This window comes from Quercus suber, unplaced genomic scaffold (genome assembly GCF_002906115.3).
Source record: "Quercus suber isolate HL8 unplaced genomic scaffold, Cork oak 2.0 scaffold_223, whole genome shotgun sequence".
Classification (NCBI taxonomy): domain Eukaryota; kingdom Viridiplantae; phylum Streptophyta; class Magnoliopsida; order Fagales; family Fagaceae; genus Quercus; species Quercus suber.
In genome coordinates, this window is record NW_027069681.1 from 756,547 (window position 1) to 828,635 (window position 72,089).

At 35.2% G+C, this 72,089-nt stretch overlaps 3 protein-coding genes across 12 annotated transcripts; 1 reads left to right on the top strand and 2 right to left on the bottom strand.

The window, feature by feature from the left end:
• Positions 1–6,963: 6,963 nt before the first annotated feature.
• On the bottom strand, positions 6,964–20,540 carry LOC112016948 (receptor-like protein 35). Of its 4 annotated transcripts, none has more exons than XM_024049414.2 (7): positions 19,353–20,540; positions 16,634–19,260; positions 16,461–16,491; positions 16,286–16,373; positions 12,873–13,720; positions 8,741–8,852; positions 6,964–7,144 (listed from the first exon to the last, which is right to left on the bottom strand). In XM_024049414.2, the coding sequence occupies exons 1-2, from the start codon at positions 20,365–20,367 to the stop codon at positions 17,072–17,074; spliced, it is 3,204 nt and encodes a 1,067-aa protein (XP_023905182.1). In that variant the 5' UTR covers positions 20,368–20,540; the 3' UTR covers positions 6,964–7,144; positions 8,741–8,852; positions 12,873–13,720; positions 16,286–16,373; positions 16,461–16,491; positions 16,634–17,071. The 4 variants fall into 4 exon arrangements, with proteins under 4 accessions (XP_023905182.1, XP_023905181.1, XP_065636097.1 ...); XM_024049413.2 differs by having other exon boundaries at positions 16,286–16,377; XM_065780025.1 differs by having other exon boundaries at positions 19,172–19,260; positions 19,353–20,539.
• A 7,660-nt stretch (positions 20,541–28,200) lies between these two features.
• LOC111985926 (receptor-like protein 7) lies at positions 28,201–35,397 on the bottom strand. Of its 7 annotated transcripts, none has more exons than XM_065780029.1 (6): positions 34,275–35,397; positions 31,836–34,182; positions 31,653–31,683; positions 31,478–31,583; positions 29,108–29,135; positions 28,202–28,967 (listed from the first exon to the last, which is right to left on the bottom strand). In XM_065780029.1, exons 1-2 carry the CDS (start codon positions 35,350–35,352, stop codon positions 32,273–32,275), a joined length of 2,988 nt encoding a protein of 995 aa, XP_065636101.1. In that variant the 5' UTR covers positions 35,353–35,397; the 3' UTR covers positions 28,202–28,967; positions 29,108–29,135; positions 31,478–31,583; positions 31,653–31,683; positions 31,836–32,272. The 7 variants fall into 7 exon arrangements, with proteins under 7 accessions (XP_065636104.1, XP_065636102.1, XP_065636099.1 ...); XM_065780028.1 differs by having other exon boundaries at positions 29,108–29,185; XM_065780032.1 differs by having other exon boundaries at positions 28,201–29,135; positions 31,478–31,565.
• Positions 35,398–62,719: 27,322 nt separating this feature from the next.
• On the top strand, positions 62,720–64,681 carry LOC112008484 (phospholipase A(1) DAD1, chloroplastic). Its single transcript, XM_024040810.2, has one exon. It carries the CDS (start codon positions 62,893–62,895, stop codon positions 64,303–64,305), a length of 1,413 nt encoding a protein of 470 aa, XP_023896578.2. The 5' UTR covers positions 62,720–62,892; the 3' UTR covers positions 64,306–64,681.
• Positions 64,682–72,089: the final 7,408 nt, after the last annotated feature.

Consider the following 72,089-nt stretch of genomic DNA (forward strand, 5'->3'; position numbering starts at 1 on the left):
GAGACAGTCGCGAAGATGGCCACTGAAGCACAAAACTTTCGCGAGAAGCACTGGGTCACGAAACAATCGCGAGACAGTCGCGATAACTTCTGTCTGAGTTTTGAAAAATCCAATCAGCATTTTGCGAGAAGCCGTTGGTCGCGATACAGTCGCGAGAGTTTCTGTGTGACATGATAAAAAAAATATTTCCCTCAAGCCCTTTTTGTGGGAAGCTCTAAGTCGCGAGCTTCTCGCGAAACAACCCCTGAACCAGTTTTTTTTTTTTTTTTTTTTTTTTTAAAGAAGAACACAAAAATGCATTTTGAACTGCGAGCTTCTCGCGAAACAACCCCTGAACCAGTTTTTTTTTTTTTTTTTTTTTTTTTAAAGAAGAACACAAAAATGCATTTTGAACAAAAACCAAAAACACGAAAGTATAAAATCACTTCCAAAAACATATAAAACACTCAAAAATCTTTCTGGGTTTGATCAACAAGTTTTTGAGCATACACATCACATTTGAACGTATACAATCACACAAATGAGATAGGCATTGATTGAATCAAAGTCTTGTGTGTTGTGTGTGAGTATCAACTGTGGAGTAGTCTATAGACCAGAGCGAAACTTCAATGATCAATTCAATCGAGTCATACACAACTGATACGAAATCTAGTGGACTATCTCCATTATAGAAATGAGTATATATGACCTCTCACACATTGAATACAAAACTTAGAAGCTTTTCATTTGGCTTCTGCATAAGGCATAACAATTGGTCCAATTTATTTTGTTTGGACAAGAACATCTCATTTTGAGATTGGTGCTTGAAATTTATGATATTTCAACATTAATGATTAGCCTTTGGCTTTTTGAGCACCATAAAAAAATAAGAAGAGTCGCTTTCCCTTTTTCTTAGTCGAATACTAGTGTGTGCGACAGGCTTTTGCAGTTCAATATCTCTTTTCATTTGGAGATTTACATTTGGTGAGCTCTTTTTGCAAAATATAAAAATAAAGTGGGAAGAGATATAGACACAAGTCTATGCAAGTATCAAGACCAACAGGACTATAGACCAATCGTTCATGACAAGCTTGAAGATCTATTTACAACAGTCACACATAGTGTTCAAGATTTCTCCCACACAGAAATGAGTGCATACAGGACAAGCCAAGATCGTAAATGCACTATGCCATAAGTACGAAGGTACTAAGCCAAACTCACATTTGACATACACAAAATAAAATAAGTGATCAAACTTTTGAGATTTTTCAATTTTTTTTATGGGTTTTTGAATTTTTTGAACACACCCAAAACAGAGCAAGAAAAGTAAAATCAACAAGAAAACAGCTGGAACAAACCAAAAACAGATAAAGGAGGAACTTCTAGAAACAAAACAAGTGGAACCACAACAACAAGTATGCAACAAAGAGTAGTATAGGTTCACACAAGAAATAGAGTTCAGGGAATGATATCGACACCGATGGTCTTACGCAAAGATTCAAACTTTGGGCCATCTAGAGGTTAGTAAATATGTCTGCCTTTTGATTCTCAGTGTTGATGAACTCTAAGTACACAGTCCTTTCCTCCACCAAATCTCGAATGAAATGATACCGAATCTCGATATGTTTTGATTTCGAGTGTTGAACAGGATTCTTTGACAAATTTGTGGCACTTGTATTATCACAATATACACACATCGTGTCTTGAGTGATTCCATAATCATGAAGAAGCTTCTTCATCCATAGTAACTGAGCACAGCAACTTGCAGCAGCAATGTATTCAGCTTTGGCTGTTGATAAAGAAACTGAATTCTGCTTTTTGCTCATCCATGATACCAAGTTGTTACCAAGGTAATAGCATCCACCGGAAGTACTTTTTCTATCATCAATGCAACCGGCCCAATCAGCATCAAAATATCCGGCTAAGTACTCATTTGAATCTCTTGAGTACCAAATTCCATAATCAGAGGTGCCATTTATGTAGCAGATAATTCTTTTGACTGCTGTTAAATGTGACTCTTTGGGGGCTGCCTGAAATCGAGCACATACGCCTACACTGAAGGCAATGTCTGGTTTGCTAGCAGTGAGATATAAGAGACTGCCTATCATGCTTCGATAGAGCGTTGGATCCATTTCTATACCTGCTGCATCTCGACTCAGCTTTGATGAGGAGCTCATTGGAGTGGAAGTGTGTTTCTTAGAGTCTAGTCCAAATCTTTTAACAAGATTTTTGGCATATTTCTCTTGAGATATGAATATCCCATCTCTCCGTTGTTTCACTTGAAGCCCTAGGAAATAGTTCAGCTCCCCCACCATACTCATCTCAAACTCCCTTTTCATTTCTTCGAAGAATTCATGAGCCAAATGATCAACTGTGGATCCAAAGACAATATCATCCACATATACTTGAGCCACTAGAAGAGACTTCTCATCTCTCTTTACAAACAATGTTCCATCAGCTTGGCCTCTTTTGAATCCACGATCCAACAAGTATGTTGTGAGATGATCATACCAGGCTCTTAGTGCTTGCTTCAGCCCATACAATGCTTTCTTCAACCTTAGCACATGATCTGGAAAGTGAGGATCTTGAAATCCCTTTGGTTGCTCAACAAAAACTTCTTCATTTAGAAAGCCATTCAGAAATGCACTTTTCACATCCATTTGATACAGTTTGAAATCCATAACATATGCTATAGACAGTAGAATACGAATCGACTTTATTCTAGCTACTGGTGCAAATGAATCATCAAAATCTATGCCTTCCACTTGAGTACATCCTTGAGCTACCAGCCTAGACTTGTTTCGGACAACCTCACCATCCTTATCAGTTTTGTTTTAGAAGATCCACTTGGTGCCGATCACATGGGTATATTTAGGCCTTGGAACCAATTCCCATACATCATTTCTAACAAATTGATGTAGCTCTTGATGCATGGACTCTATCCAATTCTCGTCTCTAAGAGCTTCCTCTACCTTCTTGGGTTCGAATTGAGCAAGATAACAATTGTACGTCACATGATTCGCACTGTATTTTGGACCTTTTCTCAAACGAAGACCCTCATTTACATCACCAATGATATTACTTGATGGATGATTGAGAGTTACCCTTGATGACGGTCTCTTGGAGGTAGAAGGTTCTTCATCTCGAGAGATCGGAGGTTGAACTTCCGGAGGGGTGAGAGGGCTAGAGGGCCCTTGTGTTGATCTAGTCTCCTTTCTTGGTATAGGAGATGTGGACTCTTTTTCTAGTGATTCTATCTCAATATCATCATCTTGTGACATATTGTTCTCAACCTCCCCCTTCTTCAGGATCGATCTTTCACCATCATCTCTTTCCTTTTCAAATATGGTGTCATCAATGACCACATTTATTGACTCCATTACCGTCTTAGTGCGCTTATTGAACATCCTATATGCTCGGCTATTTAGTGAATAACCTAGAAATATCCCTTCATCACTTTTACCATCAAATTTTCTGGGATTCTCTCTATCATTGAGAATATAACATTTGCTCCCAAATATTTGAAAATATTTCACCTTCGGCTTCTTTTCTCTCCAAATTTCATACGATGTCTTCTTCGTTCCTGATCGAAAGTAAATCCTATTCCCAATGTGGCATGAAGTGTTCACAGCTTCAGCCCAAAACTTCTGTGGAAGGTTTTTGTTGAGTAACATTACTCGAGCCATTTCTTGAATCACCCGGTTCTTCCTTTCAACTACTCCATTCTGTTATGGAGTCTTTGGAGCTGAGAATTCCTTCTTGATACCGTGTTTATTGCAAAATTCTTCAAACTTTGCATTTTCAAACTCTTTCCCATGGTCACTCCTGATTTTAATGATGGGTACTCCCTTTTCATTCATCAGTCTCTTGCACAATTTTTCCATCTTGTCACATGCTTCCGATTTCTCTCTAAGAAAGTCCACCCAAGAGTACCTTGAGAAATTGTCTACTGCCACCATAATGTAGCGCTTTCCACCCATGCTTTCTGTTCTTGTAGGACCCATCAAATCCACATGCAGTAATTCTAACGAGCGAGAAGTTGCGACCGCATTCACTTTAGGATAGCTTGACTTTGTTTGTTTTCCCAATTGACATGGACCACAAACATTCTTCTCAATTTTCCCAAACTTAGGTAGACCAACCACAGCCTCAAGTTTCGAGACTTTTGTCATTTGTTTGTAATTTGCATGTCCAAGCCGTTGATGCCACAACTCTAAGAGATTTACCCGAGCACTCCGACAAGCTATGCTGGGTTTGGGAATAACTCCATAACAATTATCGGTGGTCCTTAGTCCCTTCAGAACTTGAACACCTCCTTCATTCAAGATTAGACACCCTTTCTTTGAAAATTGGACTAAGAAATCCTCATCACAAATCTGAGTGATACTCAGCAAGTTCACTTTTAATCCCTTAATATACAGCACATCAGTCAGCAAAGGCAGTCCCGGAATATCCACCGTTCCCTTTCCAAGAACCTGTGAATGACTACCATCTCCAAATGTCACAAATCCATCTTCCTTCTCTTTAAGAGTTTTGAACAGAGATTTTTCTCTAGTCATATGCCTTCAGCACCTGCTATCGAGATACCACAAACATGAGTTAAACACTTTCAATGCAGTATGAACAAAAAGACATGCATGAGAGAGACACTCTTGACCATTAAAGCACGAATCATTTTTCCTTATTTCATTCATGGATGAGTGAAGTTTCCTTTTTAAACGATCAAGTTTATCACATAACTGTCTATTTCTTCTCTCATATTCATAGACTAAGGACTTTGACTCACATAGGCTGTTATGTATATCATGGTTCCTATGAACTAAGGATTTCAGCATGTGACAGAAAATTCTAGCATTTTTCTTTGATTAAAGCAACTCTAAGAGCGCATTACTGGAACAGTCTTCAAATATGCTCATTGAGTCATTTTCACAATCACTCTTACAATCCTTCATGGTGGTTTTTACTAAATCACTTTTTCAAAAACACACCAAGGGGTCTAGGATCACACTTAGGTATTAAAACCACATCAAGTGTACCCGCTCTGATACCAATTAAAAGCTCAGAAATGTGTTGAAAACACAAGAGCAATTTAGACCCCCAATAAAAGTTACGGCTCGATAGATTTTACACTAATTTAATACAAAGTGTGGAATAGTGTAAATGCGAGCGGATGAACAAATACGCTACTCTAATCCATAAACTAAGCAACACAGCAGTATAATGGAATATAAAAGAGTAGGGAAAAAAGATGCAAACATAGAAAACACCAAGACGTGTTTTCGAAGAGGAAACCGAAGAATTCGACGAAAAACCTCTCTGCCACCCTCCAAGCAGAAATCGATCCACTAGACAATCAGTTGGGATACATGGGTTAGCAAGAGACCCTCCAAGCCTAATCTACCCGATGCACCTAAGCCCTCCAAGCTCCTACTCCAACAAAGCTTCTCGGAACCGTGTTTTGTCTAGCTCTCCAGATCTCGCAACAAGCTTCATGTTGCATCTGCCATTCCAGGCTTCTTCCAATACTTCTCAGTAGCACCAAAATGTCACTCAACACACTCAAAGGGTGAGGTAAGTGTTTGGGTTATCAACCTCTCAATGATATGGAAATGGAGAGGGAAGAGTTAAGGAAATACCATAAGCAAGTGTATAGAGAAAGGTGGGGATGACAATATCTAATTCCCAATGTGTTTGGCTAGGGTTTTCTCTCTAAAGCATGCCTCAACATTTGTGGGTAATGAGGGTATATATAGGATAGGTGCAAAAAGTGTGAGTCAGTCAGTACAGGCTGGCAGAACAGATTGTCTCGCGGGTGTCTCGCGGGAAGGCTTATCCGCGAGATACTCGCGAGATACAGTTGTCTCCACCTGGCCTGACTCTTCGCATTCCAACATGTGCATGGCACATGTTTCACTTCGCGGGAAGCTAAGTCGCGACATACCCGCGAGAATCCTTCAACCTCCAAATGTTTAAGTCTTCACACACTCTCTCTATCACACAACCCTTACAACAAATCCCACAATAAATACAGGGTATAAACAATTGAAATTAATTACAATCAAATTTGGCACGGAATAAAAGCCAACAAAATACATAGTTGTAAATAACAACTTTACAATCGCCATACCGGATGGTTTTAAATTGCTTTCATTTACTTTAAATTGTTTTGATATATATATACTGCTTGGCCGGTTCTATCGTCTTACTATTGTTGTTCTATATTATTAGCTTACATTACTTTCAACATATATTATAATGTGCTTCCGTCTCTTCCCCTTAAGCTGTGCGTTCCCTTCCCCCTTTATGGTATCAGAGCCATTCTTTTCTGGCTGGTGATAGTGTTATTGTGTCTTTGCCTCTTGTCTGTGCTTACCCGAACCTTTGGTGCTCCGTTGTTGTGTTCCCTTCTTACTGTCGTTGGTGCCACCCTAGACGTAAAGTGAATTTCCAAAACTTGACTGTAAGGCCCGTTTGAGCCAAGAAAGGGCGTGTAAGGCATGTGTGTAGTATAGGGTTGCTTAGGGTATGTGTTACGAAATGCAACAGTTGTGAGAAAAACATGATAACTGAGTGTTGAACCTAGGATAGTATGGATAAGTTGTGGAGATCCAACTCCTCTGTCAGCTCCAGGACTGGTTGTCCTCCTGATATTGTAAATGAAGAAGATCACACTGTTGAAGATAATGAGCTTCCTGATTTCCGAAAATAAAACATTCCTAAAGTTGATACTAAAACTATTTACAAAACTAGTTGGGCTGAAACCACTTTTTTAGCACTACCAATACTAGTGCTTTTAGACAGGTGTAACAGGCATCTAGTTGACCAAGCAAGAAAACAATTAACACAACTGGGCAGTGTATCCTTGTTTACACACTACATTGGCAAGAATCTTCATCACAATGCAAGCATTGAAAATAAAATAAAATGCTTAACCATTATTGCAAATACACTGAAACCAAACTACAAATCATCGAAAAATACAAATATAACAATGGTGTAGCCACAAAAGGAGTTTAACATAAAACAACTACAATCCATTTTGACATAATAAGTTAATTCAATACTAAGAAACTATACATCATCAAAGAGCTTTGTTGAATCTTTTCTTTTGTTCAGTGTCTGTTACTCATTTAAGGCTCATCACTGACCATGATTGCATGAGGTACTGCAAGAATTTAAGAACTATAAGTGCAATTTTTTTATAAGTAATAAATGATTATATTAAAGAAAATTTGAAACGAGGACAGTCAATTTTAAGTATACATGCTATGCACTAAACTATCATCTCAATATGATTGAGAGTGACCACAACCTTAATAAGATATTTATCCTGAAGATTAAGCCATTAATGCAATCAATAAGCAATGAGATCAACGTCAAGTATATATAAAGAACAAAATGAAAAACCACACAAGAATAAGCATGAAATGCATCTTACAAATTTTCCATTTTCCCACAGTATGTAACTACACCATCGGCAACTTTGTTGAGCAAAACTAGACTTTCAACATAAGAACCAACAAAAGTATTATGAAATCCATTAATTTTAAGATTCTTAATCTTTTGGCTATCTGGATTCCACAAGATGAGTTCTCTTTTAGCATTTTCCAATACAACCTCACCGTTCCTCCTAAAGCCAACTAGGTCTGGTTGGAGCATTCCCAGACTTGGACATTCATCAGTGGAGAGTGAGTAGACCTCAACCACGGGTTGAGTACCCAGTAAGCTGACAAACCTGACCACTTTATAATCATTAGATTTGGGATCAAATCCAAACACAAAAACAGAGTGTGTATCGCAGGTGAGATTGGAAGAAGGAAGTTGGAGAAACTTTCTCACACAAGGTTTCCATAGAAATAATTGGGCTAAATCATCCTACCACTCGTAACAATTATTACCATCCTACTACTTATGATTTGTTGTGAAAATGTTCTAGAAATCAAAATGAAGAATAGAAAGTTCCTTTTATATTGTTGAGGACATAGCAAATTTTTACAACAAGGCCGCTTATAATTGATTTACCAAGAGGCACAACCCTGCTGATCCTTTAACAGCATAAACTTAAAAAATGAGAATGAACCAAGTGTAAGTGTCCTCTTTCGTCTCCTAGCAATTATAGTAGATCAGATCCATTACACTTACAAAGCAATTCAACCAATTTTTAGTAGACATCAAATGAAAATAAGTTTCTTGTTACTAACAAAACTTGTACATCTACCACAATGAAAAATCTGAGCCAAATTGCAAATAGAAATTGACATAAAACTTGCATGGTCAGAGTTGCCCTCATTAGTAGGATCATAAAATCAGTAAATTTAAGTACTATATTCTTTTAACTACATACGAGATTTCAGCTACAAACAAAAAGTACAAGATACAAACATAAATGGCAGTGTTTTACTAATTTATCAGTGCGGCACATAAACAACTGCAATGTATTGAATATTAATTACTCAATTCTAACATGCGAACAGATGACCTAAACATTACTTGGAAGCTCATTTTTTGGAAAACTATCATTTAGATTTAGTCTATTTCTAGTTACCATCTAGGCCATGGTAGTTTGAGAGGAAGGACTTTCTTCCATCATGTATTTGCTCTTTTAAGGCAAGAAGGTTCAAACTTCTACTACTCATTGATCACCTATTATGTAGAGTCAGAACTTTCGAGGGCAAGTAAAGAATTTACAAAGTCAAAACTACATTGCTTGATAACAGCTGAAAGTTGTTTCACTTAAACAACATTACTAGAAATCTCTTACCAAACGGGCCCAAAGTTCTTTCAAAATTGTACGACAGGAAGCTCCTCTTTTCTAGACATCCCACAAAAGATATTTGCTTCTCTTAACGTTAAGAAGTCCCTAAGATCCTCCCCTGCACAAGCATAGGCAACTATAAGCAAAATAGACTACGAAAAATACCAGTGTATAACTAAGCACAGCATAATGGTCAAACTGTCAATAAAACCAAGGAATATTACCACATAAATAAAATTGGAGAAATAGACACATTAATACAATAAACCATTTTACTTATAAATAATATTTCTTACCAAAATCAAAGCATATAAATAGTACAAATTCGGTTGTCATAAAAAATAAATAGCTGCTGTACTTGTTCTCAACAAATTTACCTTATTCAAATTAGCTTATAGCAAAACAACTAATTGAATTTAAGTATTAACTATTTACATTGGGAAACAAACTAGGAGTCTAGGACCTGCCCTTGAAGATGACCTTTTGGCAGCCTAAGCACGGAGGAATAGAATTCGGTAAGAATTAATACATGTTTTTGAAAATTGGGATGATGGTACTTCTCCCTCCTCCAGTAAATTTTTTCAAATTCATTAGTCAAAATATGAGCTGCATTCATATCACAGCCGGATCTTCCACAACAAATTTCATCATCATCATCTCCAAATCATTCTAAATGAAACCTGTATTCATTGGCTACCAATATTTACTTGGATTCATCAAAGCACGTCTCATAAAATGTGTAATAATGGGTTCACCAACCCATCATCCGTAGAGATCATATGCACTGACAAGATATGAGCAGTTACATGCAAACCATATATCAACACCATTTTAATCTCAAAACTCAAAGCACTTTTCTTGTGCCCTTGAAGACTCATAAAAAATATAAACTAAAAAATAAAAGTTTTCTAGTTAAACTCATATAATTGTTCCATGTGACCACTATTTTTATTAACAAGACAATTGCACATAAATAAGCAGTCTAACCTTTCAGCAAATTGATGCCCAGTAACTGTACTTGCCAATAATCCTTTCTACCCAAAATTTTTTAGCATGTAAGCACATTTTATGCACAAAAAAAGAAGGTGTAGACATGAAGCAAAATGCATAGTACGAAAAATAAGAGAACATTAGGATAATACATGAAAGTGAACGATATCCCAAAATAATAATAATAATAACCTTTAAAAGTCCTAACAGATGCTCTAATTCTAATATTTCATATGACTACTCCATATACCACACACACAAGATTGTATTTAACCATAATAGTTGGTCATCAAATCAGATCAAACAACCAATTGCAGATCAACACCAAACCAAAGGCACCGTATCAAACACACTAGGAGTTTTAAGTTCTATTTGAGACACAAGTGGCAAATACACATGTTTGAGTAACCAAAACACAAGCTTAGGCAGACCAACATTCTCGTCCAAGCCAACCCCAAAAACAATTTAACTAAAAAGGTTAAATTCTCCAAAAGTTCAGAAACAAATTAAAAATTGATACAGAAAGATTTCAAATACTTAACATTTGGTGAAATCTTGAGGTTGGGGGGGTGGGGGGGGGCGCGTGGAAGGGTGCAACTTCTTGTCAAAAATGTGAAAAGCACCTCTACATATGAATGATGTGGATATGCATTCGGAAAGCTAAATAATGGCCTAAAGAGGTTGGCTGATGCAAGAAGCACCACCTCTTTATTTCAAAATTTATAAAGAGGTGCTAGGAATAGTTCAAGGCATTGCATTTTGAATAACAATTTTGTGATCAAGAATTTTCTTAACTTCGTGGGGATTTCAAGCGCCCTTAGGTGGTAAACCTGGTAAACCCTAAGGTTTTTCCTTTCTGTTTATTATTTTTTACTTTCCTTCACTATATTCTGCATTCTTTAACTTTACATATTAATGCTTCATATTATTATTATTATCAAAAGTGATAGAAGACAGCCCTTATCCTCCGTATTGAGCAATCCAGTTCTATCAGAAAGGTCACAGTGCCAAAATTTTCAAAACACCATCTTGCAATATCATTAGTACCTTGAACAACAGTAATGCAATCATCACAAACAATAGATGAGAAATAGGATCCAGACTTCTTGCATTCATTACCCCTTTATAATGCCTTGGAACTATCCCTCCAATAAGGCCAGACACGAGATAATGGCGAAAGTGAATCCCCTTAAGCCACATTGAGCGAAAAGAAGTTTAACCCGGGGAACCATTAAGTAGAATCTGATAAGAAACTTCACAGATGCATTTCATAATCAATTTGATCTAATGAGGACTAAAATTAAAATTTTCAACCATATCCAAAATGAAGTCCCAGCTAAGTCCATCATAAACTTTATTCATATCAACTTTAAAGTCTACAGACCAAGTTTTCACCCTCCTAGTCTATCTAATTTTTAGATTATCAGAAATCAATCTCCCTTTAACAAAACCATGGCTGGCAACAGAAACTAGGTAACAGTCCCCACAGGTTATACAGGCATGACTCATGAGCTTGGAGATCTTGACTGAATGCTAAATTTTTAACTGAAGATAAAAGAATATGTCTATGGGAATTCTTGAAATTGTCCATTGCATACCATCTTATACAGTCATTGGAAGAATATAGTGTGAATAAGAGTAATGACATTGTGAATAGAAAGTCTTAATCTTCACTGCAAAGTTTGGTCTCCATAGAGAGAGTGAGTTATAAAAAGCAGTAAGATGCAGATTGGAAGTGATAGCACATACAAACATCCACAAAGATTCACACATTCACAAATCCTACTTCGACATCCAAATTTCATACTAATGTAAAGGAAGTATTTATGGGGAAAAGAAAAAAGAAAGAAAACTCTGACAATGAAATGAAGGACAGAAAGTCCCCTTATATTGTTGATGACATATTCATACATTTCCAACTAGCTACTCAAATGATTTAGCAAGAGGCACAACTCCACTGATGCTTTTTTCTTTTTGATAACCTAGGGAACGTTTCTAAAGAAGAGTCCTTTGGGCTTCCTTATAGCCAGTAAAACCTATGGGCAACTGACCCCAGCCGCTAGAACTAGTTGTTAGGTAAACCATAGTAGTTTTAAGCTGATGTCTTCTATTTACATAGTTTTTCTCTTTATTGTTTTCACTAGTGTTAGCCTTTGACTTCCACTTCATACAATTGTGCAATTTTTCTTTTCCTAATAAGCAAGTAGAATTTCTTTATTGAAGTAAACCACTTTATGTTCATGATGATGAACAAAAAGGGTCAAAAAAATTTACACAGTCAAACAATTGTGTAATAGGAAAATACTAACTCATCAACAAAAGATTAAGAGAGAGAAAAGAAAAACAATGGTATGAAATAAAGTCAACAAAACAATACACCTAGGCATAACTACTTCATTGGGAGTAAAAACAATGATGCAAATCATACAAAGGAAGGAAAGACAACAAAATAGATTTGGGAGGTATGAACAGGTCATTTTTAGTTCTTATTTCTTAATCACCCAAAGCGAGCAATACCAGCTCGAGACCTACCTTCTCATTGATTTTCAGTAAGAAGATAGGCATTTAAGGCAATAGAAAAATTAAAATGTACAAGCAAAATCTTTAGATTAAACAGATTACATTTGACAAAATGAGAAACTTTTTGAATAAATAATACAAGGAGAACATGAAAAGCATTTAGTGTAAGTGTGAAAACAAGGAGTTAAAAGTGGTCGCCATAAAATTTTCTAATAAAGAAACAATTGAGTACATCTATCTATATTTTGTAGATTATAAGTGGCAGGAAACATGAACTTGGCTTGATAAATAAGCATGCTCAAATTTGATTAGCAACGCTGACCACTTCCTTTTTTAAGTAATAAAATATTACATTAAACAAAATTTGAATTGAGGACAAACAATTTTAAGTATATATGCTATCGACTAGACTATCACCTCAATATAACCGACAGTGACCACAACCTTGATAAGCTATTTATTGTAAAGATAAAGCCACTTGACTAAGGTAATGAATCAACAATAATTAGAATTTATAAAACAGTGTCATATTCATATCTAAATAATGTATGATATTATCAGTACCAAGTATAACTAAAGAACAAAATGAAAAACCATTAAAAAAAATTAAACATGAAATGCATCTTACCTATTCTCCTTAGTATGTAACTGGACCGTTGGCAGCCTAGTCAAGCAAAACTAGACTCTCAATGTAAGAATCAATAAAAGTATTGTGATCTCCAATCATCCTAAGATCCTTAAACTCTTTGCTCTCAGGATTCCAAGAGACAAGTTTTCCTTCACTAAATACGAATACAGCATCCCCATCTAATTAGGAAGGCTGTTCAAATCAGCCAAGAATACAGAAACAAGGTCTAGTGGTACTTCTTCCATCTAGACGAACATTTGAGGAGGGATGGACGCTCTCCTTGCTAAAGAATGCGCTAGCCTATTATAGTGTCTTCATACAAAAGATAATTTAAGAGTTGAGAAGTGCGAAATAAGGAAAAAAAATATCTGATGTAAGGTGTCCATAGTGGGATAGCCTGCTGCCACCATTCTTCAAGGCCTTGAGAAGAATTTCTGAGTCGCCTTCAAGTATTATATTGTCTAAACCAAGCTCCAATGCTCTCCTTGCTACCAAAACCTCAACCTCAATAACCAAGGATGGCATGGGAATTTTTTGAGTAAGCGAAGCCGTAACCAAGCTTGCATCATTTCAGATCACCACTCCTAATCCAGCAGTGTCATCGTCGGCGAATGTTGCAACATCAAAATTGACTTTGAAGCCGTGGGCCTCAGGTGCAATCCATGTTGCTGCTGGGTGTTGTTGAGGATTCGAAGAAGTTGATGTGCTGGATGGCTGCTCATTCAGGCGCTCCCAAGCAAAATCCAGCACCTTGTCGAGAGGCAGGGCTGGCTTGCCAAGGTGGAGGTTGTTACACCGGTTCCACAGTGACCAGATGACGACAGCAAACAAATCTGGCTCCCTATTTCCTGCAAAAATGAAATCAAATATTTCAATGAAGGAGGTGCACTCCTTGAGCATGTCATGGTTCCACTTTGCTGTTGTACTCCACAGGGGATATAAAGGGAAACTAGAAATCTTAATATTGAACATAGGTAGCTTAACATAACCTTTCACATCTAGTGAAGCAATATCCCTCCGTGAATTGCAAACACAGATATAGAAAACCCATCAAATTTTCCCCACAACTAAAACAATAGTATCAATACAAAAATAAGTTTGTCATCTAAGTCCTAAACAATAGTATCAATACAAAAATAAGTTTGTCATCTAAGTCCTTAACATTGATATAGTAAGCAGCAGAAAAATAATAAATCGGAGAGCTTTAAAAAAGAGCATCAAGCACTTTCATTTCCACCTTCATGTCTATGTACTAAATTGATATTAATCAAATTTAAAACTATAAATAAGATAATAATTCTATGCGAAATATTTAAAACCCATCAACCTTTTTCTTTTCTTTCATAACTAAGAATAGTACTAACACAAAATAAGTGAATCATTGCTTCCATAACATCCAAATTGTGAGCAGCAAAAAAAAAAAAAAAACATTGAATCAAAGAACATTCAGAAAAGCATCAAGTGGATTCTCAAATTCATGAGTTGAAGAAATATATATTTCGCTAAGGGTAATTTTCACCATTCTATGACATAAAGAAGCACCATAGTTTAGTTGTTGGATGCCTGAACAATTAAGTGCTTCCTTCCCAACAAAATCCATGTATTTTGCTTTCACTACTTTCTTTATCACACACCACAAATGGTTCCTAAGAGCATACTGCTGTGTAAATGACTCAAATGGTTCCTAGGAGCACACTGCTGTGCAAATGGCTCAAATGCAATAAAGTGGAGTAAAGCTTAATTAACCTGAGACTTCATTCCATGTGGAGATTTATAGTAGAATGAAATCACAAAAGTTAAAGGTATAGTTAATATCATCCTATCATTCATTGTATTTTCTCTTCAACAAAATTAAATGATTCCATTTTGATTCAAACCTCATATATATTGAAATTTCTATTAGGGGCTGGCAAGATGAAATAGAAGGTATGTTATCAATATCAAATTCTAATAAAAAGAACAAAACCCTCAGGTATTTTATCAAACACTCTGCATGAATGTAACAAAAATCAAAATTTATGGGAGGGAGAAGGGGGGGGGGGGTGTTTTAGAGATTATATATGCAGCTTCTTGTTTAGCAAATACTTACTTGATATTCAAGTAGACAACAGAACTATTTAAAGAATAGAAAGGACAAAAGAAAATAGAAGGCAGCACATACCTTGACTTTTGCCAAGAAGAAATGAAACATAGATCTAATTTCGATTCGAGAAACGACAAATAATAGGTTTTAGAACATGCAAAGCAAACATTTATGGGAGAAACTCTTTGATTTGAGAAACAAAATAAATTAGTAGTGGAAGAGTCATATAAGTTGGAAAATGGAGTGGAACAATGAGTTACGTGCAATGTATAATTGAAAGAAGGAATATGGGGAAAAGTGTCTGCACTGAAGTCCAAAACACAAAATGGAAATATCTTAATCTTCTGCAGTTATCCGATCACTGAAGTGAGATCGTAAGTAGTTATTTTGAAAGGAGATGAACAATGTATCTGCGGCTTAGGCAGTATATCTAGGCTTGGGATTTTTATCAAATATGGCCTTTGAGTCAAAACCTTTAGCAAATTTAAAACGTCAGCCCAATTTTTGGAGAACAAAGAAGTTCAACTAAGTGAAGGAATTCAGGTTTGAATGCACAATTTCGTTGTAGATTGTTTGGCAATGTATAAACTAAGTGAGAAAATATAATCAAGGTCCTTAAGGAAAATCATAGATAACTGTAACTTCTTCTTTTTTTTCTTTTTTTTTTTTATTATTTTATGAATGAATGAATTTATCAAAGAAACAAACCATACAAACAGCAAACTCCAGCAGCTCAAAGCTGCAACATCGAACAACAAAAACAGAGCAAGCAGGAAACTAAATAGAAGCTGCAACTAACCTTACAAAGAATCAAACTAAAACCCTCAATTACACCTATGATCAAAATCAGAGAAATGCCCCCACGCCCAATTGACAACATGACTATTCACTAACAACCTCACACAGGCCTTAATGTCTCCTCAAACTTGACACTTGGTACCAGGTATATACCTGGGATTTTATTAGTCACCATGACTTAATTGCCATAGCCTCTTGAGAAATGATACTAGTTAGAATATGGTTAAATGATTAAATTGACAATTTTCTAATAGTTTAAGATTTTGGAAGAATTGGTAATTTAACATGGTAATATTTTACAATACAATCTCAATATCATTATGAATCTTCAACCAAGTTGAATTTCCTTTTTTCTTTTTTCAATAAAAAACGACAATATTCACATTCAACATAGATAGAAAATGTTAAACATTAAGAAATGCATTCACTAAAGAATAAAAAAATGGAAATGAAAAACAAAAGGCAAAATTTTAATATATGAGGATATGGTACATAACCCAACCATAAAAATCAAGAAAGAGAGAAATAGGACCTTAGTGTTAGCCGTAGAGGTCTTGATCTATTCAAGAGCATAAAGGTTATTGATATGTTTTGAAACATCGGATGCAAGAACCTTGAACCTTACTGGGCAAACAAATCAGATCAATAAAAGACAAATGTTATAATGACAGAAAACCAAATTGCAAGGAAAGAGATCTTGGGCTTACCAATTACTTCAACAACAACAATGCCAACCAGCTGCATGAAAATAAATAAATCAAACACTTATTTATAAATAATAATTACAAAGCCTGGCATCTTGATTTCCCTTTGAATTTATAGAAAAAGATAGAAGAAAGTAACAAAGCCACCCAAAGATGCAACTAAAGAGGAGGCATACCTTGGCAAAGAATGGTACCCTGTGTCTTTGGGGACCATGAAGAAGGTTGATTCTGTGCTGTCTCCATTCTTTAAAAAATGAAGCAAAAGAGAGTGAATAAGGTTGACAAAGAAGTGAGTATTTAGAAAGGCTTCTTCTTTATCCTAATCCTGCCACATGGACGGGGCTAGAGGAGTGCTCCGCTTTCTACTGGGCTTCGATATTTGTGTCAGATTTGGAGTCAATTTCTTCTTTGCAGTGGAAGTCAGATTCCGGCACATCCAGAATCTCCCTTGATTGAAAACCTCATGATCTACATAGACTCACAACAGATGCATTCTACATATAGTCCCAACCATTTTACAAAATCAAAGTGGTTTCCACAAATTACAACATAGTACCACATGCCTTGGAAAATTCTTTAATAACTCTAGCAAAACCACCTACAAATTGTTTTGACTAGTTATTTTTTCCACCACGTCTTTGGGCATTCTTTTTCAACCTTCTAAGCAAGATATGTTGCTCTAACATGACCATCCTCACAATGCACTTTGGTTTTCCAATTTTAAACATAAGATATCCCATCAACATTCCAAATATCACTCCACATCCATAACCCATCGATACAGCTTGCCAACCAAACCCATTTTTTGGCTCTAAATTGTCTTCTTGTTGTAAGGTCAATGGTGGTGGTTTCTTTACCTCAAGGCTGTTGCATGTTCTTGACAACGGAAATCCACATAAATCCAGGTTTTCAGTGTATGAATCATTACCAAATGTATCAAATTGCTTTCCTGAAGGTATGTGCCCTATAAGTTGGTTATGTGACAGATTTAAAACTGCAAGCCATGGTATATCTGCCAATTGCCTAGGAATCTCCCCGATAAGCTTGTTGAAAGAGAGGTCTAACCATTCAATATTGGTCAAATTTCCAAATGATGATGGAATATAACCTGTAAGGTTATTGTGAGAAAAGTTGAGCCCCTTGAGTGATTTTAGCCTCCCAATTATCTTTGGCACCTCTCCTCTGAAACTATTGTTTGAAAAATCAATGGTCGTGAAGACAGTTTGGATTCTCACCAACTCAATATACAACCCTTTCATCATCACATTCATAGAATCTTGATAATACCCCTCTCCCATATATTTCAATGCAACTTTTCCTTCATCCACATTTGCCATGGCTTTCAGATGTTTGAAATAATTTATTGGCAAAGAACCATTAAACTCATTGTTAGAGATGTCTAGGATTCGCAAATTTGGGAAAGGAAATTTGGTCTTAGGTTCACCTATACAACCTTGAAATTTGTTTGATCTTATGACAAGAACCTGCAAATTTAAAAGACCTTCCAACCAATAAGGGAAGGTTCCGTTTATCTTATTACTACCAAGATCTAGAACTTCCAACTTCCTACAATTTGCCAAAGATCTTGGCAATGACCCTTCCAATTGATTTCCATTAAGGTTAATATTCCTAAAATGATTTCTCTTGGAAAATGTTGCAGGGATGGTACCATGAAGGCTATTCATTCGCAAATCCAACACTGAGAGGCCACTAGAGTTTACCAAACACTTAGGAACTATACCACTTAAGTTGTTATGAGACAAGTCTAGAACTTCAAGGGAACTTGCATTGCAAATTGAAGAAGGGATTTCTCCGGTTAATTTGTTATTGGAGAAGAACAAATATGCCAGCCTAAGAAAACTTATATTGGGAAATGATCCTTGAAGCAAGTTGTGAGAAAGATCAAGAAAATTTAACGAATCCCTCCCCACATCTCCTATCCATCTTGGAAATTGACCATTAATTCTGTTCTTGGAAAGGTCTAAGTATCGTAAATTTGTTTTTGTTCTTAAAAAAATTGGGAATTCACTAATGTTGGTAGAAGACAAGTTCAACTGTTGAAGACTGGGAAAAGTATAGGTGACACTATTGTTGATGCTAACTAAGTTATTTGAAAAATCAAGATTGTAGAGATTTTTGAGCTTTGAAATCATTTCTAACTCCAACATAATACTCCAATTATTTGATGAGAGAGATAGATAAGTAAGGTTAACAAATCTAGATATTGACTTAGGTATAGAGCCCTGTAGCTTATTATAACCCAAATCAAGATACTCCAATGAATTGGACTTGAATTCACCAATCTCACCAATGAATTGATTACTAGCTATGCTTAATTCCACCAAAGATGGCAAACTGAACAACCAAGATGGTAGTGTTCCATTTAGGAAATTTGAACTTAAATCGAGCTCAACTAGATTCAAACTACTTATGTGAACAGGTAGGGGACCAACAAGTTGATTGTTACGAAGGTATAAAGTTGAGAGATTGGGCAAGTTCAGTAGTGACCTAGGTATAGAGCCATGTAGCTTATTATATTCCAAATGAAGATACTCCAACGAATTGGATTTGAATTCACCAATCTCACCAATAAATTGATTATCACCAAGATTTAACCTTACCAAAGATGGCAAATTGAACAACCAAGATGGCAGTGTCCCATTTAGGAAATTTGAACGTAAAGAGAGTACATTTAGATTCAAAAGCCCACTTACGTGATTAGGAAGGGGACCAAAAACTTGATTGTTGTCAAGGGATAAAGTTGAGAGATTGGGCAAATTCAATAGTGACAACGGCAGCATACCTGTTGAAATATTCCCCAGTAATTAAAACAAATTGTTAGTTCATGCGTATGCAAAAAACAACAAAAATTTAAAAGCAGCAATTGAATCTCACCGTTGAAACTATTATATGACAAAGCCAAAGAAGTAAGCTTTGTAAGGTTACCAACTGACGTTGGAATTGACCCTGTAAAATTGCAATTATCGAGAGCCAAAACCTTCAAGAACTTCAGACTGCTGATAGAATCAAGCAATTCTCTTAAAAAGCTTATAGAAGAGAGATCTAAGAACTTCAGGGAACTACTGCTCCAATTACACTTTGGAAGAGAACCCAAATCAAGATTCCAATTTTCCCCTAGATCAAGGGTTTGTATACTGGGAAGGCAGAGGATGTTATTTTGGAGTTTTCCCTGCAAGTAACAGTTATGGAGACTAAGAGTTGTGAAAGAGGAAGATAAATTCATCAAAGAATTAGGTCTAATTGAGGACATATTCATGCCATCCAGAAGAAGTTCCCTTAACTGAGTAAGGTTATGAATGACTCTTTTCCATACTGGTATTTCAATTAAAAGCCCATCGTTGAGTGAAAGATCAAGTGAAACCAGCGAAGACAAATGAGAGATTTCGTACGGGATTTTGCCCAAAAAACAGGAATAAGAGAGGTTAAGATAAGTCAAAGTCTTAAACTTGCCAAACTCAGAAGAAATTAGGGATTCATTGAAGCAATTGCCAGCGAGATTCAAGGTCCTGAGATGGGGAAGAAAGAAGAGGGTACTGTTGGAATGAATGGGGCCTCTAAGCCAGCTGCAGCTAAGGTCGAGGCCAATAACGTGGCGTGTGGTTTGGTCACAGACGACGCCATCCCAAGTACAGCAGTCCTCATCCTCCTTCCAAGAGGCTGTCTTTGGATAAGAATTATCACACATATGAATATTATATCTATATTGAATAGAATAATCAGGTGTATCAAGAGAAGGAGAAGCATCTCTATCAAGAGAAAGAGAGTTATTAAATTGGAGCAGGGAAGAACAGGGTGATATTGAAGACAAGGAAGAAGAAAAAGACGGAGAAGAATGCAAGAGGAAGGAGAGTAGACACAAAACTTGATACTTCAAACTCAAACACCCCATTTTAATTTTGAAAGACTGAAAATATATGTATCTGAATTTTTTGGCTGAATAAAGATATATCTGATGTTAAGAGGGAGGGGTGGGATGGGATGAATATTTATAGTGCTTCCATTCCAATTTCCAAGTCAATCAAAATGGTTGGCGTTATTGCGTTTGGGAAGTTGTTGGAAAGTGCTTTATATCCCAAAAGGCACGTTTGGGTATCGGATTCCAATACAAAAAAGAAATAAGAAATTGAGGGAAGCTGTTATTATCCCGAAGTACCCTTAGTTTTATTTCCAAATCCCCAATTTTACCCTTAAGTGGTATGGCATGGACGAAATGGCTAAATAACCATAAAATCCTAACAATATAATTAGTTGTCAACGTTTTCAAACTATTTTTTTTTTTAGCACCTCGAGTCTCAGAAAATCGAGTTATGCGCTCATACCTCGAGTCTTTGATGCTCGATTTTTATAGTTTGACCTGGCCTAGTGCCACGTGGCATCCCACGTGGAACTCGAGTCTCAGATACTCGAGGTCCAAATCAAAAAAATTTCAAAATATTTTCAGCATCCAACTCTCTCATCCACAAACCAAAATACCAAAAAAAAAAAAAAAATTGTTTTGTAGTGATTGCACGCTATCCATTACAAGGACATTCTGGGCTTTTGCCCTTAATTTTTTTTTTTTTTTTTTTTTGGCAATTTGCCCCTATTTCGAAACTATATAGGGATATGCCCCTGTTTCGATACTCGATTACCTTAAAATCGAGTTTCAATGAAATACTCGATTCGTAGAAAATCGAGTATGCCCGATCAAACTTCAAAAAAAAAAAAAAAAAGCATGGAACTCGATTTTATGGAAATTGAGTTCTAAAACGCCACTATAGGGCTCCCTAAACCTGGTATGGGGCACTCAGACTTATAAAAAAAAAATTTGTAGGAAAGCGCCGCTATAGGGCTTAAAAACGTCACTATATGGTATAAAAACACCACTATAGGGCTCCCTAACCTGGTATTAGGCAATCAGACTTATGAAAAAAAAAAATTTTGCATGAAAATGCCGCTTTAGAGCTTCAAAACGTCACTATATGGCTTAAAAACGCCACTATAGGGCTCCCTAAACCTGGTATGGGGCACTCAGACTTATAAAAAAAAATTTGTAGGAAAACGCCGCTATAGAGCTTAAAAATGTCACTATATGGCATAAAAACGCCACTATAGGGCTCCCTAACCTGGTATTAGGCAATCAGACTTATGGAAAAAAAAAATTTGCAAGAAAACGCCGCTTTAGGGCTTCAAAACGTCACTATATGGCTTAAAAACGCCACTATCAGGCTCCCTAAACCTAACAATCAGATTTGTGAAAAAAAAAATTGCAGGAAAACGCCACTATAAGGCTTAAAAACGTCACTATAGGCCTTAAAAACACCACTATAGGTCTCCCTAAATATGAGCAATAAAAATTTTGCATGGAACTCGATTTTCGACGAATCGAGTATTTCATTGAAACTCGATTTTAAGGTAATCGAGTAACGAAACAGGGGCATATCCCTATATAGTTTTAAAATAGGGGCAAATTGCTAAATAAAAAAAAATTAAGGGCAAAAGCCCAGAATGTCCTCCATTACAGTGGTGGATAAGACTGTGTTAGGTTCTAAAGATTTAGGATTTTATGTATTTAGAACTCTAATGTGTAATGTTGGCAAACCATGATCAAAACAATGTGTTTAGTCTTGTTTAGGTTTGCTCAAAGTTGATAAAATATTGTAAAGTTGGAATCGAGTGACTGTAGATGCATTAGGACATTTCGGTCTGGCTCGATCGATCTAAGGAAAGGCTCGATCGATCGAATCTCGGACTAGATGCATTTTCTGCAGTTTTTCCAACTCAGCCCTAACTCATTAAACGTTTTGGGTTTTCTGTTTTTACCCTAGGTATATAAAGAAAAACCCTAGCCACGTTTTTAGAGTTGCTCCAGTTGTATTGGTGCTCATACATTGCGGTTTTGTGTAAATCTCTTGTGAGATCTAGAGGAGCTTTCCTTTACACAAAGCTTAGGGCTTTCGAGATAGAGATTACTTCAACATCTTGATGATCAACTCGGTTGCTACCATTGAAGCTTAAAGAATATCAAGCATGGGTGCTTGTAGCTGATTGAAGAATTCAAGAAAGAAGGAGTCCGTGGATTCAGAGCTTGCACGTGGTCGTGTCAGTAAGTTCTACTGGTGGGTAGCATTAGGAAGTCAAGCGGGGAGCTTGTAGTCCTTTTGCATGAACTTCGATTCTTTTATAGTGGATTCAGGTTTACCTTGAGGATAGTTAGGTCAAATCCTCCCCAGGTTTTTACCGTGTGGTTTCCTGGGTAATCATATCATTGTGTCTTTTATTATTCCGCTGCTTTATACTTTTGATATGATTATTTGATTGCTTTAACCTAGAATTGCATAATTTGACTAATTAACAACTTGGCTAATTAATCTAGGCTAACCAATCTGGTTGTTTTTAAGGGGTCTAAAACCGTTCAAGTGGTATCAGAGCGGGTAGCTCTTTTGTTAGAGATTTTTGATCTCTAAGCTGATCCTTGACCCCTGTTGTCATGGAGCATGGACACTCTCTTGTTATTCCTCCTCACTTTGATGGGAACAACTATGCTTATTGAAAAGTAAGGATGAAAGCATTCCTGAAATCAATTGATGAAAGGGTTTGAAATTCCATTGAATACGGATGGGAGAAGCCCATTACTCCTGTGAGTGAGTGGCAAACTTCTCAAAAAGAAGCAGCAGGCTTCAATAGCAAAGCTATGAATGCCATCTTCAATGCTATTTCTATGAAGGAATTTAAGAGGATCTCAAATGTTGAGGTTGCTCATACTGCTTGGAAAATCCTCCAAACTGTGCATGAAGGCACAAAGGCAGTTAAGATTAATAAACTGCAACAATTGACTTCTAGATTTGAAAGCATTAGAATGTCTGAGGATGAAACTTTTGATGAATTCTATACTAAATTGAATGACATTGTTAATTCTGCTTTTAATTTGGGTGAAATCTATGATCAACCTAAAATTGTTAAGAAGATTCTTAGATCTTTAACTGAAAATTTTAGACCCAAAGTGACTGCCATTACTGAAAGCAAGGATGTGGACTCCATCCCTGTTGATGAGCTTGTAGGATCTCTTCAGTCCTATGAGTCTGACCTACCCAAAGTGAACAAATCCAAATCAATGGCTCTTAAGTCAGTTCATGATGTTGATGGTGGTGGATTTGATGATGAGCTCTCTGCTACAGAGATTGCGTATCTTGCCAAAAATTTTAAAAACTTTCTTAGGAATACCAACAGAAATGAGGTTTCTGATGATGAGTCCGGATGTGTTGAGGATGGAAACTTCATTGCTTTCACTGCCACAACTGTAGTCAATGAAAGCGTATCTGTTGAAGAGAACCCTTCTGATGGGGAACTCTCTGAGGATGTAGATCTTCAAGAGGCCTACAATAAACTTTGCAAAATTGCTGCAAGGGATGCTATGAATGTTGAACTTGACCTGAAGAAAATTGAGTTTCTTGAGATTGAAAAGAAAAATTTGCTTGTTAAACTGTTTGATGCTAATGATCTTTTGAACAATGTTAAAACTGAGAACATGCTTTTGCTTGATAAAGTTAAAACTTTGGAACATGATTTTTCTGTTGCTAGATCTGCTAGTTCTAAACTTGATCACATGCTGAATGTTCAAAAGTATCCTTCTGATAAATCTGGGTTAGGATATGTTGAAAGCATCTTTGATTCTGTACCACATTCCACGAATTTTGTTCCTTCTTCTTCTTCTGAACCTTCCGTGAGTGAGGTTGTGAGTGAAACTGTCAAACCCCCTGTGAGTGAGGTTGTCAAACCTGTAGAAGTTTCACCCCCTAGGAAGATTAGGGTTGATGTGAGAGAGTCTAAACCTAAGGATTCTACCCCTTCCAAGGACAAGATGCATGGTAAACCTGCTTGGGTTTGTCATTATTGTGGTAAGTCTGGACACATTCGTCCTAACTATTACAAGCTTCAAGCTACTAAAAGAGCAAACAAACCAAAAGTGTCTGTGCCTCAAGCACAAGATCCTATGACACTTATTGGTGAATTGGTAAAGGTGTTGAACTTTTATTCCAATCCTGGAGTTGGAAATCACTCGAATGTGAATAAGAACTCCAATGCTCGTGGTGCATCTAAAAGGTTTTGGATGCAAAAAACTCGTCCTAATTGAGTCTTTCTGACATGGTCCTTATGCTTCACTGCTCTATCCTTTGTGACCATTGTTCTTTGGTATTTGTGTTTTTGTTTTTTTCTAGGATTTGCATTACATTACATTCATGCATTTCATTCTAGGATTTATTTGTTTTCTCTTTTAATAATAAAAAAATAAAAAAGGGAGAAAATGAGAAAGCAAAAATATGTTTGACATTATGTTTCTTGGTTTTTGAAAACAAGGTTGGTCAAATTATTTACACTTAACATGTCTTATGTACCTTGTTTAGCTTTGATGAACTTATTTATTGCACTTTACTAGTTGAAAGCTTTGTAGTGCATGTTGTATGGGAAAGATGTTTATGGTGTTTATCACTTTGTCTTAATCTTGAAGTCACATGTTATTTGACTGTCGGACTTAATCTTTTTGAGAAAGGCATAAATGACCATCTCACCACTGTTCATTAACCAATCATGAACACCTTAGTGCATATCATAAGATTTTGTGCTCGAGAAAGTGTAGCACATGCACAAAAAGAACATAAGGTGTAGCCTCTGTTAAATGCTTAATGCTTAAAATTGGTGTGTACTATTAGGCTTGATGCCAATTCACATAATTAAAACTGGTGTGTACTATTAGGCTTGATGCCAAATTTCATCTAATAATTGGGCAAAATTCAAGAAACTTACATGATTGCAAGCTTATGTTTTAGGAGATGTGGGAGTTATATGATGTAACTCTTTAGGTGATAGTCTCTTTTAAATTCTATATGATGAATTTTGTAGACTTTGTGATTGATTGCTATTCACATATCACCTCACATGTATCTCAAGCTTTTTGCTAGTTGCACACACTACATAAGTTACTCTTTGCTAAACTTTGTACATGTTATTGTGTGTGTTTATTGGTCTGACCAACCAAGTTTGAAAATACTTTGAGAATTATGCAAAAAAAATTTTGCTTGAGAATTTAAAGGAAGAATGGCTGAAATTTTCTTGGGAGAAACTGGGATTAAAACTTGGGTTTTTGAAAAAAGCATTCCATCTCATACTCATGCATTTTGTTTCAATAAGTTTAATGCTTTGAGGAGTTGTTTTCAAAATATGGTTTGTGTTTTTCAAAACTGTGATTTTTCTCAAAAAATTTTGTGAGCCTCTGCCCAGTTTGATCGATTCATTCTGATTTTTGATCGATCGAAAAAGTGCTTTAATTTGTTTCAAAATGACTGTTTGATTCGATCGATCGAATGTGATTTTCGATCAATCGAATGTCGCGAATCAGGTGTTAAAACACTGTTCTTTGACTGATTCCAAACACTTTTTCAAAAGTTTTTTTCAAACTTTCTTTCTCTCTCCGACGAGGCAAGGCTCCACAGTCAAATTTTTGTCGTTTTCCTCCGAAATTTTTGCAAAATTTCTCTTTCCTTAAACCGGTAAGTCTGTTTTGTCCTTCCTTTTTGAGTTTATTTACATATTTCATGCATTTTTGCTCAAAATTTCGGAACTTTTTCTTTTTGGGATTTGTGTTGATTCAAGCCGAATTTTGTGAAATTGATCAATGGATTTTTGTGGGGACATGCTATAAACATGATCTTGATAGTTTAATTTGATCAATTTTGGGTTTTGTGAGAAATTGAAATTTCTAGGGTTTCTATTTGATCCGATTTGGGGATTTTGTTCAATTAAGGTTTAATTGATGAAATTGGCTTGTTGTATTGATGAAATTGGTTATTATAATCTGTTTTCAACCGTGTGTAATGATCAATTCATCAATTTGTTACAAAATTTTCAAGTGGTTTTTCAAATTTTTTAGGGTTTGTGTTAGAAACTCTATGTTCGAGCCAATTTTATGTAATTGAACTTAATTTGAACTGTGTTTACTGCATTAGTTCATGCATCACAACATTGTTATTGTTCATGCATCATATAGATTTTTGTTCTATATTTTTTTTATTGTGCTAATTTGCAGTCTGCCCTTGGTTTTGTTTTTTTATGTTCTTTTGGTTTTCACTTTGTGTCTCTGTCCTTTCCTTAGCACTATGCCTAGGAAGACTAGAGCCCGATCGATCGAATCTCGGACTAGATGCGTTTTCTGCAGTTTTTCCAACTCAGCCTTAACTCATTAAACGTTTTGGGTTTTCTGTTTTTACCCTAGGTATATAAAGAAAAACCCTAGCCACGTTTTTAGAGTTGCTCCAATTGTATTGTTGCTCATACATTGCGGTTTTATGTAAATCTCTTGTGAGATCTAGAGGAGCTTTCCTTTACACAAAACTTAGGGTTTTCAAGATAGAGATTACTTCAACATCTTGATGATCAACTCGGTTGCTACCATTGAAGCTTAAAGAATATCAAGCGTGAGTGCTTGTAGCTGATTGAAGAATTCAAGAAAGAAGGAGTCCGTGGATTCGGAGCTTGCACGTGGTCGTGTCAGTAAGTTCTACTGGTGGGTAGCATTAGGAAGTCAAGCGGGAACCTTGTAGTCCTTTTGTATGAACTTCGATTCTTTCATAGTGGATTCAGGTTTACCTTGAAGATAGCTAGGTCAAATCCTCCCCAGGTTTTTACCGTGTGGTTTCCTGGGTGATCATATCATTGTGTCTTTTATTATTCCGCTGCTTTATACTTTTGATATGATTATTTGATTGCTTTAACCTAGAATTGCATAATTTGACTAAGTAACAACTTGGCCAATTAATTTAGGCTAACCAATCTGGTTGTTTTTAAGGGGTCTAAAACCGTTCAGACTGCTCTTCTAGTCGTGAAAGTGATTTGTTCTGTACTGACCCAAAATAGTGAATAAAACATGATTATTCAAGAAAACACAATTGGTCTTATCTAACACATTCTACTTTGAATTTATTTAATTATATTAGAGTGAGAAACCCCATTTGACATCAATAGGTGTTTACTAAACTATCTAGCCATGCAACTATAAATTGATCATGGATCATGTATATATCGTGTGCCTGAATGTTGATTTGCATACACACAGCCCAAAGGCTTTTAATATACAACCAACATGAAAGTTGAATAACAATTATTTTTGAAGCATAATGTAACATATTTACCGATATCCCAAAGTTTTAAGGAACATCTTAAATAGCTTTACAGGTGAACACAACTTTTTGTAACAATAAGCATTTAGCAAGAACTTTCAATATATGATCAAATTTACATGCATGACAATATAGTAACTAAGAGAAGACTTTCACTTCTATGGCACCATCAAAACCCCAAACTAGTCAATGCGTATGCTATTTTCCTCTGACACATTCAAGATTTTTCCTCTTTCTTTTGAACCCAATTTTTCCACCACGTTTGATACTAAAGTGCTTAATCCTAATACTAAGCTTCTTAATCATGACAGAATTCCTAATTATAACATGCGGGAAGTTTTCAAGAACTCGATAGAACTCCACCTTTCGGTTTTCTTACACCTTATCCATGTGTATGAGGTAAATAGTTTAATGTAAACATCGTCTTTGGTTTAAAATAAAATTTAAAAAAAATTGAGAATCATCTTCAATTGAATTATTTAAATTTAGAATAGAATTTGGATGCATGTTTGATTGCATAACTCAAGAAAATAAATGAATTGATAGGGGTTTCTTTGAATGTACTATGCTGGCCCTACAATCATAAATAGAACTATATAAGATTTGAAAGCAACTATTGCAACTTTTTTTTTTTTTTAGAATTAAAACAAAGACATATAATTTGGAAGGCTGTTCAAATCAGCCAAGAATACAGAAACAAGGTCTAGTGGTACTTCTTCCATCCAGGCGGACATTTGAGGAGGGATGGACACTCTCCTTGCTAAAGAATGCGCTAGCCTATTATAGTGTCATCGTACAAAAGATAATTTAAGAGTTGAGAAGTGCGAAATAAGGAAAAAAATATCTGATGTAAGGTGTCCATAGTGGGATAGCCTGCTGCCACCATTCTTCGAGGCCTTGAGAAGAATTTCTGAGTCGCCTTCAACTATTATATTGTCAAAACCAACCTCCAATGCAAGCTCCAATGCTCTCCTTGCTTCCAAAACCTCAACCTCAATAACCAAGGATGGCATGGGAATTTTTTAAGTGAGCGAAGCCATAGCCAAGCCAGCATCATTTCGGATCACCACTCCTAATCCAGCAGTGTCATCGTCGGCAAATGTTGCTCCATCAAAATTGACTTTGAAGCCGTGGGCCTTTGGTGCAATCCATGTTGTTGCTAGGTGTTGTTGAGGATTCAAAGAAGTCGATGTGCTGGATGGGTGCTCAGTCAGGCGCTACCAAGCAAAATCCAACACCTTGTCAAGAGGCAGGGCTGGCTTGCCAAGGTAGAGGTTGTTATGCTGGTTCCACAGTGACCAGATGACGGCAGCGAACAAATCCGGCTCCCTATTTCCTACAAAAATGAATCAAATATTTCAATGAAGGAGGTGCACTCCTTGAGCATGTCATGGTTCCACTTTGCTGTTGTACTCCCCAGGGGATATAAAGGGAAAATAGAAATCTTAATATCGAAGATAGGTAGCTTAACATCACCTTTCACATCTAGTGGAGCGATATCCCTCTGTGAATTGCAAACACAGATATAGAAAACCCATCAAATTTTCCCCACAACTAAAACAATAGTATCAATACAAAAATAAGTTTGTCATCTAAGTCCTTAAATCGACATAGTAAGCAGCAGAAAAATAATAAATCGGAGAGCTTAAAAAAAGAGCTTCAAGCACTTTCATTTCCACCTTCATGTCTATGTACTAAATTGATATTAGTCAAATTCAAAACTATAAATAAGATACTAATTCTATGCGAAATATTTAAAACCCATCAACCTTTTTCTTTTCTTTCATAACTAAGAATGGTACTAACACAAAATAAGTGAATCATTGATTCCATAACATCCAAATTGTGAGCAGCAAAAAAAAAAAAAAACATTGAATCAAAGAACATTAAGAAAAGCATCAAGTGGATTCTCAAATTCATGAGTTGAAGAAATATTTATTTAGCTAAGGGTAATTTTCACCATTCTATGACATAAAGAAGCACCATAGTTTAGTTGTTGGATGCCTGAACAATTAAGTGCTTCCTTCCCAACAAAATCCATGTATTTTGCTTTCACTACTTTCTTTATCACACACCACAAATGGATCCTAAGAGCATACTGCTGTGTAAATGACTCAAATGGTTCCTAAGAGCACACTGCTGTGCAAATGGCTCAAATGCAATAAAGTGGAGTAAAGCTTAATTAACCTAAGACTTCATTCCATGTGGAGATTTATATAACAGTAGAATGAAATCACAAAAGTTTAAGGTATAGGTAATATCATCCTATCATTCATTGCATTTTCTCTTCAACAAAATTAAATGATTCCATTTTGATTCAAACCTCATATACATTGAAATTTCTATTAGGGGCTGGCAAGATGAAATAGAAGGTATGTTATCAATATCAAACTCTAATAAAAAGAACAAAACCCTCAGATATTTTATCAAACACTCTGCATGAATGTAACAAAAATCAAAATTTATGGGAGGGAGAAGGGGGGGTGGTTTTTTAGAGATTATATATGCAGCTTCTTGTTTAGCAAATACTTACTTGATATTCAAGTAGACAACAGAACTATTTAAAGAATAGAAAGGACAAAAGAAAATAGAAGGCAGAAAATACCTTGAGTTTTGCCAAGAATAAATGAAACATAGATCTAATTTTGATTTGTGAAACGACAAATAATAGGTTTTAGAACATGCAAAGCAAACATTTATGGGAGAAACTCTTCGATTTGAGAAACAAAATAAATTAGTAGTGGAAGAGTCAAATAAGTTGGAAAATGGAGTGGAACAATGAGTTACATGCAATGTATAATTGTACGAAAGAATATGGGGAAAAGTGTTTGCACTGAAGTCCAAAACACAAAATGGAAATATCTCAATCTTCAACAGTTATCCAATCACTGAAGTGAGATCATAAATAGTTATTTTGAAAGGAGATGAACAATGTATCTGTAGCTTAGGCAATGTATCTAGGCTTGGGATTTTTATGAAATATGGCCTTTGAGTCAAAACCTTAGGCTAATTTAAAACGTCAGCCCAGTTTTTGGAGAACAAAGAAGTTCAACTAAGTGAAGGAATTTAGGTTTGAATGCACAATTTCGTTGTAGATTGTTTGGCAATGTATAAACTAAGTGAGAAAATATAATTAAGGTCCTTAAGGAAAATCATAGATAACAGTAACTTTTTTTTTTTTTTTTAATTATGAATGAATGAATTTATCAAAGAAACAAACCGTACAAACAACAAACTCCAGCAGCTCAAAGCTGCAACATCGAACAACAAAAACAGAGCAAGCAGGAAACTAAATAGAAGCTGCAACTAACCTTACAAAGAATCAAACTAAAACCCTCAATTACAGCTATGATCAAAATCAGAGAAATGCCCCCACCCCCAATTGACAACATGACTATTCACTAACAACCTCACACAGGCCTTAATGTCTCCTCAAACTTGACACTTGGTACCAGGTATATTCCTGGGATTTTATTAGTCACCATGACTTAACTACCATAGCCTCTTTGAGAAATGATACAGGTTAGAATATGGTTAAATGATTAAATTGACCATTTTCTAATAGTTTAATATTTTGGGAGAATTGGTAATTTAATACGGTAATATTTTACAATACAGTCTTAATATCATTATGAATCTTCAACCAAGTTGAATTCCCATTTTTCATTTTTTAATAAAAAAATGACAATATTCACATTCAACATAGATAGAAAATGTTAAACATTAAGAAATGCATTCACCAAAGAATAAAAAAAAAAGGACATAAAAAACAAAAGGCAAAATTTTAATATATGAGGATATGGTACATAACCCAACCATAAAAATCAAGAAAGAGAGAAATAGGACCTTAGTGTTATCCGTAGAGTTCTTGATCTATTCAAGAGCACAGAGGTTATTGATACGTTTTGAAACATCGGAGGCAAGAACCTTGAACCTTACTAGGCAAACAAATCTGATCAATAAAAGACAAATGTTATAATGACAGAAAACCAAATTGCAAGGAAAGAGTTCTTGGGCTTACCAATTACTTCAATAACAACAATGCCAACCAGCTGCATGAAAATAAATAAATCAAACAAATCAAACACTTATTTTATAAATAATAATTACAAAGCCTAGCATCTTGATTTCCCTTTGAATTTATAGAAAAAGATAGAAGAAAGTAACAAAGCCGCCCAAAGATGTAACTAAAAAGGAGGCATACCTTGGCAAAGAATGGTGCCCAGTGTCTTTGGGGACCATGAAGAAGGCTGATTCTATGCTATCTCCATTCTTTAAAAAATGAAGCAAAAGAGAGTGAATAAGGTTGACAAAGAAGTGAGTATTTAGAGAGGCTTCTTCTTTATCCTAATCTTGCACATGGACGGGACTAGAGGAGAGCTCCACTTTCTACTGGGCTTTGACATTTGTGTCAAATTCGGAGTCAATTTCGTCTTTGCAGTGGAAGTTAGATTCCGGCACATCCAAAATCTCCCTTGGTTGAAAACCTCATGATCTACATAGACTCACAACAGATGCATTCTACATAAAGTCCCAACCATTTTACGAAATCGAAGTGGTTTCCACAAATTACAACATAGTACCACATGCCTTGGAAAATTCTTTAATAACTCTAGCAAAACCACCTACAAATTGTTTTGACTAGTTATTTTTTCCACCACGTCTTTGGGCATTCTTCTTCAACCTTCTAAGCAAGATATGTTGCTCTAACACGACCATCCTCACAATGCACTTTGGTTTTCCAAATTTAAACATAAGATATCCCATTAACATTCCAAATATCACTCCACATCCATAACCCATCGATACAGCTTGCCAACCAAACCCATTTTCTGGCTCTAGATTGTCTTCTTGTTGTAAGGTCAATGGTGGTGGTTTCTTTACCTCAAGGCTGTTGCATGTTCTTGACAATGGAAATCCACATAAATCCAGGTTTTCAGTGTATGAATCATTATCAAACGTATCAAATTGCTTTCCTGAAGGTATTTGCCCTGTAAGTTGGTTATGTGACAGATTTAAAACTGCAAGCCATGGTATATCTACCAATTGCCTAGGAATCTCCCCGATAAGCTTGTTGAAAGAGAGGTCTAACCATTCAATATTGGTCAAATTTCCAAATGATGATGGAATATAACCTGTAAGGTTATTGTGAGAAAAGTTGAGCCCCTTGAGTGATTTTAGCCTCCCAATTATCTTTGGCATCTCTCCTCTGAAACTATTGTTTGAAAAATCAATGATCGTGAAGACAGTTTGGATTCTCACCAACTCAATATACAACCCTTTCATCATCACATTCATAGAATCTTGATAATACCCATCTCCCATATATTTCGTCGCAACTTTTCCTTCATCCACATTTGCCATGGCTTTCAAATATTTGAAATAATTTATTGGCAAAGGACCATTAAACTCATTGTTAGAGATGTCTAGGATTCGCAAATTTGGGAAAGGAAATTTGGTCTTAGGTTCACCTATACAACCTTGAAATTTGTTTGATCTTATGACAAGAACTTGCAAATTTAAAAGACCTTCCAACCAATAAGGGAAGGTTCCGTTTATCTTATTACTACCAAGATCTAGAACTTCCAACTTCCTACAATTTGCCAAAGATCTTGGCAATGGCCCTTCCAACTGATTTCCATTAAAGTTGATATTCCTAAAATGATTTCCCTTGGAAAATGTTGCAGGGATGGTACCATGAAGGCTATTCATTCGCAAATCCAACACTGAAAGGCCACTAGAGTTTACTAAACACTTAGGAACCATACCACTTAAGTTGTTATGAGACAAGTCTAGAACTTCAAGGGGACTTGCATTGCAAATTGAAGAAGGGATTTCTCCAGTTAATTTGTTATTGGAGAAGAACAAATATGCCAGCCCAAGAAAACTTATATTGGGAAATGGTCCTTGAAGCAAGTTGTCACGAAGATCAAGAAAATATAATGAATCCCTCCCCACATCTCCTAACCATCTTGGAAATTGACCATTAATTCTGTTATTGGAAAGGTCTAAGTATTGTAAATTTGTTGATGTTCTTAAAAAAATTGGGAATTCACTAATATTGGTAGAAGACAAGTTCAACTGTTGAAGTTTGGGCAGGGTATAGGTGACATTATTGTTGATGCTAACTAAGTTATTTGAAAAATCAAGATAGTAGAGATTTTTGAGCTTTGAGATTGTTTCTAACTCCAACGTAATACCCCAATTATTTAATGAGAGAGATAAATAAGTAAGGTTAACAAATCTAGGTATTGACCTAGGTATAGAGCCATGTAGCTTATTATTACCCAAATCTAGTTGCTCCAATGAATTAGACTTGAATTCACCAATCTCACCAATGAATTGATTATCAGCAATTTTTAAGTTCACTAAAGAGGGCAAACTGAACAGCCAAGATGGCAGTGTTCCATTTAGGAAATTTGAACTTAAAAAGAGCGTATTTAGATTCAAAAGCCCACTTACGTGATTAGGAAGGGGACCAACAAGTTGATTATAGCCCAAGTATAAATTTGATAGATTGGGCAAGTTAAATATTGACAACGGCAGCAAATCTGTTGAAATATTCCCCAACAATGTTAAAAAATTGTTAGTTCGTGTGTTTGCCAAAAACAACTAAAATTTAAATGTGTTAATTGAATCTTACCGCTGAAACTATTAAATGACAGAGCCAAAGAAGTAAGTTTTGTAAGGTTTCCAAGTGATGTTGGAATTGACCCAGTAAACTTGTTTTGATGTAGATACAAGTAAGTAATTTGTGTGAGGTTGCCAAGTGATGTTGGAATTGAGCCTGTAAAATTGCAATTATGGAGACGCAAATGCTTCAAGGACTTCAGATTACTGATAGAATCAGGTAATTCTCCCGAAAAGTTTGTGATAGAGAGATCTAAGAATTTCAGAGAACTACTGCTCCAATTAGACTTTGGAAGAGTGCCTTCAAGATTGAGATTATGCCCTAGATTAAGAGTTTGTATACTTGGAAGGCAGAGGATGTTATTTTCGAGTTTTCCCTGCAAGTAACAGTTATGAAGGCTAAGAGTTGTGACAGAGGAGGATAGATTCATCAAAGAATTAGGTCTAATTGAGGACATATCTGACCAATCCAAAAGAAGTTCCCTTAACTGAGTAAGGTTATGAATGACTCTTTTCCATACTGGCGTTTCAATTAATAGCCAATCGTTGTAAGAAAGATCAAGTGAAACCAACGAAGACAAATGAGAGATTTCGTATGGGATTTTGCCAGAAAACATGGAATTAGAAAGGTTAAGATGAGTCAAAGTCTTAAAGTTGGCAAACTCAGACAAAATTGGGGAGTAATTGAAGAAATTCCCAGCGAGATTCAACCTCTTGAGATGGGGAAGAAAGAAGAGGGTGCTGTTGGAATGAATGAAGCCATTAAGCCAGCTGCAACTGAGGTCAAGGCCAATAACATGGCTTGTTGTTTTGTGACATATGACGCCATCCCAAGTACAGCAGTCCTGATCCTCCTTCCAAGAGGCTGTCTTTGGATAAGAATTATCACACATATGAATATTAGATCTATAATCAGTAGAATAAGCAGGTGCATCAAGAGGAGGAGAAGCATCTCTATGAAGAGAAAGAGAGTGATTAAAATGGAGTAGAGCAGAGCAAGGTGAGACTGAAGACAAGGAAGAAGAAGATGGAAAATGAAAGAGGAAGGAGAGTAGACACAAAACTTGATACTTCCAAGCTAAACACCCCATTTTGATTTTTAAAGACTGAAAATATATCTGAATTTTTTGGCTAAATAAAAATATATCTGATGTTAAGACGGAGGCTTGGGATGGGGATGAATATTTATAGTGCTTCCATTCCAAGTCAATCAAAGTCGTTGGCGATATTGCGTTCGGCAAGTTTTTGGAAAGTGCTTTATATTCCAAAAGGCACGTTTGGGAATCGGACCAATACAAAAAAGAAATAAGAAATTGAGGGAAGCTGTTATTATCCCGAAGTACCCTTAGTTTTATTTCCAAATCCCAATTTTACCCTTAAGTTATAGGACATGGGGATGAAGTTGCTGCAATATTTGTAATTTCTGCCTTAAGAATAATAAAGGTTTCCTATCCTTTAATGTCAAATATATATATATATACATATTCAGTAACTTTTTTTTTTTTTTTTTTTGAGAATGATATATTCAATAACTTAACTTCCTCTACCGTTTGTTATATATTCAAAAAACACTTATACTTTTTATTATTTATTTATATTAAGTTATTCTATTGTATTATATATTCAAATTTGATAACACAAATTTGCTTATATAGTTATACTGTTATAAATTGATAATTGATAATGTAAATGAATGTGTAATTATTAATTCCCTACTTTTTTTTTAAGGAACAAATTAATTCCCTCATCTTATAACACTAATTTGTTTTTTTTTTTTTTTAAATTATCATGTAGTACAATTTAAACTTGGATTATTGGTATGTAGTTGATTTTTTTTTCTCATTTTTATTTTGTGCTTCATGATAATGAAAATAAATAATAATTAATTACTATCAATAAGAAGTCGTTAATAATAATAACAAATAATTATGACACTAATAAAAATAATTACTAATTCAAAAACTATATAATATTATTATTATTATTATTATTATTATTAAATCATCATATATATATATATAAAAGTGCTAGCCAAACACTCAATTTTTTCAAAATTACTTTCTAACAGTTTTTACCAAACATTCAACTTTAAAAAAAAGCTCAATTTCATTAAACACTTTTTAAAACCACACCATTTTTTTAGAAAAGCACAATTTTAAAGGGGCAATGTTTAGGGATACAAAATAATCCACAACTTTTGACACAGTTCACCACATGGTAAATTATAGAAAAAATTGTACATTATTTTGTGTACCTACCATTTTCCATCTTAAAAATCCGATCAATAATGCAGGTACATTCATTCTGCACGTAGGACCTTGAGTTGTTGGATTAGAGCATCCAACACGTATATGATAGACTTGGCTTTGTCCAATAATCATTCAGTCAATTTTAGTCGGAAAGTAAAAATTGATGCACACTCTTTAAAAATCTAATCAATAATGCAAGTACATTCATTCTGCATATAGGACCTTAAGTTGTTTAATTAAAGTATCCAACATTTACATGAACACATATATGATAGACTTGGCGTTTTCCAACAATCATTCAGTCAATTATGGTCAAAAAGTAAAAAATGATTCACAGCCACCAATTGGACATGAGTGTCAAAGAACCATCAAATTGATAGAAATTATTTGAATTTATTTATTTGAGAAAGAGAAGTGATATATCTATAATATTTTCACAACATTTTTACAACAAATCCTAGGTGGTTAGCTGTTTTTGGTTTTAATATGAACTCATCACTTAAATTACTTTTTTGCTCACCCATAACAAATACTAATAATCTGCCACATAGAACTTGTTGTGAAAATATTGTGAGCATAACATTTCTCTTTAAAAATTTGTATTTATTTATTTATTTATTTATTTATAACATGTTATTCATTTTTTATAAGCAGGGCATGAAATCTTTATTTTTTATTTATATAGATATAGTAGAATTTATATATATGGTGTCAATGATTGTCCTTACTAATAAGTTAAGATACCAACTGTTTTGTGTGTGTGTGTGTAAACGGGAGTAGAGTATACAACACGTTTGGGTAATATTTTCCAAGAATCATTTTAGTTAAGATTGGCCAAAAGCAATTAATGATGCATCCCCACCACTTGTTCTGTCTCTCAAGTTCACAGAAATTTCTTCTAAAAAAAAAAACAAAAACCAGTTGACAGAAATGACTATACTAGAGTTGTTTAATTTGACTAAAAAAAAAAAAAACAAAGAATCTTATTTGGAGAGCTTGTAAGAGCATTTTACGGACTCGTGTGATATCATTTGAGTCTTTAACTACTAAAAAAAAAAAAAAAAGATGTTGATTTTTTTTTTTTCTTTTTACCTTTTTTTTTAATGTCATTTTGTTTTTCTTTTTTTAGTGTTGAATGACATTTACTATTGATGCTATGATTTTTAGTACTTCAAAACCTTTAATTGCACCACCGCGCACTCTGGCGCAATTGTCACTCCACAAGTATAAGTGCCTGTGGGGTATGGGGGGTAAGGGCGGGGTTCAAATCTCTAGTATTGAGTTTTACACGCATATACACTTAGATTAGGTTAAAGTAGAATTTCTATCTTGTATTAAAAAAAAAAACTATTAATTGCTAAAGATTCATGCCTGTTTGAGATGCACTTATAAGTTAGCTTATTACTTATTTTTTCTCCTATTTACAGGTCCTACATACGTCACCTACTTATTTGATTTAACTTAAAACTAGATAAGTTGTTTCCAAACAAACACCTAGAAAGTTGTTGAATTTATTTCTTTTACTTTTTTTTAAGGTCCATTTGGTAATGTTGTTTTAATAACATTGTTCAAGTTTTGTAAAAATATGTGTGGGTGAAAAAGTGTTGTGAAAATACGTGTTGTGTTGTTTAAATAACGAAAACTGTTGTTTAAACAACACAACCAAACCAACCCTTAACATCATATTTTCCTTCTTGAGTGTTGAATGACATGTAATATTGTTGCTACGATTTTTAGTTCTTAGAACTATTTATTGTCAATGAAGATTAAGTATATGAGAAAAGTTACCGAATGTCCTAAAGTTATTGTTTTATGAACTATTTTTAAAAATATTTTATAAGAAAATGATAAAACAATTAATTTTTTTACGGATATTATTAACTTTCATCGGGTATATATATATACATTTGTACCAAGGTGAAGACTTTCCCACTGGATCTTTGGGGACTTGGTCACTTGGACCATATTATCTTTTGCGACTTTGGTGTGAATGCTAACAACGTTTTGAAATGAAAGTCGTGCCAATGAGACAAACCATGAGATTATAACAGGACCATGAGTTGTTTGTTGGATTAGAATATCCAACACGTATATGATAGACTAGGAATTGTCTAACAGTCATTCAGTCTATTTTTGCCAAAAAGACCCACTTCTTAGATAGGAGCATTCAAAAACAGTCAAGTTGACACAAATTACTTGAAATTTATTTCTTTGAGAAATTGAATTTTTTTTTTATTTTTTTATAACATGTTATTCCTTTTTTCAATATTATGTAATTTTTTTTTCTTTTATATATATGTTAGAATTTAAATTTATGCTGTCTTTCATATTATTTTTATCAATAAGTTAAAATTGTAAATTTAACTTTACTTTGGGTTCAGTGTCATTTCTTTTAATTCAACACAAAATTTGTATTAACCATTGATTGCAAAAATAACACTCTTCCATAGTTCTACCCAAATCGTAATGGTGTATGCCGAGTTATTGAAAATGAAATAAATGAATAAACCAAACCAAATCAACATGTACCTAAATATAAACACAATCACATTGGTGGTAATATAAAAGAGAAATGTACACTTTCAAACCAAATCAAGTAATAAAATGAAATATAAAAAAATAAAAATAAAAAGATAACAATCTGCCCATCTTTACTCCATGTATATCATATTGGACTCCAATGGCAAAGCAATCTCACTCACAACTTGTTCATAAAAACTATTTTTTTTTTTAAAAAAAAAAAGGAAGGAAAAAAACCATAATTATTAACACATTAAACTAAATACAACAACCAATATTATAAACATAGCGAAATAAATAATACAAAGAAAAAAACCAAAGAGAGAATTTGATTCTTTTTGCAGTACTAAACTACCACCAAAATAAGGGTGGGAAAAAATGGAGAGACAATCTAAAAGAAAAAGAGAGGTGTGAGATATTTTAAAATAGAGATAGTGTGTACTCATTTTTAGGAAATGCATCTAATGTGTATGAGATTGTGTATACTAATTTGATGAGTAGTAAAAATTTGATGGCAAGACGATTAGATTGGATACACCATGACATCTACACCCATTAAAAAAAAAAAATCAAAATTGTCACACTTTAACATAATAACCGTCATAGAGAATTTCTTTTCTTAGTGTTACTATTACATTCCATTTCCGTTATCCTAAAACATGGGGGTTTTAAAAATAAAATGAAAAACCATGATTGAGAGTTTAGGATAAATAACTTGTGGTTAGTAGAATCCTTTACTAAACAAATTATAAAATTTAAAATTTAAAATTCTTGACTAAATAAATTAGAAGTTCAAATTAAATTTGAAAACCAAAGGGAAAATGATCCTATTTTGTAAACAATGTTGTACATGTGAGTTAGGGATGCATTTTTACCAGGTTGTCTTTCAATTTTGTCTCTACTTAAACCAAAGGGTGTATGGGTATTTTTGAACCAATGAAATGTTCAACTAAAATAAGAGTAGATTTTTTGTGTACACGAGATTTAGAATGTACTACACGTTTGGGTAGTTTACATAAAAATAAAAATATTTGAGTAGAATTTTCCAAGAATGAGAGTATCCAACACATTTGGGTAGCATTTTCCAAGAATGATTTGGTCAAGATTGTTTAAAAGCTACTTAATGATAGGAAAAACAATCATGTACCCCCACCACTTGGATGGGAGTGTCTCTCAAGTTGATAGAAATTTCTTAGAAAAAAGCAGTTGATAGAAATTACTTGTCCAATTTGACTAAAAAAAAGATGTTGAATTTATTTCTTTTTCTTTCTTTTTGTTTGATTTTGTTTTTGAACATTATATTTTTCTTTTTCTAGTGTTGAATGAAATGTATTATTGTTACTACAATTTTTAGTTCTTAGAAACTATTAATTACTAAAGATTTGTGCCGATGCATTTAATTAGCCAACTTAATGCTTATTTTTTCAAACAGCTTTTACCAAACACTTTATTTTATTATTATTTTTTTTTTAAATCTCAATTTCATTAAGCATTTTTTTTTGGCGAAACTACAATATTGGTCCCTCAAGTTCACTCTATGTGCCCAATTGGTCCCTCAAGTTTTAAAACAGAGTTGTATTAGTCCTTTTACTAATTACCGTTAGTGGTGTTACTTACGTGGCTAACGAAACAATGACTTAGCATTTTTTTTGAATGATGTGGTTACAAAAATTACAAAATAAATTTACACGTAAGAAACAATCTCCCCATCAAAAAAATGTAATAAACAATTTGATTCACAACCTAGTACCAAACAAGAGAGAGAAGGGGAGAGAGTGGAGAAACCCAAACCCTAGCCGCATCATTAAAAAAATTAAAAATTTTTTTAATTAAAACTTGAACCTGCACATTCTGGCTTTTTGTTAACATAGATTCAATGATTATTCAGAATAATTTATTCTACAAAAGTTTGGCGATACATCTCCGGTCCAAATAGCAAACCTGTTACATTGTTCTTTCAGTACCAAGTAGGTACCAAAATACAGAATTGTGCTTTACACCAAACTCTAGATCATTCAGTCAATATGTTGCTCTTTTAGATCCTGCAATGCTTGTCGAATTGAATCCTCATCTTGGCTGGAGTACTTCAAACATATAAGCTGTTGAGCAACACAGTAGGCTATCTGGATTGGATGATACCGCAGGTAGTTTACTTCCATCCTCTTCACTTCCTAGACATTGGAAATTTGTTTAAAATGTCAGATTAATTACTGCAGTTCATGAAGAGGGGCAATTCCATATACATCAACAAGAAAAATTCATTAAGGAAATCAAATCAAGTAAAAGGAAGACACAGACGCTACATGATTTGGATTTCAATTTAAAAAAAAAAAAAAAAAAAATCAGTAAATATGTTTTAAAAGCCACAAGGGTGGGACACTCGCTGAAGGTTGAAGCCTCCGTAAATGTCAACTAATATTTTTCAGAACTTGTACGAAAAATGTGAGCAGCTTCGCAAGCAGTTTTTTTTTTTTTTTAATTAAATCTTTAACTTGTAAGGTTTAACAAGTTGGCACCAACATGATACTAACACCCAATCAGTACCAAACAATTTATAATTTTTTTTAATTAAAAAAATGCCACATCATTAAAAAAAATGTCAAGTCATTGTTTCGTTAGCCACGTAAATAATATTACTAACAGCAATTAGTAAAAGGACTAATATAACTCAGTTTTAAAACTTGAGGGACCAATTGCGCACAAAGAGTAAACTTAAGGGACCAACATTCTAGTTTTGCCTTTTTTTTTTTTAACTGACACTTTCCAAAAAAGTTTTAAAAAATTGAAGCCCGCAGGACCATGAGGTTTTGGATTGGAGTATCCAACATATATATGATATACCTAGCACTGTCCAACAATTATTCCATCAATTTTGGCCAAAAAGTTAAATGATGCACACCCACCACTTGGATAGGAGCGTCCAAGAACTGTCATGTTGACACCTTACTTAAATATATTTCTTTGAGAAATTGAATTTTTTATTTTTATTTTTATAGATATAGTAGAATTTAAATTTATGATGTCCACTCCACCTCCTGATGATTATTTTTATCAATAAATTAAGATATTATTGGGTTAAGATAGCTTGACCCTAATTAATTAATTCAATTGCCCTAGTTAATTAATTAAGTCAAATTACATGCAAATTATGGAAGTAAAAACAAATCACCAAATAAACTAAATGCAGCGAAAATTAAATTGACACATTGATTTGTTGATAAATGGAGAAAACCTTTTGTAAGACAAAAACCCCACTGGTGAATTTAAGGCCACTACTTCCAAAAATCCACTAATAAAAAATTAAGTGGTTACAAGTATAAAGAATCTTACCATTACCCTGACCTATCTCGAAATACCAACAATTGAACCTTCACTCAAATACAAAATTGGACTTAGTCTTGTAGTAGCATTCTTTCATTTGTTACACAAATCTCCAATCTGTGACTAACTCTTTTGCACAGATCTCAGTATGTGACTAACTCCAACAACTTGAATGGTTGTTGTTGGTTGCAAAGTTCTTTATTTCATAAAAAATGAAGATAGAGAAGCATTTGGTTACAAAACCCTATGCTGTACAAACGCAGTAGCTTCTCACATAGAACATTAAGCTCTTGGTCTCTAGATCCCTATATGACGGCTTTTAAAATAAGCCTTATATATGTCTAGGGTTGTGAGAAAAGAAACCCTAAACAAAAATATCAACATGGGCCGAAATTTAAATTTGGAAATTCTGAATTTGTAAAGCTCGATAGATTGAGCTTGTATCGAGCTAGTGTCGAGCTTGCCATTAATTCTCGATAGCAGCCTTCTGTCAAGCTAGTGTTGAGCTTCAGTTAAACAGCTTTTCTTCATTTGTTTCTTGGATCAATCTTTATGTCTTTAATACAACCACTTGATATGTATCAAATCCAACTTAAATTTACCCAATTTACAAGCAAAGTGTGTTTTGTCAAAGGATTAGCCAATTACATAAAATTCATGGGCCGAAATTCAAATCTGGAAATTCTGAATTTGTAAAGCTCGATAGATTGAGCTTGTGTCGAGCTAGTGTCGAGCTTCCCATTAATTCTCGATAGCAGCCTTCTGTCAAGCTAGTGTTGAGCTTCAGTAAAACAACTTTTCTTCATTTGTTTCTTGGATCAATCTTCATATCTTTAATACAACCACTTGATATGTATCAAACCCAACTTAAATCTATCAATTTTACAAGTAAAGTGTGTTTTGTCAAAAGATTAGCCAATTACATAAAATTTGACCCTAACAATCTCCCAATTTGGTAATCCTTGACAAAACCAGAAGCATAATTATGAGAGAAGTCCAAGCCAACAATTTCCATAAATATTACATAAAAGTACATAAGCCTAACTACTACTATTAACTCTTGAAAAACTTTGCAAGGAAAGAGATCATGGCATGATAGACTTGCAACCTATCTTAACTGAAACACTTAAACAAGATTCATCAATGCATCAAGTGTGAAACACAAACAAGTTATTGTACATGCAAGTTAGATTTGTAAACTCGTATGAAAAGATGTATGAGATATCTAACAGTATATTTTTATGATAAAGCTCAAGTGTGATAAAAATGAAAGATTTAACATCATAAAGCTTTAACTAATTTGTTTTGTTTTAAATTATCATGTAGTACAATTTAAACTTGGATTATTACTATGTATTTGAATTTTTTTTTTCTCATTATCATTTTGTGCGTCATGATAATTAAAATAAATAAATAAATAATTACTATTGATACGAAGTTGGTAATAGGAATGATAAATAATTATGATACTAATAAAAATAATTAATAAGTCAAAAACTATATAATAATAATAATAATAATTGTTATTATTATTATTAAGAAGGTGAAATCATCATATAGTATGAAAAACTCATATATATATATATATGTGTGTGTGTGTGTATGCGTGTGTGTTTATATATATTGTGGGGGGAGAAAAACCCAGCCCAACTTATTGGGCCCGGGGCCCTGAATGAGGAACACTCTTCATCCGAGGAGATAAGGCCTTCAGTCGGAAGCCCACGCCAATGGGGGACGCCTGGGGATGAGCACGTATACCATCCGAGGAGATACTCATATGTCCGAGTAGTCATGCGTCCTCGGATCCGAAGAGGTTTGATCAAACACGAGTATGGGAGGTTCAAGTGATCTATTTGACAAGTGTCAAGAGGGAGAAGGACCTCGGACACACATAGAGATAACGACAACAGAGAAATATCAAGGAGGCATACTTCAACCACCGCATTTAATGACTACCAAAATCAGTACGCATGTGCTGAAGTTGATCCATGATGTTAGCGAGAGAGACATCTGCCCTAGAGGAGGAAGAAAGGGCAGATGAAGAAGAAGGTTAAGGGGTAGGGGCTGCATTCGTCATCTCCACACGAGTCTGCTTCACAGCCAGCTGCGCTACACTCCTCCGGATAGACTCCTTGCTAATGGCACCCATGACATAGAAGAGAGGAGAGGGAGGAATGGTGATGTGCATGTGTGTAAGGATGCGTGCAATAGCTGAAGGAAAGATGAGCTTATTACGTGTTGCTATGTCTCGATAGCTATTTATCATAGATACTATCATGTGTGAGGGAAAATCTATAGAAAGATCTTCCATGAGAGAAAGAGGAAACTAGCACGAGGCTCGGTGATAGTGTTATAGTGTGACCGTGGAGTGAGAGCAAAAGTCAAAACCATATTAAAGATCCTAAGACCCGATGACATGCATATTAGAGTAAAATTCCTGTATGAACATGTTAGGACACCTCGAGAGTTTCCCATATAGAGAAGCCCATCCTCGAGAGCTAAACACACTGGGTAGAGGAGTGTCTGGAAAGTCAGACAGAATGACCTGGTGTTTTGAATGAATCTTTTGGTCAGAAAAGTTCTCAAAGAAGTCATCTCGTGCCTTTTCATCACGGAACCGAACTTAATTAGGAGGGAAGGGAGCAAACGAAGAGGAAGAGGAACCACGATGTCTTATCGGGTTCTTAGAAGGAACATAATTTTTAGGTACCATGAGGAGGAAGCTAAACGAGAGAGAGAGAGAGAGAGAGAGAGAGAGAGAGAGAAGAGAGAGAGAGAACACAACAAGAACATGAGGCACAGGAAAGAAAAAAAAAAGGACAATGTGCAATGCATGATAATGCATGAACATGTTACGTGCAAAAGAAATTTCATCATGGGCAAAAACCCAATCCAAACTACAGCACTTACATTGTATAATCAAGCATAACCTAGAATGCAAGAAAACATGATTATAATGACATAGAATGCAATGCATGAGCATGCAAGATCATATTAATAGAACCCAACCCAAAGATTTTCATAGAAACTCAAAATCCTTAAAATTTTCCCAAAAACTAAAAATTAGGTCACAAAATGCATGAAATGCATGAATGAAGAAGAAAAATGAGATTTGGAACACTTACCAAGGACTGGACGCTTGGACAAGGTCGAAATCTTGAAGGGAAGAGGGATTTTTGTGAAAAGAAGAGGTTTGGATCAAGAGAGAAAAGAGAGGTATCGAGATACTTGAGTTTGAAATGAATTGGATCAGACCTCAGATATATATAGAAAAACCCGGCTCGATAGATTGAAAAGGTATCGAGCTTCAATTGAGAACAAAAACTTGATAGATCGAGAGGTATCGAGGAGGTATTGACAGCAAAAAGATCTCGATAGATTGAGGAGGTATTGAGCATCTATCGAGTAGATAGAGACTCCAAAAAATTGGCTCAATGAATCGGGCTATCAATCGAGAAGTATTGAGAATAAACCTAGAAATCTCGATAGAAGAGGCATGTATTGAGGAGCTATCGAGAAGCCTAAAAGAGAATTTTCAAGGAGGAGAAGAAGTACAAGATGAATGCAATCAAGATGACATCAAAACAAGCAATCAAAGAGAATGTTAAGCATAGAAACACATCCTCAACTCTTTACAGATGTAAATCATTTCTAGATAAAAAACACACTAAACAAGTCTAATCAATTTAATTGCAAAAACATGTTTAGACAGTTTAGAGAGCATATACTACCACATGTATTCCTTGTGAAGGATCAAATACATTCACATACAATCATAACTGTTTGATGGAGACCACCACTTTTGAGGTACATCATGTAACTTTTACATCTCTTAGAAACACGCTTGCAACCAATTATATAAGTTGAACATCTTGATTTTGCTGTGCAAGTGCTACACCTTATCGAGCACGGCTTTTATGAATTGCACACAGATGTTTTATGATTGACGAGTTTTAGTGGTAAGATGATTATTTATGCCTTTCTCTTAGCATTTTTTTGTCATTCCCATAAAAAAAAAGTGATTTAAGATATGAAAGATAAGTGATCAACCAAATCATATAAAAGAGCCATAAAGCTTACATTGCTTAGTTGTGCATGAAGATGCTCATCTAAGCTACAAGAGATATAAAGTTGAGAAACTTTGTTTCAAAGGCCATCCAAGATACACAAATACCAATATACACATACATACTCTGTTTTTTGTATTTTTCAATTTTTTTCCTTTTTTTTATAGAGAAAACTTAAAAGAAGGCAAAGACAGACAAATAAACAAACAAACAAATAAACATAGCATCAAAAACTAGATGCATGTGCATGAAGAAGGGGAGAGAGAGGGAGAGATCAATCCATGGATATAACACCAATGTTTTGGCACAAGAATTCAAAGCGTCTACCATCTAGAGGTTTTGTGAACAAATCAGTCTTTTGATCATCAGTGTGGATGAATTCAAGGGTGAGAGTACCATCTTCAACCAACTCATGAATGAAGTGATGTTAGATCTCAATGTGTTTAGTTCTAGAATGTTGAACAAGATTTTTAAAGATGTTGATGGCACTAGTATTGTCACAGTATATAGTGAGATGCTTTTGACAAATACCATAATCAAGAGGAGTTTTTGCTTCCAAAGAAATTGGGTACAACAACTACCAGCAATAATGTATTCAACCTCAGCAGTGGAGAGAGAGATGGAGTTTTGTTTCTTGTTCATCCATGAAAAAAAGTTATTACCTAAGTAAAAACATCCACTAGAAGTACCTTTTTTGGCTGCATCAGAATATCTAACTAAGACATCATTAGTATCTTTATCATACCATATTCCAAATTTACTAATGGTCTTAACATATTTGATAATACGTTTTACTGCAGTAATGTGAGATTATTGGGGATTAGCTTAATATCTAGCACACACTCCAACATTGTAGCTAATGTCAGGCCTACTGGTAGTAAGGTAAAGAAGAGTATCTATCATGCTTCTCTACAATGAGGGATCAACACTCTTTCCTAACAAGTCAACAGTGACTTTAACATTTGGACTTATAGGTGCTCTGATAGAGCTAGTAGACTCTAAACCAAACTTTTTCACAAGATTTTTAGCATATTAGATTGAGAGATGAAATACCTGAGTCACTTTGACGAATCTACAATCCAAGGAAGTAGTTCAATTCTTCAATCATTCTAATCTCGAATTCAGTTTGCGTCATGCTTGAGAAGGAGTGAGCTAAGTCATCTTTTGTAGATCCAAAGATGATGTCATCTACATAAACTTGAGCTACGACCAGTTCTCCATCAACTTTCTTGATAAACAAGGTTCAATCAGCTTGTCCTCTTGTGAAGCCATTTAACACCAAATATTTAGTGAGGTGATTATACCACACTCTCGGTGTTTATTTTAATCCATAAAGTGCCTTCTTAAGGTAAAACATATGATCTGGAAAGTGTGGGTCAATAAACCCTTTGGGCTGAGCTATATAGACTTCTTCTTTGAGAAAACCATTTAGAAAAGCACTCTTCACATCCATTTGATATAACTTGAACTTCAAGTGACAGGCCAATGCAAATAAGACTCTTACGGATTTAATGCGAGCAATAGGTGCAAAATTTTCATCAAAGTCCACTCCTTCTACTTGAGTGTATCCTTGGGCCACAAGTCTAGCTTTGTTGTGAATGACATTTCCTTCCTTATCAGTCCTGTCGTGGAATATCCATTTTATGCCAATGATGTTCACTCCCTCCGACCTAGGTACCAATGTCCAGACATCATTCCTTTGAAATTGATGAAGTTCATCGTGCATGGCTTCAACCTAGCTTTCATCTTGAAGATCATCTTCAACCTTGGCAGGTTCTACCTGAGACGAATAACATGAATAAGAAATAAAGTTAGCCAAATATTTATCAATTGTACGCTTTCTCAAGGTTAGTTCATTCATGTTTCCCATGATCATATTTGGAAGATGATTTAGTTTGATTCTGGATGAAGGTTCTCTTTCCAAGTGATTTTTAGGCTGAGGAGATGTAGAAGAGTCTTTTGGGACTTGTATAACACTAGGTGAGGCAGGAGGAGAAGGATCTTGATCACCTACTTCTTGATTAGTCTCTAAAGTTAAGGGGATAATTGACTTTGGCATTTGCTTAGCAGCTTTTAAAGACTTTAAAGTTGATGCTTCATCAATCACAACATTAACAGTTTCCATGACCTTTCTAGTCCTTTTGTTCAGCACCCTATAAGCTTTACTGGTAGAGGAGTATCCAAGAAAGATTCCCTCATCCTTCGGGTGTCAAACTTTCCCACGTTCTCTCTGTCCTTTAGAATAAAGCAAGTGCTACCAAATGTTCTAAAGTATTTCATATTTGGTTTTCTTCCTTTCCAGAGTTCATAGGGAGTCTTCTTTATTCGTAGTATGAAGTACACTCGATTCACAATGTGACATGTAGTGTGAACCGCCTCTCCTCACAGATCTTTTGCCACATCCTTGTTATGTAACATAGCTCTAGCTATTTCTTGAATGACTCTATTCTTTCTCTCTACAACACCATTTTGTTGAGGAGTGATAGGAGCTGAGAATTCTTGAGCTATGCCAACATTTAGGTAGAAAGACTCCAATTGAGAGTTTTCGAATTCTTTGCCATGATCACTTCAGATTTGATCAACTTTCAATTCTTTTTCATTCTGCACCCTTTTATATAATGACTCAATGTGATGAGGAGCTTCAGACTTCGATTGCAGCAAGATGACCCAGGTGAATCTAGTAAAGTTGTTAACCACTACCATGATGTACTTCTTTCCTCCAAGAGATTCTGTTCTTGTTGGACCCATAAGATTGACATGAAGAAGCTCGAGAGGTCTGGTTGTGGTTGTGGTTAAGGGGGCATGGTGTTGAGCTTTTGTTTGTTTTCTAAGTTGACATGGTCCACACGCAACATTTGTCGCCTTACTAAGTTTAGGCATTCCCAGAACGACATCATTTTTGGACACAATTAATAGTTGCTTTTAGCTAGCATGCTCCATCCTTTGGTGCCATAAGTTTTCATTTTGCATTCGAATGTTGTTACATACAATCTCAGCATTAGGAACTAGACCATACAGTTGTCTAGGGTGCGAATTCCACTTATGAGTTGCTCATTTAACTCATTTAAAACTAGACATTTCCCTTTTGAGAACAACACCATGAAGTTTTGATCACAAATTTGACTTGTGCTCAATTGATTCACTCTCAACCCTTCCACATACAATAGATTTATAATATCTGGCAGTCCTGGTAAAGAGATGATTCCCTTTCCCTTTATCTAGGATTTGCTTCCATCACCAAAGGTGACATTACCACCTTTCTTGGATTCAAATTCTTTGAAAAGAGTGCGGTCTCCAATCACGTGTCTTGAGCAGCTACTATTAAAATACCATAGACAGGTATTCATAACTTTGAAGTCTGAGTGCATCATAAAGCATACTTCATGCTTATTTGTTAAGTCATCAAGTATGATCTTTTCTTTGATTTGATAGCCACGTGATTTTACCCTTGCCTTTATCTTTCTAAGGCATATGCCCTTGTGAAGGAACAATTTGAGACAGTCTAGTCTTCTTTTACTCACAAATAGACCTTTTTCAATAATCATTAAGAGAGCTTTCAAATAAATTTTAGACTTGCGTGTTTTGAAAAACTTAAGCATATAAAGGTTAGAAACGCAGGAGATATTTGAAGAAAAAGATCTTTTCATGCAATTTGATTCCATGACAACAGAGGTCAATGGATCACACATCGAAGATTGAAATCTAATCAGAGTGTGCCCGCTCTAATACCATTTGTTAGGTTAAGATAGCTTGATCCCAGTTAGTTAATTCAATTACGTAAATTGATTAATTATGTTCAATTGCATGCAAATCGTGGAGGCACCAACAAATCACCAAAAATGCTAAATGTAGCGGAAAATAAATTTGACATGGTAATTTGTTGACAAATGGAAAAAACCTTGTAAGGTAAAAACTCCATCGGGTGATTTTAAGGTCACTACTCCTAAGAATCCACTAATCAACAGTCAAGCAGTTACAAGTATAAGGAATCTTATCAACTACCCTGGTCTATCCCGAAATACCAACCTATAGTCGAACCTTCGCTCCAATACCCAATTAGACTTGATTTTGTAGTAGCCTTTTTTTCCTTGATGCAAAAACCTCCAATTTGTGAATAGCTCCTTTGCACGTATCCCAGTACGTGATTAACTCCAGGAACTTGAATGGATGTTGTTGACTGCAAAATTCTTCACTTTATTAACAATAAAGATCAAGAAGCACTTGGTTACAAAACCCGATAGCGTATAAACGTAGTAGCTTCTTACAGGGAAAATAAAGTTTTTAGTCTTTATTTTTGTATATGACGGATTTTAAAATAAGCCTTATATATGTTTAGGGTTGTGAGAAAAGAAACTCAACACATAAATATAAGCTTGGGCCGAATTTCAGATTTGGAAATTTTGAAATCGTAATTCGTGATAGATCGAGCTGGTGTCAAGCTATTTATTGAGCTTCGAATTAAGTCTCGATAGCAGCTATTTTTTAAGCTATTTGTCGAGAATTAATGAGTAGCTTTTCTTCACTTGTTTCTGAATCAATTTTCATGTCTTTAATATTTGACTTGAAAAACATGTTTCTTGAAGTACTAAACCCATCCTAGATCTACCTAATTATAAGTAAAGTGTATTTAGTCAAAAGATTAGCCAATTACAAAAAACATGACCCTAACAAAACCCATAAGTCATTCTAAACAGGGACGGAGCCTAGACTTGAGATTAGGAGGGGTGGCTTTCCTTGTGTGTGTGTGTATGTGTGTTTTTTTTTTTTTTAAACTTTAATTACCATATAGGGAAAGCGAAAAAAAAATACGTGATTAGTTGTGATTGATAGAATATAAAGTATAATACATAAAAGTGGGATAAAAGATTTGTATTTATCAAGTAGTAGTTTCCTAGAGTAGTATCCTTTCTCTTTCTTTAAAAGCGAACATTGGTGGTCCTTGAGCAAACTATGTCTTTGCTACTCAATTTTGTATTTTACAATATACTCATAGTAGGATATTTATAGTAGGTGTTAGGACATATGTGTATCATGTTAAGAATATATGTTATTTAGAATTGACTTATCCTTTGACAAAATGTACTTTACTTGTAATTGGGTAGATCTAGGATGGTTTAAGTCTTCAAGAAACATGTTGTTCAAGTCAAGAGTTAAAGCCTTGCAAATCTGTTCAAGAAACAAGTGAAGAAGTATTGTATTTTAAAGCTCGATAGCTAGCTTGATAGATTGTATCTATCAAGGTTCAAAAGGCAAATTTAGCCCAATGCTCGACAGCTTCTCGGCAAATACCCTATCTATTGAGATTTACGAAAATCAGTTTTTTAGATTTGATTTCATGCATATCCATGTGTGTGTTTAGACTTTCTTTTCTCACAACCCTTAAAATAATCCCAACCCTAAACATATATAAGGATTATTTTAAGGGTTGTCATAAGGTTGTTACACTTGTCCTTGCAAGCATATTGTGACCGGAGACTTATGCCCTAGTTCATCTTTCTCTTGAAGAAACTGCTACGTTTGTACGCCGTAGGGTTTTGTAACCAAGGAGCTTTTTGATCTTCATCGTATGGATGAACTGAAGAACTTTACGTGACTAATATCCTACTCAAGTTGGTGTGTTAGTCACGTACTTAGATTCGTGCATCGATTGATTAGTCATGTACTGGGAGCCATACATTAAAAATGAAAGATTATCACTACAGAACAAGTCCAATTGTGTATTAGGGTAAGAGTTCAACTGTAGGTTAGTATAAGGTACTGAAATTCCTTTACTTGTAACCGTTTGTTATAATAATAGTGGATTTTCAGGAGTGGTGACCTTAAATTCACCCAGTGGAGTTTTTGCCTTAGAGGTTTTCCCCATTCGTAAACAAATCATTGTGTCAACTTTATTTTTCGGTGCATTTAAATTAGTTAGTGATTTGTTTGTGCTATCACGCATATTACATGTTAATTAACTTAATTAATTCACTTGGCTAATTAATTGGTTAATTTATCACAAAATGGTTAATACATTCTTGGCCTATCAAGTAGTATCAGAGCAAGCACACTCTGATTAGAGTTAATTTTTGCTGTGTGATCCATTGACCCCTATTGTCATGGATAGAGGACAATATTTAATTATACCTCTTTTATTTGATGGCACTAACTATGCATACTGGAAAGTACGCATGAGAGTTTTTGTGCAGTCATTAGATGAAAAAGTGTAACAAGCTGTGGAGATAGGCTGGACCAAGCCTAAGGAAACGCTGGCTGATTGGGATGATGCAAAGATCAAAGCGGCTAATTTCAACAGCAGGACATTGAATACTTTATTTAGTGCAGTCACAAATGAGGAGTTTAAGAAGATATCCTTTATTGAAATTGCAAAGGAAGTATGGACCATTCTTCAGACTGCCTATGAAGGAACTAAGGTTGTTAAGGATTCAAAGCTTCATAAGCTTACTACAAGCTTTAAAGAGATCAAGATGGAGAAGGATGAGTCGTTCGATGAGTTCTACGCCAAGCTCAAGGACATAGTGAACTCAGCCTTTAATCTTGAGGAAATCATTCCTGAACCCAAGATTATAAGAAAGGTGCTCAGATCTCTACTTGAGAGATTTCATGCCAAGATCATCGCAATTGAGGAATCAAAGGACATTGACAAAATTCCTTTGATAGAGTTGGTTGGCAACCTGCAGACCTATAAGTTGGGTTTGACAAGGATTGTGAAATCTAGTAAGGGTAAGAGCATGGCATTAAAGGCCAAGAGCAGTGACACGGATGAATCTTCTGATGATAAAGATTCTAAAATGAAATCCTATATCATAAGGTAGTTCAAAAAGTTTATGAAGAATGCCAATGCTAAAGGATTTGACAAAGACTGCAAGCAGTCCAATTTGTCTCAGTTCAAGAGCCAAGATAAAGGGAAGAAAGATGCTAGGGATGGCGGTCAGTACACTGTTCCCTCCGAACCTAAGTGTTTCATGGATGTTAAGGTTTTGAACATATGAAACAAGAGTGCCCAATGTATCTCAAGACCATTGGGAAAAGCAAGGCCCTTGCAGCTACCTTGAGTGACACGGAACCTGAGAATGACTTGGATAATTAGGATGATGGAATCCTAAATGCTTTCACTGCCACTGTAAATCCTACTGAGGGGATTGATGAAGAAGTGGATGAAGAAGAGGACTTGGTGGAGTCTAAGTTTGAGAAGATGGATGAACAAGATGACATCTACACAACCTATGCAAAATTGTACAAGGTCTGGAAAAAGTATGAGAAATTATATAGGTTGGCCACCAAGAAGCTCAGTGATGTGGAGCTTGAACGAGAAGAAATCTCCACAAAGTTTGATGAAGCTAATTAGACTATTGGAGCACTGCGATTTGAGAACAATTTCTTGGTTGAAAAGAGCAAGAAACTTGAAGCGGAGTTGTTTCAAGTTAGAGCTTAATTAGAGAGGACTTCTAGTGCAAAGCTTGATGAGATGCTTAACTTTCAAAAATCTACTTTTGATCGAATTGGCTTGGCGTATGATTTCTCTTCCTCTAATATTGCTTCTTCTAGCACTACTATGTTTGTTTCACCTACTAATATTATTGAATCTGAGAATAATGATGTGAAAACTGTTTTAGCTAGTGATAACATAGATAAGGGTAAATCTATCTTAAGAGCACCCCCTAAGTTTGATAAGAAAGAGACTAAAAATCCTAGGGCTAAGAAGAGCAATAATCAAAAGTTTAAATAAAAGAAGCAACATCTCTGTCATCACTGTGGAACAACTGGACATACTAGACCTAATTGTTATAAGTGGTTAGCCACTCAACAGTGCAACAGTATGATCTCATCGGGAAACCAGAATCAGTTTCCATACTCTTTTGCTCCTCTTGGAGATCTTCTCAAAGCTCTCATGTTCCTTACGAACTTGAATGGTTTCAAGTCTTCTCCCTCACCACTGGATCAAGGGTTCATTAAAGGGAAAGGTTCTTCCAAGATGTGGAAGATAAAAGATTTTAAGTGATTTAATCATTTTTCTCTCTCTCCCTCAATTTTTTTTTGCTTTCATTACTTGTGTGTTTTGCTTTCTTGTTTTGAGTCAGTCTAGTTTTTATGCTTTGCTTCGTTTAACATATTTTTGTTTGTTTGTTTCCAGTTTTGCTTTATTTTGTTTTTCATAAAAATAAAAAAAAATTGAAAAATCAGAAAAATACAAAAATAGTGTGTTTATTGTGTATTGGTACTTGTATATCTTGGATGGCCATTGAAACAAAATTTTCTGAACTTTATATCATTTCTAACTTAGATGAATATTTCTATGCACAACTAAGCAAGTGAGTTTTGTGGCTTGTGTTTGTGATGAGTAAGATTAAGTAATCTTTTGTACTTAACACTTGGATTACTCTTTTTGATGGGAAGGACTAGAAAATCCTAAGAGAAAGGCATAAATAACAATCTCACCACTGTTGCTCGCCAATCATGTTAATGACATCTGTATGCTTTTGCATAGCAAAAGTGCAATGTTAAGAGCTTAACATAATTGGGTATCTTCTTCTCTCTCTTATATGTCCATGCATGGTATGCCTAAAAGAAAAATATGCAAAGAAAATATAAGCAAAAAGAATCAAAATGCTTTATATATGATTGCAAACGTGTTTTTAGGAGATGTGGGAGTTATAGGATGTACCTCGAAGGTGATAGCTCCCATCAAGTAGTTATATTATATGTGAGTTAAATTGATTTTCTCATATCTCAAATCGTCATAACATAAAGACACTTATGCAATCTTGCGATATTTTTCACACACAACACGTAATATTCTTTGCTACTCTTGATATATGTGCATGTATAATGTGATTTGGCCATCACAAGGAATACATATGTTAATGTATGCTCACTAAACTGTCTTAACTTGTTTTTGAAATATAAAATTGGTTAGACATGTTTAGTGTGTGTGTGTGTGTGTGAGTTTTGGATCTAAATGCTTTACATTTTGTGTGTGCTGAGAGATGTTTATAAGAGCTTAAAATGTTGATTCGATCTTTGGTTGAGTAGCACGCTTGATTGCATTCATTTCTGTATTTTTCTCTTCTTTGAAAAATTGTTTTTGCATTTCTCGACGGCTTCTTAATACCTCTCAATAGCTAAGCTATCTATCGAGCCTCTTAATCTTCTTTCTTGACAGAAATTAACGCAATCTCGATCCATCGAAACTTTTGAGAATTTGTCTCGATAGCTTCGCAACAGATTCTTGATCCATCAAGTAAGATTTTGTCTGCTCGATAGAAGTTCGATCCATCGAGGTCTCTTTGCTGTGGATAGCTCTTGATGGCACCTTGACAGATAAATCTGTCGAGAATTAGTGCTTGACAGCTTTTACACCTCTCGATCCATCGAGCTTCGTGATTTCTATATATAGGCTTCAGCGCGATTTTCTCTCATTTCACTCGGATCTTTCTCGATAGAATCTGACTTTTCACCTCCTTAAACACTTTTCTCTCTCTCTCTAAACCTCAAACCTAGTTGATTTTCGAACTAGATTGATCTTCCTTTATTTGGTATGATCTTGTTTTCACTTTTTCTTCATGCAATTCATTCATATAAACCTAGGTTTTTAGGTTTTTGAAAAATTTTGGGGTTTTTTCAAAATTGATGAGGTTTTTGCAAAATTTTTGGGTTGGGTTTTGTTTAAATGATCTTATATGCTCATGCATTGCATCACATTTGCATTTTAACAATGTTTTATGCATTATAAATGTGTGTTCTCTATGTTGAAATCATGTATGCTGGTAGGATTGGATTGGGCTGAGCCCATGATCTTTTTATTATTGCTTGTCACATGTTCATGCATTTTTCATGCATACGTACCTCTCTTTTATATCTTTTTGATATTGATCTTGTTGGTACTCTTCTGCTTGTCTCTCTCTCTCTTTTTCTTTCTTTCGGTTAGTCTGTGCATGGCACCTAAGCGCAAGTCTACTCCATTACGGAACCCTCTTCGTTCCCAGGCAGCATCTTCTTCTGATCCTACTCCTTCTTTTGTCTAGTTCCGTGATGATAAAGCCCATCAAGACTTTTCGAAGAAATTTTCTCGACGCATCATTTATTTGGAACGCGAAGTCATTTTTTCGGACTTTTCCGATACTGACCTTTCCACTGTCATCTACAGTAAGGGTTGGGAGTCTCTTTGTGACATCCCGATCACTTGTCCCTCTGTAATTATACAGAAGTTCTACTCCAATATGCACGGATTTGATTACTCTATACCTCTTTTCATCACTCGCGTTTGAGGTACACGTACTGTAGTCACTCCAGATCTTATATCCAAGGTGCTACATGTTTCGAGGGTAGAGTTTGCTGACTATAATTTGATTACTAAGTCTCGTGCTCGATTTTTGCTATACCTACTTGAGGGACTTACTATTGATTTCCCCTCTCACTTCATACTCTCCCTTATAGATGTCTAAAAGCTCGGAAGTGTGTTGAAAACACACGAGTTGTATAGACTCCCAAATTAAAGTTACGGCTTAGTTGATATTATATTAACTTAATACTAAGTGCGGAATAGTGTAAACATAAGCGTATAAGCAAGACAACTACTCTAATCCACATTTAAAGTAACACAGCAGTAAAAATGAAATGAACAAGAGTAGTGAAGAGAGATGCAAATACAAATAACACCGAGATTTGTTATCGAAGAGGAAACCGAAGAACTCGGTGAAAAACCTCTACGTCGCCCTTCAAGCGGAAATCGATCTACTAGAAAATCAGTTGGGATACATGGGTGAGTAAGAGACCTTCCAAGCCTAATCTACCATCTATACCTAAGCCTTCCAAGCTCCTACTTCAACAAGGTTTCTCGGAACCGTGTCTTGTCTAGTTCTCCAGATCCTGCAACAAGCTCCATGTTGCATCTGCCATCCTTAGCTTATTCCAGTGCTTCCCAGCAGCTCCAAAACACTCTTTACACTTTGAATAGGGGTGGGTTGTGTTTGGGTACAAATCTCCTCTCAAGGTATGTCAAGGGAAGATAGATGGAGAAGAGGCTACAATAATTTCTCACTAAGGATGAGTAGCTCTCTTTCTCAAAAAGATGGGTGTGTGTGTTGTAGAAAACCTATCTAGGATTTTTCTCTCTGAATGGTCTCTCATACATTTGTGGTTAATGAGGGTATATATAGTATGGGTGAAGGGTAAGAAAGTCACACTTGAAAATCCTCCAAGCAGAATGTTTTGCGACTATCTCGCGGGAAGCCCTTACCCGTGAGACACTCGCAAAAATGACAGCCTGGCACGACTCTTCAGTTTCTAGTCATGTGTTTCTCACATGGCTCTTTCACGAGTTAGCTTCCAGCGAAACACTCGTGAGATCCACTGATTCTTCATTTAAGCTTGAGTCTTCACCAATTTGATACTAAACCCAATACAATAAAATCCCATAAAATATAAGGAAATAAATTAAAGCAATTACAACACATTTTGTCATGAAATAAAGTCAACATAAAACATAGTTATAAGTCACAACTTTACAATGCCTATAAGGATACGGCGACCCGTGATAAGCTTATTTTCCTTTTTGCTATCATGCGAATTCTTCACCACGAGTCTGTCTCCTATCTTAAGTCTCCTAACTTCTTTGTCATGTGTGCCATTAGTGTGGTGACCGTTAGATGGAGCAAGGTCTAGCTTCAACAGAAGCAGCCACAGACCGAGACGGTGACTCCTCCGGCTTCTTCCACTCCATCCACATCCGCTCCTTCCTTTTCTGCGGGTGATGTGACCCTCGAGGCGGTTATGGTGCAGCTTCAATGCATGAATGCTTGCCTTGATACACTCACTACTAAGTTGTATCAAGTGAACACCCGTGTTAGTCGTATTGTACGATGACAGGCTCACCTTGGTGGCTTCGTAGAGTCTCCTTCTCCTTCTTCCAAGACATTTAAGGACAAGGACGATGATGGTGACTCTGATGGTGATGATGATGATGAGGATGAGAATGCTAGCTCTTCTGGTGATGATGAGATGACTGCTTCTCAATGACTTACCCTTTGTCATTCGTGACAAAAAGGGAAGTAGTTTTGGGTATGAAAGTAGTCATGTACTTAGGGGGAGTGTTAATATAGGAGATTATTTTGTTAGGGGGAGTGTTTTTGTTTATGAAGGATGTAGTGAGGACTATTTGTATTTTTTTCTTTTCTTTACTTTCTAGATACATTGTTCTTACATTGTGGTAGCAAACCTTGTACTCATTATTGATATAAATATATATATATATATATATATTGAGGTTGTTATTACATTCTTTCACCTATCTCTTTATGTGTTGTTTCTTTTATCTTTTTATGCGCATGCTTCTTATTTATTGTATGCAATATGTTATTTCTGTTTCACACTAAGATGTCGTAATGAGTTTTGTTTAAAGTGTTTCAGAATTACAGGTTGTCAAAGTCTTTCATGCCATGAACTCTCTTCTTGCAAAATTTTTCAGAAGTTTGTGTTAGGATAGATTTTATTGTATTCAACAAGTAAGTATGAGTTGAGTGATTTATAACTTCTCTCATATTTCATTTGTTTGTTGTGGTTTTGTCATGGATTGCCAAAGGGGGAGATTGTTAGGATATATGTGAATCATGTTAAGAATATATGTCATTTAGAATTGGCTTATCTTTTAAAGAAACGCACTTTACTTGTAATTTGGTAGATCTAGGATGGTTTAAGTCTTCAAGAAACGTATTGTTTAAGTCAAGAGTTAAAGCCTTGCAAATCTGTCTAAGAAATAAGGGAAGAAGTGCTGTATTTTAAAGTTCGATAGCTAGCTCGACAGATTGTATATATTGAGGTTTAAAAGGCAAATTTAGCCTGAGCTCAATAGCTTCTCAATAGATATCCTATCTATCGAAATTTACAAAAATCAGTTTTTCAAATATGATTTCACGCATATCCATGTGTATGTATTTAGACTTTCTTTTTTCACAACCCTAAACATATATAATGATTATTTTAAGGGTTGTCATAAGGTTGTTACACTTATTGTTGCAAGCATATTATGACCGGAGACATATGACCTAGTCCATCTTTCTTTTGAAGAAGCTATTGTGTTTGTATGCCGTAGGGTTTTGTAACCAAGGAGCTTCTTGATCTTCATCGTGTGGATAAACTGAAGAACTTTGCAGCTAACATCCTACTCAAGTTGGTGTGTTAGTCACGTACTTGAATTCGTACATCGATTGGTTAGTCATGTACTGGAAGCTATGCATTGAAAATGAGAGATTGTCATTACAGAACAAGTCCAATTGTGTATTGAGGTAAGGGTTCAACTGTAGGTTGGAATAAGGTACTGAGATTTCTTTACTTGTAACCGCTTGTCGTGATAAAAGTGGACTCTTAGGAGTGGTGGTTTTAAATTTACCCGATGAGATTTTTACCTTGGAGGTTTTTCCCATTCGTAAACAAATCACCGTATCAACTTTATTTTCCACTGTATTTAAATTAGTTGGTGATTTGTTTGTGTTACCATACGTATTGCATGTTAATTAATTTAATTAATTCACTTGACTAATTAATTGATTAATTTATCATAAGGAGCCAATACATTCTTAGCCTAAACTAACTAAGATTACAAGACTTACAGCACAAATAGAATTAAGATTTCTTTATTACTTGCACGCAATGATTTCTTTGTCTATGAGAGCCATAGGTAACCCTTACAATAATGATAAATATTAAAGACTGCCCTTTGATGTTTTGTACATCTAATAGATCTGTAATTAAAAAAGAGATCCATGGACCACAAAATAATAAAAATCTGGATTTTTGTGTGTATATATAAATATATTCTAGCAGTTCTCTGACTTCTCTCTCTCTCTCTCTGCTGGTTTTTTGCTAATTTATTCAAGCAGTTCTCAGAAATCTCAGAGGTGGTATCCATACATTGATGGCATGCAATCATTTCCTTTATAATTATGGCATGAGTTGGTACAGTTGTCCTTATACAGGTGGGCGCATTATGCAGTATGTGCTCAAAGTTAAATGTCAACGTAGCTATTTAGCAATCAAAGACTATAGTAGTGTATTCGTCATTATGGGAGCACCACACTGGGACACTCGGATCTTGCTCTGAGAATAGATGCACTAAATTTAAAGTAAAGTGGCCATGCCTTGAAGGTTTCTGATCTCCCTCAGAAAGAAGCTAGAAAGGGAAAAAGGAGTAGGCCTTTATTGCGCGGCAAATGCCTTCAAAATTAGATATTTGAAGGCCCTCAATTGTAACATAAAATATTGACCACAGAGGTTCTCATACGTGTATAGATACTAGCCAAGAGATCTCACCCATGAATGATCTAGCTAGCACCCCCATTGAAATGAACTTAATTTTTACTTCGCTTGGGATAGATAATCTTGGAGTATCATAGTTGCACTTCTAAATTCTAATATAATTAAGTGTGTGTGTATATATATATATGAAGGGAGCTAAGAAATCCTGCTCCAATCAAATAAAACTATAGCATGAAATGGAAGGAAACTTCCACAGTACAAAGGCTAAATAGCTAAAGAAACGGAATGTATAATTTGACATCAAAGTTGAGAGAGAGAGAGAGAGAGAGCATATTTTCAAGAATTAGAATCACTTGAATTTACTATGTTTTATTTTAGTCCTTTAATTCCGTGAAATTATTTTAACAGAAAATTGAAATTAAGATGATGTCAAAATATGATAGTGTATTAACCTTTTGGCTTAAATGACCTTTGAAAATTACTTCCACAATTGCTAGTTAAGACTTTCTATGTTACAATTTATACAATGCAACCCTATCAAGGTCATGGAATGTAACAAAAAACTATCCTTTTTTTTTTTTTAAACAAAAAAACTTTATCCTTAATTAAGAAGATAAAGTGGCACAAAAAGTTTTTAGAATCCTCCGAAGTGTTCAAGCATTTTAGGAAAATATTTTTATCTCTTTCCTAGTAACTTCTTTTATCCAATGCATCAAGGAAATAATTGACAAGCAAATTGATGTATAAGGTTGCCTGAAAAAGAGTGTTTCAAAACTGACAATAAATAAACCTTATCTATAAATGCCATAATTAAAAAAAAAAAATAATTGAAACAAATCTCTGATTGTACTTCGTTTGTTGGATTCATTTACAGGAAGCTGCTAAAAGTTTTAGATGCCCAGAGATTCACATATAATTAACATTATATTATTTTTAATCTCCAAATTGTTTGGCAAGAAAAATAGAAAGAAAATTGCTCTCTTCTAATCCATGTATGATGTTCCATGTTCTAAATTATAACATGCAAACTTATGACTTAATTTGTTAAAATCACCCAAATTGATTATACATATCTTCCATAAGCTAAATTACATCAGAAATGAAAGTAAACCATTTATGTTATTGTATACTTATAAAATATGAAATACTACTACCCCCACCCAAAAAAAAAAAAAAAAATTGAAATTATAAGCAAAGGAATGGAATTTCCTTGAGAAACTTAAAGGAAAGTTCTAGGAGGTACTTGCAAAGTTTGAAGTGTGCAGCAAGACACATTCACACATTTATTTAACACATGAGATAGGCATGTAAAATTGTTCACAAAACAATTTTTATTTATTTATTTAGGTTTTAACTTTTTATGTAAACTGAAATACAATTATTACAAAGCGACATGTTTTGCTTCCTCCTTCGGCCCAATAAGTCTCTTTAATTGGTCCAGTTGCCCCCCAAAAAAAAAAAAAAAGTGGCTAACATTGAGCCGAGCCGAGCTGGGATATAGATTTATACAACGTGTCAGCGTAGATTTGATTCGGTCGGAAAGAAGAGCTTGTCGTATTGGGTTAAGATATTTCGGCCTAGTCAAACACTCCAGCTTCGATTGGATGTGGACCGTTGGATGTGACACTTATTTCACAAATCATACCTCACTAATGCTAAAATACAAAAATAAAAAAGTGTTATTACTGCATCCGCCCCCACTTAAACTTCTCATATGTGGTGTGAGATCGACCACAAATACTACATTGTACTACTCGAACTTACAATTTTCAAACCTGTACGCATAATGGCTTACACGGAATATCTATTATCATCATCCTAATCGTCTATCACCAAAATTTGTGAAACCTAGTGCGGTTTTTCCAGTTAACTCTCTCTTCTTCCCCCACCAACCAACCGTATATAATACCTACCTCTCTCTCTCTCGGTGTACAGTATAAAATTCTCTCTCTCTCTATTTTTTTTTCCATTTGTAGGGGCCGGATCAATCAAATATTTGAAAAAGCTTTTCTCTTCTGCCAACAATGCACTTTCTGTACTTATAAAAAGGCCTCTTTATGAGATCATCTAAGTGCAAACCGAGCATCTAGCTAGCAGTGATCAATATCGATATTATTGATCCAACACTACTAGCTACTCTCTCTTTTCTCTTAAGTCCCTTTAATATTAAGCCTCTCAGCACAAAAATAATTTTATAGGTACAAAACCCCACCAACAAATAATGAAACTATCAATGAGACCCGTACGGCCATGCACATTAAACCAACCTTCAACCCCAACCCCAAAACCAACACGCTACTCCTGTGCCTACACCCTCACTCGACCACCTAAGCTCAACAACAATAACAACAAGCTGGTCCACCACAAAACTCAACCATTAAAGCACTGGGAACGCTTACTCGATCCCATTGATCACAACACTACCAATAAATCCAACACTTTTCCTTACCATTTCATGCCCACAAAAATTGTCAAGCTCGGCAAGAAATGGAAGGAGTATCAAGGTATTCGAAACTGGGACGGCTTGCTCGACCCGCTCGACGATAATTTACGCAGCGAAATCCTCAGGTACGGCCAGTTCGTCGAGGCTGCGTACAAGTCCTTCGATTTCGACCCTTCTTCGCCCTCCTACGCGACCTGCTTGTTCCCCAAAAGCTCATTGCTCGAAAAGTCAGGCTTAGCACAAACCGGTTACCGTCTGACCAAGAATCTACGTGCAACCTCGGGTATTCAGCTCCCAAGTTGGATCGAGAAGGCAACCAGTTGGGCTGTCACAAAGTCGAGCTGGATTGGCTACGTTGCGGTGTGTCAAGACAAGGAAGAAATCGCTAGGCTCGGTCGAAGAGACGTGGTGATTGCGTTTCGAGGCACAGCCACATGCTTGGAATGGCTCGAGAATCTCCGAGCCACATTGACCCAAGTGGGTCCCAACCACCAAAACAACAACAACAACAACAACAACGATGGACCCATGGTCGAGAGTGGGTTCCTCAGTCTTTACACTTCGGGGACCAAGTGCTCGACCAGCTTGCAAACCATGGTACGTGAAGAAATCTCGATGCTGCTCCAATCGTACGGTGACGAGCCACTTAGCTTGACGATCACGGGACACAGCCTCGGTGCGGCCCTAGCGACGCTCGCGGCGTACGATATCAAAACCGCTTTCAAATGCGCGCCGCTCGTTACGGTGATCTCGTTTGGTGGGCCACGTGTCGGCAATCGGAGCTTTCGACGTGTCCTAGAAAAACAAGGGACCAAGATCCTACGTATCGTGAACTCCGATGACCTAATAACCAAAGTACCCGGTTTTGTCGTCGACAAAAGTAATGAAAACGACAACGAAAACCAAGACGACATGTCGTGCAACAGAGATGTACAACTGGCTGGGTTGATACCCAGCTGGATACAAAAGCGCGTGGAGGACACGCAGTGGCCGGTTTACGCAGAGGTTGGGAGAGAGCTAAGACTTAGTAGTAGGGACTCTCCGTACCTCAACGGCTTCAACTTTGCCACGTGTCACGAGCTCAAGACATACCTACATTTGGTGGACGGCTTTGTGAGCTCCACGTGTCCCTTTAGAGCCTCTGCTGGAATGCTGATTGATAATTATCGTAGACAAAAGAGCCAAGCTTGAAAACACAAACTCTAAACCCTTAATTAATAATTGTAGGTTAATTAATAATTATAGGAGGTGTCATTCAAGCTATAAGGCTATTGACGATGGTAAGATGGTAAGTTTTGTACATAGCGGAAAAGAGTGGCAAATGAGGTAGGGTTGGTTGGGCATTGTGATTCCAATATATTTTTGGGATCGAAAGCTAGATTTTTCATGTGGGTTGGGAGGCCCCATTTGGATGTTGAGTAAGTTGAGCACTACGCAGCTGAAGATCTTGTACTGTTCATTCTGTGCTGAGTTAGGTATATTATATTGTACATGGAAATTGGAAAAGTGAAAAAGGCAAACGTTGTTTTCTTCTTTGGGGGTATCAAAATGATTCAAAATCTAATCATTCATCGGCTACCACGTGATACCCGGGGTCTTGTTGATGAGTTTGCCCTCTGGTGCCGACTTTATTTACACGTATTAACATTTTTGAGCATAGCTCATATATAATTGAAAGTTTGAAACTTAGAAAATGCACCGACCTGTTTCGTTTCGTTGAGGAGTGGGAAGCTAGCCGTACGTAGAAGCAGAGGACTTCCACGCCGCTATTTTTCAACTTTGTTCGTATTCCTAGCGGCCAAAGTGATATATAGCACCGTCCATACCGAACACATAGGGTGTGTATTTCACTATTTTGTATAGTGGTAACTATTTTTCATGCATGGCTATATGTACTCACTGTTCGAATATATTTTAGTGCGTACGTTGCGTCCTTGACCAAGTTTTAGTGGCTAGCTGTAATTGTGGAATTGTCCAAAATGTTAGATGCCTGTGGGGTAAAACTCTGTGTCTTGCTGTTTGTATATATATATGTTAGGTTTATAGACTTATATATCACATAAATTTCAGTAGCACAAGCAAGACCCACAAACTTGTTTTACTATTAATTCGAAATGGATTATATTACAGGTATTAACCTAGCAGCATTCTTTGTTATGATTTACTACCATAAAAATGTTTGAGACAAAAGAAAGAAAGGAGTGCCGTAAGCTTGGGGAGTCTTTGATTTTTAACAGAATGTGGAGAAATTTCAAATGGTATCTAAATGTCCGATAACAATATAAGTATGCCTTAATATGTTATGCGTTGTGCGGATTTCAACTAGTTCAACTAGTAATATTTTTTTTTTTGGTTGAATAAAATATCGGGGTTCAAAGTTCAAACCCCACTTACACATTAAAAATTAATTAGTAACTTAACATAATGATAAAGAGCAATCATCAATTCATCATATCTCCAAGTGTGTATAAGACTACAGGCTAATTTTGCCAAACAAAATAATTTTAGGAAAAATTTAGGAAAAAAACATTTGGTTAAACTTATTTAATTATGTAGTACTATTTTGGAACTTGAGTTTATCAAACTTGAATTTCAAGCATTATGTAGCATTACGGGCTCGAGTGGCAATCTGATCAAATATAATGCTAAAAACTGACCAAACTCAAGTTCCAAGCATTACGTAGCATTATGTAACATTATGGGTTCGCATGGCAATCTAATCAAACATAATGTTACATAATGTAACATTATGTAGCATTATGTAACATTATGTAGCATTATGTAACATTAATAAAATGCTTTAGTGTACATTATTTATAGCATCAGAGAATCTATAACATGTCTAATTTGGACCATACTTAAAAAAGAAAAAAGAAAAAAGACACACATGAAGACAGGTGGCATGAAACTACTGGTGACACGCATAGTATCGCAAAATCATCAAAAATCCAAATTAACAAAAAAGAAAAAAGAAACCCTAATTTCCAAGTGAGTGTTTATGCTGCTTTCCCCAAATTGGTTCTTAATTATGTCCTTCCCACTTTTCAAGTGCAAAATCAAAGCTGGTAAAAAAAAAAAAAAAAAAAAAATAGTAAGTTGAGCACTACGCAGCTGAAGATCTTGTACTGTTCATTCTGTGCTGAGTTAGGTATATTATATTGTACATGGAAATTGGAAAAGTGAAAAAGGCAAACGTTGTTTTCTTCTTTGGGGGTATCAAAATGATTCAAAATCTAATCATTCATCGGCTACCACGTGATACCCGGGGTCTTGTTGATGAGTTTGCCCTCTGGTGCCGACTTTATTTACACGTATTAACATTTTTGAGCATAGCTCATATATAATTGAAAGTTTGAAACTTAGAAAATGCACCGACCTGTTTCGTTTCGTTGAGGAGTGGGAAGCTAGCTGTACGTAGAAGCAGAGGACTTCCACGCCGCTATTTTTCAACTTTGTTCGTATTCCTAGCGGCCAAAGTGATATATAGCACCGTCCATACCGAACACATAGGGTGTGTATTTCACTATTTTGTATAGTGGTAACTATTTTTCATGCATGGCTATATGTACTCACTGTTCGAATATATTTTAGTGCGTACGTTGCGTCCTTGACCAAGTTTTAGTGGCTAGCTGTAATTGTGGAATTGTCCAAAATGTTAGATGCCTGTGGGGTAAAACTCTGTGTCTTGCTGTTTGTATATATATATGTTAGGTTTATAGACTTATATATCACATAAATTTCAGTAGCACAAGCAAGACCCACAAACTTGTTTTACTATTACTTCGAAATGGATTATATTACAGGTATTAACCTAGCAGCATTCTTTGTTATGATTTACTACCATAAAAATGTTTGAGACAAAAGAAAGAAAGGAGTGCCGTAAGCTTGGGGAGTCTTTGATTTTTAACAGAATGTGGAGAAATTTCAAATGGTATCTAAATGTCCGATAACAATATAAGTATGCCTTAATATGTTATGCGTTGTGCGGATTTCAACTAGTTCAACTAGTAATATTTTTTTTTTGGTTGAATAAAATATCGGGGTTCAAAGTTCAAACCCCACTTACACATTAAAAATTAATTAGTAACTTAACATAATGATAAAGAGCAATCATCAATTCATCATATCTCCAAGTGTGTATAAGACTACAGGCTAATTTTGCCAAACAAAATAATTTTAGGAAAAATTTAGGAAAAAAACATTTGGTTAAACTTATTTAATTATGTAGTACTATTTTGGAACTTGAGTTTATCAAACTTGAATTTCAAGCATTATGTAGCATTACGGGCTCGCGTGGCAATCTGATCAAATATAATGCTAAAAACTGACCAAACTCAAGTTCCAAGCATTATGTAGCATTATGTAACATTATGGGTTCGCATGGCAATCTAATCAAACATAATGTTACATTATGTAACATTATGTAGCATTATGTAACATTATGTAGCATTATGTAACATTAATAAAATGCTTTAGTGTACATTATTTATAGCATCAGAGAATCTATAACATGTCTAATTTGGACCATACTTAAAAAAGAAAAAAGAAAAAAGACACACATGAAGACAGGTGGCATGAAACTACTGGTGACACGCATAGTATCGCAAAATCATCAAAAATCCAAATTAACAAAAAAGAAAAAAGAAACCCTAATTTCCAAGTGAGTTTTTATGCTGCTTTCCCCAAATTGGTTCTTAATTATGTCCTTCCCACTTTTCAAGTGCAAAATCAAAGCTGGTAAAAAAAAAAAAAAAAACTAAAAACCACTCTTTCTTATACTGATGTACGTTGAATAAAACCAAAACATTTATATCTACAACTTTTCGTAGCATTTGATCATGTTTGAATTTATTGGGGTGGTTGTAATCGAAAGGGATATTGAGATTATTATTATTATTATTATTGTTCTTTGGTTTATTAGAGTAATCTCCTTGGGTTTGTTTGTGAGGACACGAACGGACATTGAGGGACCGCAATTTGCATGGTTTTCATATTTTGAATACTTTGGGTCCGTTTGGATAACACTTATTATTGCTGAAAGTTGATAAAAACTGATTGTTGCTGAAAATACTGTAACAAAATAATTTTTAAATGTGTGAATAGTATTGTGGGACCCATTTTTAATATTAAATATTGCGTAAACAGTGCATGAACAGTGCGTGAACAGTGCGTGAACAGTGCACGCACAGTGATTTTTGTCTCTCAAAAGTCAACAAAACCAGCAAAAGCAAAAAAAAAAAAAAAAGAAAACGCAACTCTACTTTCAGCAAGAAGAAGCGCTATCCAAACCTAGGCTTTATTTAAAGTGGAGCGCTTATCTTACACATAATTTATTACAATTTTCAAGAGGTGGGCCTTAGGTGTTATTTGTTTTCTACATAAAATTATGTGAGTAGTTTCTGGCCATACTTTCCCTGAATGTTAACATTTGTTTAGAATATTTGTCCATTATTGAACTTATTTTTGGCTTTACTGTGAGGAATTTATGGTACTTTTTCAACAACTAACACAAATAAGTACCACAAATTCCTCACAGTAAAGCCAATGTGTTAGTTGGCCAATGTGTTAGTTGTTGAAATAACCTTTGGTCCCCACTCCAATGATGATTTTGAAATACATCAAGCAAGGGAAGTTGAAAAGTTTTCAATAGTTTAGGAGTAATCACAACTCAAAAATGTTTAAATTGCTTTAAAAATGATACTAACAAAAATGATATTTGCTCATTGTTTTGACTATAACTTTTGATCCACAAATAATTTTTTAGTGAAGTTTATTTTATTGGAAATTAGACATCCTGGGCTTCAATTTGAACATAATTTTTGTGTAATTTGGATTTACAATGAGTGAGTTATGTCCATTTGAAGTTGGACTAAATGTGCAATTGAATTTAGGGTTTACTTGACCATATGCGCGCATGCTTCATTCTAGAACCTTAGAAATTCAGTTTTAAGGTCCAAAGCTTTATTCTTTGATGGGGCATGGCCCCTAGACCCTTAGGAACATCCAGAACCTTTCAAAAAAGTCTGAAAACCCTAGTTTACTAATAGATATGCTCACCTTATGTCTTCATTCCAAAACCTAACTAGGGAGAGTTTATTTTTTGCCCCCATGTTCTAAAAACTGTAGTTCATCTTTTCTAATCATTCACGCATCACCTAAGCACATTTTTTACCCAAAAAAAACCCTCTCTTTAGTTAGCTCTAAGGCAGAAACTAGTTTTCCAAATTGTTTTCAAAATCTTTTTCAAACTAATCTTGTTCTTGAATTGTGATTACCAAAACTATTGTTTTCTTTAGTTTCCTTTGTTTCATCAATCTAATCATTGTGTTGTAGGTACTGAGGAGTCAATTAAATAACCAAACACTTGTGATTTGAAGCGAGATGAATGTTCTTTCCATGAACTCCTACTTTGTTTAATAGGAATAACATGGATTTCTTGATTTAGTTTCTTTAACTTGTTATTGTGGGCGCAAGGGAGTACGCCTCAGCCTTAGAGTAAACTAGGCAGAGGGTGAAAAATGGAGTCGCCACCTAGATTAGGTCTAGGAACCATATTAGGCCTTTTAAGCCACTCACTTACATACATAGGTCTACAAACCAGATTGGGAAGATGTTAGACACGGCTTGGGAAGGTATTAGGCACCCAAGACCACCTGGCTTGTGGGCTGGCTTCCATTATGTGTTGCTATGCCATATTTAAATCATTGTTATTAATTCCGTTCCGTTCCGGCCGGAACGGCCGGAATTTTTCGTTCCGGTATGCAAACCGGTACCGGAATACCCCACATTCCACCTCGGGTCAAATTTCGGGCCGTTCCGGGCCATTCCGGTCATTCCGGTCAATTCCGGCCAATTCCGGCCGAGATGCAAATTCCGGCCGGTACCAGATTTGGCCTATTATTTAAAAAAAAAAAAAAAAAAAAAAAGGAAAAAAAAAAAAGAGTAAAGGTCCAATGGGTGATGGTAGTTTTTGGAGTTCTTTTGATGATGAATTTGATACTTCTCTCATGGATGATGATGAGAAGGAGGAGTAAATCTTGTATTTTTTGATATTTAGTTATTGTCTTGTAAATTTTCTTATTGTGTGATGTTATATTGATGTTTAAGACTTAAGAGTTAAGACTAAATGATTTGTATTATTTGATATTTAGTTATTTATTTATTAGAATTGACAATTTTATGTTCAACAAGAATATATATAAATTATTTTTTAAGAACCCCGAAACACCCTGAAACGGTACGCCGAAATCGGCCGGTACCGAAATATTCCATTCCACTGGACAAACCGAAACGGGGTCCGAAACGGTATTAATAACAATGATTTAAATAAAGAAGTTATTAAAAGACCCTTAATCTTTAACCTAAACATATATCATGCATTTAAATAAAATAACACACACAACATGTTAAAGATCACAGCACAATATAAAGGGAAACAAATCAAACATATATATTAAAAAAAGAAATAGATAACAATTAAATCACACACATAAGGAAAGATTATAAACTAAACCAAACATGGCAAAAAGACTTAAACAAAAATGAAAAATAATTAAACACAATTAATTAACCACAGAGTAAAAAAGAATCAAATAGCATGCTAAAAATGATTAAAATAATAAAAGCACGATTTTACCCTAATCTAGGTTTGAGGTGTGTACACATACTCAACTATGTGTATGCATGGTTGAAACAATACGCACGCATATTCAATGATGTATACGCATCCATTAGCATAGTTCCGAAAAGTTACATTTTGCAAGATTTAATCAATTATAGGTATTAAAGCAGAAATCAAACAAGCATGTTAGAAACCCTAAAAACTAAAATAACATAGAACAAATAATACAAAGCATCAACATAAACAAATCATCAAGAGACAAAAAAAAAAAAGTGTACTAAATGAAGCTTTACTGCCTAGAACATGAGTATGCATATGCATCTTTTGAGTGTGCACATGCACGCTTGATTCATGTGTACGCATGAACCCTAATTTTTGACAGCTTTGATGGCCCGACTTACAATGGTCATAACTTATTTAATATAGATCCAAATTAGGAAACATTTGTGTTCAAATTGAATCCCAAGATGTCTAATTTCCAATAAAATAAATCGCACTCAAATATTCTTTGTGGAGCAAAAGTTATGGTCAAAATAGTGAGCAAATGTCATTGTTCAATATTATTTTCCAAGCAATTTGAGTACTTTTGAGTTGTAATTTTTTCCAAACTATTGTGAACTCTTTAATTATCCTTGGTTGATGTATGTCAAGCTCATCATTAGGGCCAGGGACCAAAATTTATTAATGGGTACAAAATGAAGTGTCAACAGTTATATTTGTTTTGTTTGATGTTTATAATTCTTTGGAAAAATGCACTTTACCCACCTTTGATTTGACCTGTTTTAAAAGTGCCTACTCGTAGTTTAAAAGTTATCACTTAACCTACAAGTGGCAACTCTCAAATCTCCATCTCCGGTCCATTTAGTTGAGTTGTATTTCCCATTGGAGGCATGAACCATGCGTGAGTTAGTGCAAGACGGTGCATTCAAAGTAGGAACTTTAAAAATAATCCATTCAAGTGTATGCCAACAGTCCTAACTTGAGGATTAAGGCCTCAAAGTAATAGAGAGTCTATTACAATTAAAATTTAAAAAGAATTTCAACAAAGTGCGCAAAGTTGGTACCTCAAACTAATAGAATGAGACCAAAATTCAAGTTGGGAAAAGCCGAAAGAGGATCTAGTTAATTGTCTCAACCATAATATGCGCTTGGACCCTATGGCTTATGGTATGGATGAGTTAATTTATTATTTGCTATCTATTTTAATAGCATCTCTCTCACTTGATAATATCAATAAAAAATTTCCGAAAAATGCTCAAATGCTCTTTCAATCACTCCCAAAAAAAAAAAAAAAAAAATTCCCGAAAAATAATCCTTCATTAATTTCAATCTTCTCATTAGGAAAATACTAAAA

Bases quoted from the DNA above. Each gene is read 5' to 3' on its own strand.
- LOC112016948 (XM_024049414.2), bottom strand. From the start codon at position 20,367: ATGGGGTGTTTGAGTTTGAAGTATCAAGTTTTGTGTCTACTCTCCTTC. The intron at 19,261-19,352 runs GTGAGATTCAAT...ATATTTCAACAG, and splicing joins GTCATATAATAGTTTCAACG to GTATGCTGCCGTTGTCACTA.
- LOC111985926 (XM_065780032.1), bottom strand. From the start codon at position 35,352: ATGGGGTGTTTAGCTTGGAAGTATCAAGTTTTGTGTCTACTCTCCTTC. The intron at 34,183-34,274 runs GTAAGATTCAAT...ATATTTCAACAG, and splicing joins GTCATTTAATAGTTTCAGCG to ATTTGCTGCCGTTGTCAATA.
- LOC112008484 (XM_024040810.2), top strand. From the start codon at position 62,893: ATGAAACTATCAATGAGACCCGTACGGCCATGCACATTAAACCAACCT.